We start from the raw sequence: 72,089 nt of genomic DNA on the forward strand, positions 1-72,089 counted from the left end.
CTTGGATTTGTTGTAGGTCTAGTCTCTTGGGTCTTCTTTGGGAACATTTGGGCATTTCATAATTTAAGGTACACAAAGTAATTATTATTTTTTTCTTTTTGGTTTCTCACGTGAGGAACCTAATGCTTTAGTTGAGGAATTGTTCTTGAGTCAAACTCTGCCTCTGTTGTTGGGCAAGCCCTTCTTTGTTGGGTTGTTGGGTTGTTTTGGGCAAGCCCTTCTGAGTTTGATGGCTATTAACATATCCTCCCTGTCTTCCAGAAATTGTCTTGGCTTTCCTCCTGCTCTAAGGTGCAAATTGCTTGGATTCTGGATAGGGATGGGACTGCCTGGGATCTTTCTTCAGCTGTGACCAAAGGTCCAGGACCATTCTGCCCTGAGATCTTGATGGGAGACTTTTTGCCATTTCAGAAGACTAAGTGCTGCACTCTCCTTGTACTGAGACTTGTTTATGTTTGGTCTCTCATCAGTTGGCCTTTCAGGCAACTTTTGATTGGATTTAGGAATCTACAGCTGGTTCTTTTGATTTAACCAAAAAATTGGTAGATTTTTAAACATGAACTCTTGTGTTTGGGAAGCATATGAATCCTCTATTACTCCAAATGTCATCATCTTTCTATACTACCATATTACCTCATTAAGATATAGTAACAGTATCTCAAGTCTTTGTAGAAGAGGTTATTAAAGTAAGTGTGATGCAATGTAGATAAAAATGAACTGAACTACAAGCTACCCCCAGCACTTGCAACTTTTTGGAAAGGAGGGCAATACAGACAAAGATGGAGAAACTCCCAGACAAGACTATAAAGGGAGACATCAAAACCATGTTCTCTGTGTTTTGTTTGTTCTGTCTAGTTAAAGACCCATGGTGTGCATTCATGTTTTGTTTCTTGATGTATAAATTTACCTGATTTTGCTGACAGAGACAGATTATACAGAATCTCAGAATTTCAGAGTTGAGGGGATCTCTTAAACTATCAACTCAACTCAACTCATGTCTTTGAAAGAATCATCAAGCATTTCTAAGGTCAGCAAATCCAAGTCAGGACCAATGAGATTTTCTTTGAAGAATACTAGTATCCCTACTCCCACCTCTACACTGTTGTAAGGAACCCTGCATTTTGCTCCTCTGTTGATGACTCCTTATTGCTGTTATTCGTTCCATAGACTATTTTGTGTGACATGGGAATGGGAGGTCCCTTTCTTGAATAATTCAATGCTTATCCAAGAAGAATCAGCATGGGCTGACTTAACATGGGCTAAGCCTCAGTCTGGAAGCCTTAGTTTGAAGTCTGGGTCCAGTGCTGATTAGTTGTCGGATCCTGGAGCATTCTCATCAGTTCTCCAAACCTCAGATCCTTTGTACAATCAAATTTAGAGAATCCACCCCAACCATGTTCATGCGGTCTATTTGTGATTGACCTGAGGTAGAGCCTTCTGAGCCTCTATTGGTCTGGTCAGCCACAGTCAGCCACACTATATCTTGTCTCTTAAATAGTGAAGCCATTTTGGTCCCATCGAAGGACAACAGTCAACCAACTAATTTCAACAGAGAACAACCCCTCCCTCCCACCATTTACCACCTTCTTGAGATTAGTGGGACAAAAGCAATTTTTGAGTCATATATTGGTAGGGAAATGTAAACTGTTAACAATTGGACTTCAATTAGTTTTGATTTGTCAAGAGGAATATTTTTTTTTCTTATTCAAGCTATAAGAGTGTATGTTAATCATGGCAGAGTGTATCTCCTCTTTTATAGAGGAGGGTTAACATACCAAGCAGCCAGCCTTTATTGAACATCCATGTTCCCCAATTCAATCCTCCCATTTAGGATCTGAACTGACACAAACACTGTGCAATATTTGTCATTTATCTGGGAAATCTCCAGTTCAGTATTTCATGAAAATAAGTGTATATGCATTAGCTCAAGAATGTATGGAGGTTAAGAGTTTGAGGGGTCCGAAACACTAATTTATTAATGGGCACTTAACTTGGTCTGTGACCTTGGTTTTAGTTTAAAAAGTTATTTTGATATTTTTATCTTCTTATAAGTGCTTTCCTTTTTAATCCTATTTATTTTAATGATAACATTTTAAAACATTCTCTGGGGCAGCTAGGTTCAGTACCTTGGAGTCAGGAGGACTTGGGTTCAAATTTGGCCTCAGATACTTACTAGCTGTGTGACCCTGGGCAAAACCCTTAAGCTCAACTGACTTCACTGAAAAGAAAAAACATCCTAAAAAAAGCTAATACCATTGTTTTATGAAGGAATCACTAGGCTTCATTTAGACTGCTGAAGATATTCATCACCTGGAAAACCTTAAAAGTCTCTTGGATAGTGTAGGCTCTGTTCCACTGATGAGGAAACTGAGGTCCGCGGAGGAAAGCAATAGAATGAATCTCAGAAGCTATGTAGGCCAAACCTGAAATTTTTTTTTAGGATATAGCATTCCTGGGAAGGAAACCTCTGTGACTCACAGTCTCAAAGTAGTGCACAGGGGTGACCTCACAGTAGTGACTGGTGATGTGGTCCAGGGTCACACAGCCAGCATGGCAGGTGTCAGGGAAGATAACTGAACTTGGATCCTTTTTCTTGAGAGTAGTTTTCTAATCACTAAGATACAGCATTCTCTTCTAAAAGGTCATTTTTCAGGTATGAAAAAGAGATCAAAGGTTATAGGACATTCTTCTCTCCACAGAGTTTCTATAAGATCCCTTCACAACCTTGTTCTGAAGACTGTGGATGAGAGGATAGGAGTCATGATATCATACAAGAGCGAGGCAGACTTGTCCACCTCCCCACTAGCCTTGTCCTGGGGGATCAGGTACACGCCAATGACTGTTCCCTAGAAGATGACAACCACAGTGGGGTGAGAGCTACAGGTGGTGAAAACCGTTTTTGTCCTCGGTTGAGCGAATGTTGAACACAGCCCCAAGGATACTGTCTTGGGGGGATAAGGATAATAGTAAAGGGTGCCAGGAGAGTCAAGCAGCTAGTGTCACCATCAATTTATTTAGCCACAGATTATTGCAGGCAGCCTTGATCATGGGGCAGACCTCACAAAGTGTTTGGTGATGTCGTGGCCACATAACTCCAGGGATAAGGTCATTGTTGGGACTAGGTTGAGCAGAAAGGATGAGACACAGGTACTCATTATCAGCAAAGCACAGAGCTGGAGACCCATCTTCCCTGAGTAGTGCAGTGGGTCACCAATGGCCTTTTACCAGTCATAGGCCATGATGACCAGCAGAAGGCATTGTACAACCCGCTAAGTAATATACATATGGTCCAGGCATTCACCCAGAGAGATAGTGGGGATTTTTGCTAAGCAGTTGATAATTTTCTGGGGAATACTTGGTGATATGTAGCAAATTTCAAAGAAGGATAGGTTACTGAGAAAGAAATAGATGGAAGTGTGGAGTCTGGAGTCATAGTGGATCAAGAAGGGAAAGCAACTGTTTCCAAATAATATGACAAGATAGGGTACGAGGACCAGAAAGAAGAGGTGATGTGAGTGCTTTGAGAACCCAACCAGAATGAAATAGGTCATGACTATGCTATTTCCTCCATCCCTCATCTTTCTTCACTTCCTTAATCTTCTAATGTGAAAAATGAATACACACACAGAGTCATAAAGTGTTGTTGTTGGCCTTTTACATTTTTTCTGTTAGGCAGATTTCCATGGGCTGCTTGAACCATCTAGGACTAAATCTTTATATCTCATCCTGGAAGATCCCTTCCTCTCTGCAGTCCTTTCCTTTGATTGGTCAGCTCCTCCCAGAACCTCCATTTTAAGAAATGACCCCAGCCAGCCACATCTACCCCTTTAATCCTTTATGAGTTTTACTTCTGAATTTTGGGATTTCTTTCTCCATCATGCACTTAATAAATGTTCATGCACTTGTTCTGGGACTCTGGCATCTTTAAATTATTTTTCATATTGTTGCAGTTTGTAAGTGTCTAGGTTACACAATGGAACACATGGACTCAGAGAGGCAGTTTCAAAACAAAACACAATCTAATATTAGAAGAAAAGCAGAAAGCTGGGAAATAATTTTTATAGCCAATGTTTCTTTTAAAGTCCTCATTTCTAAAATATATAGAGAACTGCAACAAATTTGTAAAAATACAAGTCATACCCCAATTGAAAAATGGCCCCAAAATATGAAAAGATAGTTTTCAGATGAAAATTATGAAAACATTAAAGCTATATATAATCATTTGAAAAAATATTCTAAATCTATTAGAACAACTCCAAGAAACTGCCCGATACCTCTCAGATTGCCTAATATGGCAGAAAAGGGAAAAGATCAATGTTGAAGCAAATAACAGAAAACTCAGAGCCTAATGCACAGTTGGTTGAGTTTTGAATGATCCAATTTACAATCTGCAGAGCAATTGGGAGCAATTCCCTAAGAACTATAAAACTGTGCATTTCCTTTGAAGCAGCAATACCACTACTAGGTCTATGTATCCCAATGAAATCCCCCCAAATGGGAAAAAGATCCACATGTATAAGCATATTCAGAGGAGTTCTTTTTGCAGTGTCAAAAATTGTAAGTTGAGGGAATACTCATCAATTGGGAAATGACTGAACAACTTATGACATATGAATGTAATTGAATATTATTGCTGTATAAGAAATGATGAGCCTATAAATTTTAGAAAAACCAGAAACGACTTTCATGGACTGATGTTGAGTGAAGTGAGTAGACCCAGGAGAACACTGTACACTTTAACAAAAACATTGCATGGTGATGAAAGGTAAGAGATAGTTCTCCACAGCAGTTCAATGATGAAGTACAATTCTAAAAGAGCCACAATGAAAATGCCATCCATATGCAGAGCAAAAAACCCATGGAATTTGAATGTGGATCAAAATATTCCATTTTCACCAAATTTGTTTTTTGTTTTTTTTCCTTCTCATGTTTTTCTTTTTTGTTTTGATTTTTCTTTCACACCATGACTAATATGGAAATATATGTAAAGCAATTGTCCATGTATAACCTATATCAGATTACTTGCTGTCTTAGGTTGGGGGAAGGAAGAGTGGAAGGGAGAAAACCTTGGAAAGAATGAATGTTAAAAATTATCTATACACATAATTATACAAGTAAATAATTTTAAAAAACCTGAAATAAAAAAAGAAAGTTTCAGTTTCCAATCCTGTTTGTTACTGGTTGTGTGATTCAGGGCAAATCCCATAGTCATCTAGAGCCTCTTCTGAAAATGTGCATGATTATATCAAAGGTCTCTTCCAGTTTTAAGTCAGACTCTATTTGTTCAGTCATTTCAGTTGTGTCTGACTTCTCCATTAGGAATTTTCTTGATAGAGCTACTGGAGTGGTTTGCCTTTTCCTTCACCAACTCATTTTGCAGATGAAAAATCTTCCTGATGACTGCTGGGCTTAGAATCAAGCATTTATTAATAGGGTTTATTGTCCTTTTTGGTTGTGTTCATCTCCTCAATAGTCAATGGAATTTCTTGGCATAGGTACTGGAGTGGTTGCCATTTCCTTCTCCAGTATGTTCCCATTTTACAGATGGGGAACTGAGGTAAAAAAGATTAAGTGATTTGTCCATGTTCACACAGCTACTAAGTATCTAAGCCCAGGTTTAGACCCTGATTTTCTTGACTTCAGGTTCTGTATACTATCCACTGACCCACACAGTTGCCTCTGAATGATAAAATATATATAATTCCATAATTCTGCATTAGATTTTATTTCTTCTTACTATAGGCTTGTCAGGTAGGTATTACAAATGTTATTGAGGGGTGGCTAGGTGGCACAGTGGATAGAGCACCAGCCCTGGAGTCAGGAAGACCTGAGTTCAAATCTGGCCTCAGACACTTAATAATTACTTAGCTGTGAGGCCTTGGGCAAATCACTCAACCCCATTTGCCTTTAAAAACCTAAAAAATGTTATTGAACCCCTTTTATTTTGCAGCTGGGAAAACTGAGGTTGACATCTTGCAAATGTGTTCAGATAAGCCAAATCAGAGGATCACTTTGTACTGAAAAACAAATCTTAATGTCTATATTCTTTATCAGACATCTCTCTTTAATCATTGTTCCATTTTTACCCTTTCCACTTAACTTATTCATTAGTTTGTTTATTTACTTTTGCAGGGTAATGGGGTTAAGTGACTTGCCCAAAGTCACCCAGCAAAGTAAGTATATAGTGTCTAAGGTCAAATTTGAACTCAGGTCCTTTTGACTCCAGGGCTGGTGCTCTATCCACTGTGCCACCTAGCTGCCCTCCACTGAACTCATATATCTTTAAGGTCAAGTCTTTCCTCCTCTTGAGACCCTTAAAATCTAAATAGGAAGAAACCAAAAATTCTCCTTGTGAGGTCTTTGCTCCAAGGTCAAGCTCATTTCTGGAGAAGTGGAAGAAAACTTTGGAAGAGGTAGAAAATGATTGAATGACCTTTAGTCTGAATATTCTGTGCCTCAGTTTCCTCATTTATATGAATTTTTTACACCTATCTCAATATGCTGTGGTGAAATATATTTTATCCTTAGTTTCACAATGGCTAGGAAAAGAAACTATAGTTTTTATCTGGTGCAGGTGAGTTATGACCTCTTCTCTCCCTAGTTTAGTGAGGTCGTTGGGAGGGAATGTCAGGGTAAACCTGCCCCCAGGATCTCTGAACCCTCTCTGATCCTTAAAAGGTGTTTCATCTGAGTGTACATATGCAGGCTTTGATAGATCTTATTTCTACCCAGGCTTGACCATTGAGATACACATCATGATCTCTGATTCCCAGTTTTCTCTGATTTCCTTCACTGCCCAACTCAAAGCCTTATTTTTCACTTCCCTTTAACTGGATTAGAATTCTATAAGTCATTTTAATATTAAATGCTAAAAATTTTTGAAGCAATTCAAGCCATACCAAAAACTGAATGATTATTTAAGTAGCTAAGACAAGTGTTATTCTCATTTTAGAAATGAGCAAAGTGAAGGTCAAGGAGGTCAGATGACACTGGTGTCATAATATAGTAAAGAAGAGGCAATGACTGGACTCTTTCATGTTCTTACCTTCATACATATATATATATATATATGTAATATATAATATATATGTGCTCCACTAGTCTATCAGGCAAAGGGACCAACATGAGCTGATGGAGACAAAGATGTGCAGGCTGTGTTGGAGAGACAGAGACATCCCATTGGTGTGAAATAAAGAAGGCATGATGGGGGATCAAAGAAGACATGATGGAAAAGAGAGGGATGGATCACCAAGTTTTAAAACATGAAGTCAGACACATCAGTTTGAATCCTCTCTGTGACACTAGCTATATGAATCTGGGAAAGTCACTTCACTTTTCTTAGTCTCAATTTCTTAATCTGTAAAATTGAAATAATATTAGTACCAACCAGTCTTATCTTAAGGATCAAATGAGATAAAATTGGTAAAGTGTTTGCAATTCTTAGAGTTCTCTATAGATATTAACAAATTTCAGAGGCCCTGAATGCTAGGTAAAAGATTGTAAACTTGCCTCTTTGGCCATTTCTTCCTACCAGATATGATGGATAGAAGTGAGATTAGATTGGAGGATCGTATAAGATGAATTGACCTGGGAGAGATTTGTGGCTGCATGACCAATATGGAAGTTACTAAACTGGAGAGTAGGATGGAAGTGGATTAAAGTGTTGGCAATGGAACCAGAAAGGAAAGAAATAATGGGAAAGATGTTCCAGGCATTTGGCCTAGATCCTATGATCTGGACTTGTTCTCTATCAACATGACAAGTAGATCATGTGCTAAATTCATCATTGTGAGTACGAGAAGTTTTAGAGAGAGGAAAAACTTTAGTCCAATAACTGAATTTTTGAAAGAATAATTGTTGTTTGATTTGGTTAATACCCAAATTTACTTGGTTGTTGATATGAATGTTCCCATATTGATTGAGTTTTTTTTCAATCAGCATCCAGATAGGATTGATTTTTCAGAAGGAAATGTCCTTGACTAGATTTGTAACTATAGGCTAAGATTCTTTTTTTTTTTTTTTTGATCTGTTTCCTCATTTGAGGGGAAAAATAAGGACCATGGACCAGGGTAAGACCCCTTCCATAGTTAACATTTTATGTTGCAAGATTCAATCCAAACACTAGCATTTAGTAATCTAAGGTCCCTCACATTCCTGACATTTTTTGTTCTAAGGTCCCTTCCACTTCTGGCATCTGATATTCTATAATTCAACTAATCATGCTTACAATTAAGTATTCTCCAAAGGTAAATCCTGTATCTATTTCTCTTCTAGCTCAGTTGCTATAGGGAATTTTTCCAGAATCTTAATTATTGGTTCTCTGCATGGATTCATGAAAATAGATCTTCCTAAAAGTCTGCATTAATGTATCTAAGTAAAGAAATAAGTTTATTTTCATTTCCCAAGACATTCTCAGAATTTTTGACTTTAATGAACAGTTGTTCCCTCAGAGGTCCCTCCTTCAACCCCTAGAGACAATGAGAAGGAGAGAGGAAGGACAATTTTAGCTCTTTCCCCAATTATTCTCTGCCTTTCACTTTGGCTCAGACCAGGCTCTATTACAAAGGATTTCCCATATGATTGTGTCAGGCAATGAAGCAAAGAACTTTGAGAGAAAAAGATCTTTCCATCCTTGGGAATTTGTCCAATTGTCCAACTTCTCAAGATTTATTTTTCCTTTGGTAGTTTGAATCCCATTGGTTTCTATAATCTTCCTGTAGTTATTTCTGATCTAACTGAGGGAACTGAGCTGGACATCCTCTGAGGAGGATGATTATTTATTTATCCTATTTAAGGTATGTGGTCAAATCATAATGTCTTGGGTAGGGACTGGAACTGTGAATAGGGTTTGGGGGGACATGGAAAAAGTGATAGCTTCTAGAATTGTTCCTCTCTCCTTCTAATTTTCCCCACAAAATAGGATATAACACATAGTAAGGAGTGAGAGATTTGGAAGAGGGAGCATGGAGAGCAGTGAATATAGATAAAGGTACAAATATATAGATACATAGATAGACAGATGATACAGTATTTTACAAACCAAAATGACAGCTAAGCATGTCTGTTCACAAAAGAATTAGATATTTAAGTAGGAAGGAACCTTGGGATAAGAAATATGAGAACCTAGACCTTGGAATAGCTAGGTTGTGAGTGATTTGAGAAAAGCAAAGGAAGAAAGGAAGTAAAGAAGAAAGAAAGAGGGAAAGAAAGATGGGAAGAAAGGAAGAAAGAATAGAAGAAAGCAAGGAAGGAAGGAAAGAAGAAACAAAGGAAAAAAGAGACAGAAACATCTGGAAAGTTGAAAGTAGTTGAAACATATAATTTCTCTAGTGCTTTCCAGTTTTGCATCACAAACTTTTCGATATTTTGAAAACAATGGTTCTGATTTTATGAGTTCATAATTAATAGGGAGGGCCCTGGATTTATAATCAGCAAACCTGAAATTGAAGCTCAGATCCCTCTTTTCTTTATGTGACTTTGGGAAAATCTCTTAACCTCATTTGGCCTCAGTTTTCTCATCTGTAATTGGAAAGAGATAGTTTATGATTTATAAGGTCCAATCCAACTCTCATTTTATGGTCCTACAATCTGTAAGATCCAGATCTTAGGAGAAAGACCAAGGCCATCAGCATGTATCCCAGACACAGGGGATAACTGTGGAAAAGGGAACAAAGCAGGAGCTGCAGGGTCCTATGTGAGGAATAGCAAGAAGACCCAGAGTAGTTGGATCATAGAGTGACTAAATAGGAAGTAACATGTAAAAATGATTAAAAAGATAGGAAAGAGCCAGGTAAAGAATGAACTTAAATGCCATACAGAATTTTCTTTGTGACTTCTGGAGATAATAGGCAGAGGTATGTCAAGAAGTGAGGAGGGTCTGCAAGGGGAATGGCTATAAGTGAACAGAGGGAGAATTCTTCTATGCAGGTTTTGAGGAAGGAAACAAAATTTGACTACAGAATAGATATGTGGGATAGGGTTTAATGGTTAGCTGAATGGGAGTCTGCCATTGAGAGCCTTGGTAACCTGGAAAATGGTGGTGCCCTCATTCATCCTGGAATCTTTCCCCTTCTGGGCAAATATGGCTTCTCCAAGTTTGTCATTCTTGAGGGACAATGGATCAGATTCATAAAACAAATTGTATGTGCTTCTCAGTATCCATTCTCCCTGACCATGCCTCTCCTATTTGCTGCTTGCTGAATCCGTCAAGTGAATGAATCATGAAGCTAGCACATGGAGGAAAAAAAAAACTTCTGGTGATCCTCATTTTTTTTAAATAAATCATTTCCTTTTCAGGGGTCTTATGGAAAAACCTCACCATCTCTAGCAGAGAGATCTTATTGAGTCTGTGCCCTTTCATCCTCATGAATAAAGATACATCCACCAGTCACCATCTACTGGTCAGTAAGTGACTAATTTCCATTCAATTACCTTTCATTGACTGTGCTTTTGGTCAAGTATCATGCAGTTAGAGATCCCAAGTCTGCCGTTTCCTGAACCGTAAGTGATGTCTTCACAGGATGTTGTTCTCTAAGATGGCACTATCTAGGTGATTCTGCCCAGTCTGGGGCAGAATGATCAAAAATTACAGTTCATATTTCTATATTTTAAGTGATACATATTTGAGCTGTCCTCACAATATACCTGTGGGGAAGAGTATATAAGTTTTACTGATCTCAAATGGCAGTTGAAGAGTCCACCATCACAAGAAATGTAAGCGTTGGTACCTGAACTCAGGTCTCCTGGCTCCAGATATAGCGGTCTTTCTATTTTTAGAGGGCTGCTCCTAGTTCAACCCTTTTCTTCACGGATGAGAAAATTGCTAGCCAGAGCATAAATAGCATAACCTGCTATTAGATAGCTTGTGAATAGTAATCTATAGGCTCAAACCAAAGTTTCCTGGTTGCAACTATACCATTGTCACCATGGTGTTGGAAATGAGAGGACATGACTTCTAGTATCACAGATTATAAAGTCTCTGAGGGGAGGGTGGGTGGAAGGGTCACAATGATCATTTAATCTAATCCCCTTATTCTAGAGAGGCGAAAACTAAAGCCCACAGAACAGAGTTAGAATTTTAATCTGATTCTCAGGGCATCTGCTTCAGGATTCTGTTCAATACTTCCTCACTGGAAAAGCCATCCTTTTTCCTGGAACTCCATGTTTTTCAGAACCAAACTGACTCTTAGTTAGTTTACCAGTCAAACATTTATTAAATGTCTGCTGTGTATTAGACATTGTGCTACATGATGGGGATACAAAGGAAGGTAAAGGACAGTTCCTCCTTTAAGAGCTCACATTTGGGGCCAGATAGGTGGTGCAGTGAATAGAGCATCGACCCTGGAGTAAGGAGTACCTGAGTTCAAATGTGACCTCAAACACTTAGTAATTGCCTAGCTGTGTGACCTTGGGCAAGTCACTTAACCTTGTTGCCTTAAATTAAAAAAAAAAGAGTTCACAGTTGAATGAAGAAGAGTTCAGCACTCTATACAAACAAGCTACACAATGGACAAAATGGAGGTAAGAAACAAAGGGAAGGCAGTAGACTTAAGGGGAATAGACAAAGTCTTCTTGTTGAAGGTATGATTTGAATTGGGCAGTGACAGAAGCCAGGGAAGTGGGAAGCAATGGTTGAACCTGTGTAGATATAAGATGTTTCAAAACTTGTAGATGGTTCACTCAGGTGAAACCCTTTGTGAGGACCAGAGAAGGTTCACAGTTACTGGGGGCAGGTTTACCCTGCCAATCCCTGAACTTCCCAATGATCTGCCCTGACTAGAATGGGAAGGGGCCATGAGCTCAACCACAACAGATAAAAATCATTGTTCCTATTTCCAGAACATGTGAGGCTAAGGATAAAATGTGTTTCCCTTATCTTTTTAAAAAAATATTTATTTAAGGCAATAAGGCAAAGTGACTTGCCCAAAGTCACACAGCTAGGCAATTATTAAATGTCTGAGGCCCTATTTGAACTCAGGTCCTCCTGACTCCACGGCCAGTGCTCTATCCACTTACTGTACCACCTAGCTGCCCTAAAATGTGTTTCATCACAGCATGTTGAGACAGGAATAGAAGGTTCTACTATTCTCATTTCCTCATAGAAATGAGGAAAGTGAGGCACAGAGTGATCAGTCTACATGACTGAAGGTCATTCAATCATTCTTCAACTCAGATCTTACAGCCTTAGGACCAGTGTTCTCTTCATTTCTCCAGAAGTGGGCTTGACCTTGGAGAAAAGACACTTCACAAAGGGAATTATTTAGTTTCCTCTATTTATATTTTAAGGGGTCTCAAGATTGAGAAATTATTTATTATTATTAACCTGCATATATGTTACTTAAATGGAAAGGGTAAAAAAGGAACAATGGCTAGAGAGAAAGGGGTCTGATAAGGAAGTTAAGCACTAAGATTTGTTTTCCAGTATGGGGTGACTCTCAAACTTAGTTCATATGAGAATATTTGTAAGATGTCAGCCTCAGTCTTCCCATCTGCTTAAAAGAGGTTCAATAACATTTACATTACCTGAGAAGGCTTTTTATAAGAATGAATAAAATCTTATGCAGAATTAAAGTATCATATATCCTATATGATCATTTAGGACAATGGAATAACTCAGAGGATAGAACAATGGGCCTGGAGTTAGGAAGATCAGAGTTCAAAACTGGACTTAGACATTTACTAGCTTTGTGATCATTGACAAGTCATTTAACCCCTATTTGTCTCAGTTCCCCAATTGTAAAGTGGGGACACCCTGGAGAAGGAAATGGTAAAACACAGTATCTTTGCACTGAAACCCAAGGGAACCTGAAAAGTTGGACATAACTGAACAACCGAACAACCACAGAAGACCAATAAACCATATATAATAATAAAGTTGCATATGGATGATGCAAAGGGTAGAACACCAAGTTTGGAGTCAAGTTACTAGTCTTATGACCCTGGACAAATCACTTAACTCTTTGCCTCTGTTTCCTCATCTGGAAAATTGAGTTGGAGAAGGAAATGACAAACCAGTCCATTATCTCTGCCAAGAAAACCCATTATGGAATCACAGAGTCAGATATGATCGAAAGGACTTGGAAGGGACCTTAGAAACAATTATAGATGTTTTACAGATATTGTGAACCAAGGAGGCTAAGGGTCCTGCCCAGCATCACATAACCATGTACAAATAGGACTGGAAACTGGATCTTTCTGATTCCACATTGAATGTCCTATCCACTGTGTAACCATGTTGCCTTCAAACTGTGCCAATATGAAAAAAAAATAAATAATTTGTAAAATGTCATAGAGTCCCAAAGTGAGCCCATGGACATTTATTAAGGGAAAATGAAGTCCCAAGAATCAAAAACAAAGTTCATAAGGGAATAAAGGACTGAAGAAGTAGAAATTACCTAAAATGGAGGCTGTAGGAGGAACTAAGCAAAGGAAAGGGCTGCAGAGAGGGAGGGATTTTCCGAGATGAGATGCGGAGATTTAGCATTAGATGGTTCAAACATGTAATCTTGCCTATAAGAAGAAATGTAAAAACCCGCCAAATCCACCTGAATACTCTATATGTATTCATTTGTGTCCTTAGGAGATGAAGATAGAGAAGGAAGACTATGGATGGAAGAAATAGCACAGCTGTGACCTATTTCATTCTGGTTGGACTCTCAGAGCACCCAAGGGCTCAGATCATTTTCTTCTGCATGATCCTGGTTTCCTATCTTGTCATATTACTTGGAAACAGCCTCATTCTCTTTTTGATCCACTATGATTCCAGACTCCACACCCCCATGTACTTCTTTCTCAGTAACCTATCCTTCCTGGATATCTGCTACACTTCATCAATAGCACCCCAGATGATCATCAACTGCTTAGCAAGAATCCCCACCATTTCCCTGGGGGAATGCCTGGCCCAGATGTGCATTAGCCTTTATTTGGGAGTTGTGGAATGTCTCCTGCTGGCCGTCATGGCCTATGACAGGTGTGTGGCCATTGGTGACCCACTGCGTTACTCAGTGAGGATGAGTTGCCAGCTCTGTACTTTGCTGGCAGTGTGTACCTGGGTCTCAGCCTTTCTGGTCACGGTGGTCCCAACTTTGGCCATACCTCTAGAATTCTGTGGCTACCATATCATCAACCACTTCTTCTGTGAGATTCTTGCTATGAACAAGATTGCCTGCAATGACCTGTGGTTAATGAAATTGTTGATGGTGGTCACCAGCTCCTTGACTCTGTTGGTACCTTTTGCCTTCATCCTTGTCTCCTATGGCCGCATTCTTGGGGCTGTGTTGAAGATTCATTCAGCTGAGGGCAGAAAGAAGGCCTTCTCTACCTGTAGTTCCCATCTCACTGTGGTCGTCGTCTTCTATGGAACAGCCATTGCCATGTACCTGATCCCCCAGGACAAGACTAGTGGGGAGGTGGACAAGTTTGCCTCCCTCTTATATGGCATCATGGCTCCCATGCTCAATCCTCTCATCTACAGTCTTCGGAACAAGGATGTGAAGGGGGCCTTACAGAAACTCTGGGGGGAGAAGAATGTCCCCTAGGAAGATAACCTTTGCTATCTTTTCTCCTGTCTGAGGCAATGTAGCTAGCTATTGATCAGACAGGACCTTTTAAAATAGAATGCTTATTTTAGTGGATCAAGGATTGTCCTAAAGTCAGAAGGACCCAAGTTAGGTTAATCTCTCTGATACCTGCTATGGTGACTGTGTGACCCTGGACAAGTCACTTAACCCCTGTGTATTCTAGGTGTTACTCTGAGACTTGAGTCACAGAGAAGGTACATGTCTGTAGCAGGTTTCCTCCCTGGGAATTTCAGTATTGGTTTACATTTTCTTTTAAATCCATTCTTACTCTATAATTCTATTTTTCTTTGTTGTAAATATCTCCCCAAACCTCTGTTTCATCATCAGTGAGACAGAGATTCTGAAAACACAGAGATTTATAAGGTTTTTCCCTGTGATGAATCCCTTCAGCAATCTAAGTGATACCTGGTTCCTTCAGAAAATAATGGTCTTTGGATGTTTTTGAGGTTTTTTTTTTATTTTCTTTCTTTTTTTTTTTGGTGGAGGCAATTAAGGTTATGACTTGCCCAATCTCACAGTGTAAGTGTCTGAAGCTAGTTTTGAACTCAAGTTTTCCTGACTTCAAGGTTGGTTCTCTATCCACTGTAGGACCTAACTGTCCCAGGGAATCATGTTTTAAAATGCATGGCATTAAAATAAATAGGATTAAAAAGAAAAGCACTTAAGAAAAACATTATCAAAATAATTTCTAAATAAAACTATGCTCACAGACTGCAGGTGAAGCATTCAGGAACTAATTGAGCTTTCAGGCCCCTCAAACCCTTAACCTCTACCCATACTTGAACTGTTACTATATCTGCTCTTCCTCTCATGATATACCGGCCTGAAGATTTCCCAGATCAATGATGAATTTTACACATGTGATCACCAGTGGAGATCCTAACAAGGAGGGCGAGAATTTAAGGGGGGAACATGGATGCTCAATAAACACTTTCTGCTTGGTATGTTGAACCTCCTCCATGTGAGGGGGAGGAAACCTTTTCATGATTAAGACCCAATCTTATGACATGAATAAGAAAAAGAAACTTAGTTTTTGTGGTAAATCAAAATTAATTGAAGTCTAATTGATTAGTTTTCATTTCCCCTTCCAATTTATGGCTCAAAAATTGCCTTTGTCCCACCAATCCCTAGAGAGTGGTGAATGGGGGTGGGGGGAGATGTTCTCATTTGATATTGATTGTTTGGTTGTTGTCCTTCAATCCTGAAGAGGACCAAAATGGCTTCACTATGTTAGAGACAAGTTTCAATGTGTCTGACTGTGTTTGACCAGACCAATATGGGCTCATAAGGCTCCACCACAGATCAGCCACAAATAAGCTATGTGAACATTTGGGGTGGATTCTCTAAATCTGACTGTACAAAGGAATCAAGATTTGGAGAGCTGATGAGAGTTCTCCAGGATCCAACAGCTAGTCAGCCTTGGAACCGGCAGCCAGACCAAGTTTCCAGACTGAGGCTTAGCCACTTTAGGCACGCTGTCTCTTCTTAGATAAGCATTGGATTATTTAGGAGAGATCTCCCATTCTCAGGCCACACAAAACAACCTGTGGAATAAACAAGACAATAAGAAGACATCCATCAAGGAGCAAAATTCAAAGTCCTTCACCAGAGTGTGGGAGTGGAGGTAGAGATGTCATTATTCTGCAAAGAAAAGCTAGTTCATCCTGACTTGATCTTAGAAGTAGTGATTCTTTCAAAGACATGGGTTGAACTGATAGTTTAAGAGGTTCCCCTCAACTCTGAAGTTCTGTGATTCTCTATGATCTCTCAGCAAAAACAATTAGTTAAATTTGTATTTCAAAAAATAAAATATGAAGGCACATTTTTTAACAAACCACAACCGAATTAAATAAAACACAAATAAAATGTTTTTGATGTCTCCCTTTATATTCTTGCCTCAAAATTTCTCCATCTTTGTCTCCATTTTCCTTCTTTTCATATAGTTGCATGCTGTGGATACTTTGTAGTTCAATTTATTTTGATTTATATTACATCACATATGCTTCCATAGGCTCTCCCACAAAGACTTGAGATACAATTACTATATCTTAAAGGGTAATATGGGATTATAGGAAGATGGTGGCAATTGTAGGACATAGAACATCCCAAATCACCCCTAAACACTAGAGTTCAGGGTTAAAAATGTACCACTTTTTAAATTAAAAGAACCTGCTGTAAATTCCTTTATTAAATAGAAATCTGAACAAAATAACAGCTGCTGAGAACCTGAAAATAACCAAGTCTCAGTTCAAGGAAGGGGCAGCCCCAAGAAGACTTCTACAATGGGGAAAAAGTTCCTCATCAAAACCTCAGGGCAGAGTGCTCCTAGAGGTTTTGTCACAGCTGAAACAAGACCTTTAGTAGAACCCAGAGAGCCCCATTCCTATCCAGGATCCATAGAGTATGAGCCTGAGTCAGGACTGGAGCAAAAATAGACAGTTTTGGGGGGGACAGGGAGGGTGTAGTATTAGCCCTCAAACCCAGGACTTGGAAGATCCTGCCCAAAACAACCAGCAAGAGAGTCATGGAGTTTGACTCAAAAAAATTCCCCAATGAAGAGATGAGGTTCCTCATGGAGAAAACCAAAGAAAGTACTAAATACTATGGTTCTCAAAGAAGACCCAAGAGAATAGCCCTGCAATAAATCCAAGTAAATTACAAAAGAAAAAAAAATGTCCTGGCCATGAGGATTACTAAAGTAACCAGAAGAAATGAAATATGAAATACAAACTGGAATAATTCAGGGGGAAAGGTTAGAAAGGAGGAATGATACCTTAGAATGGATGATAGAAAAACTTATGCAAGAACTAATTATCTTTAAAATTGGGAATTTTCCAAAGAGGGGAAAAATTAATTTTGATAACTAGAAATATTAAAACTATGAAGGTAACATTGATACATCTATTGAATTTAATAAACATTTCCTCAGATCTTTGTGACTTAATGGGTGTCTGTGATCGTATTAGTTAAGTGAAGGAAAATAGAATTGTTGTTGGCTATGTTGGTTAATTCTGTAAAGATGAGAGTTATGATTAATTAACCCATCATGTATTAATGATTCTATTACTTGTGACATTCATAAGAGATATTTATACTGCATCACTTAGGTCTCTTAGAAGGTAGGAGATTAGCATATTTAGAGATCAGTATATTTAGTTAAGCAAATAATCCAGAGAAATTGAGGAACTTATTCAGATGAGATAATAGAATATTTGAGAATAAATGGTCTCTCTAACTTGGGAGCAAGATAGACTCTGTTTGCCCAAGGAGAGATCTCTGAGAATGTCTACAGTTTTTTGGAGTGCAGGCTCTGGAATCCAAATAACGTCGAGGGGAAGCTTCTCTCATGTGTTTGGCTTTGGGGGGGTGTTCTGATTTTATTCATAGAAGTTCTTGTATTTCTTCATATTTGCCTCTCTCTAACCCTTCTTTTTCTCAAGTTTTCTTCCTCAGTCTCCTGAGCATCTCAGGATCAGGGATCTGTCAGCCAATCCAGAGTTGTATTTCTATCTGCCTATGCAGTGCTTAATGTTACTGTGAGGTCTTTCAGGGATAGGGATAGGATTCACAGATCACAGAAGTTCCAAGTTGAACAACATATGAGATATCATCCAGTTTATACACCACTTTAAAAATGAAAAAAACTGACATGTGAAATGAGTTGCTTATGTTCATGTGGACAATCCTGAGATTAAAGTCCCCTTCTCTAGTTCTCATGTCCCACACACTTTCCAGGATAGTTTCCTGAAAAGTTTCCATATACTTCTTCACTTCCTCCCATGCTTACATTCCTTCTTCATATTCCTACCACTAGTTATAGGACAAGGCAGTAGATATGATTCCTTTTATCTCTTTCCGCAATTAGAAGAGGTTAATTAGCAATCTGCCGGGGAAAAAAATATCCCAAGGAGGATCCTGAAGGTTTTCTGGAAGTAGAGGCCACATCAATGGAACTAAGCATTGGTGTAATAGCTGTTCTTTCCTCAGGACTTCACTATTTGATGTTAGCGAGGTAAGAGGAGAAGACATAGTCCTCACTTTCCCGGTAGAGATAGCAGTACATGAACAACTTTATCTGTTGAACAGAGGAAGAGATTGTTTTAGACTGAAATGGTTGAAGTTGGCTTCATGAACTAAATGAGATTTAAGCTTGACCTTGAAGAAAGGGTAGGATAAAATCTGGCCTCAGACACTTAATAATGACCTAGCTGTGTGGCCTTGGGCAAGCCACTTAACCCTATATAGCCTTACAAAAACCTAAAATAAAAAGAATGGCTAGGATAGCCCCACTGCCCATTTCTCCTTGACAAGGTCTGAGAGCAAGTACAACAACCAGATTTCAAGTCTGGAATTGAAAATTATCTAGGGAACTCTATATGAGTCTCACTTTGAGGTCAGGGCTTTTTGAAGGGAATATTGCCCACCAAAACAGGTGTATGACTTAATGGCTACTGAGTTTGAATCAGTTAACTCAATTGAGTTTGAATCCTGTTGTTACCAATTATTTAAGAAGACCTGAATTTGAATCTTGTATCACTTACCAGTTGTTTAAGAAGAACTGAGTTTGAACCCTGTGTTAGGCACTTCCCTGAGTAAGTTACTTAAGCATCACCTTCCTCTTACCCTGCCCTGTCCTAGTGTAGGTTCCTCTTTCCCTCCCATCTCAACCACTGAAATAGCCTACAGGTGGTTTTCCCTATCATCTACGAACCACTCCAGTCCATCCTCCACTCAGTTGCTAATATGGCCTTTCTAAAGTATAGGTCTAAACCTTTCACTCTTCCCTACTCAATGATCTCCAGTGGCCCCCTATCACCTTTGGGTCAGATATAAAATTATCTTGCATTTGAAGCCCTTCACAACTTGCTCTCCTGGCTAAGCCTTTTTTCTCCTTTACCCTCCCTTCTGCTCTAAGCACATCCTGGATTCAACCAAACTGGTTTCCCTTCCTGTTCTTAGAACAAGAAGCTCCAACTTGTGACTCTGAATGTTTTTTTTAACTATCCCTCATTCCTGGAATATTCTCCTTCTCTACCCTCTGGATTTGAATTCCAGTTAAAAGCTCATCTTCTGCAAGAAGAATTTCCTGCTGAGTCTTAATTTGATGCTTTGCCTTTATTATTTTCTCTAATTTATTCTATATCTAGTTTGTACAGAATTGTATGTTTTCTCCCCATTGGGCTGTTAGCTCCTTGAGGGCAAGAATGATCTGCCTTTTTTTTAAAACCTCAGTGCTAAGCACAGTATCAGACATATCCTGAGGTTCTTAATGTTTCGGAACCTTTCTTAGCCTCAGTTTCTTCACCTGTAAAATGGTCTTGATAATGTCATGTACCTTACCAGGTTGTTTTGAGGAGCAAATGAGCTGACATCTGTAAAATAATTCACAAATTTTAGAGCACAATAACATGTAAACTATTAAATAGTAGCAGAGAGTACCTGCTTCTATTATCTTTTACTTGTGCTTCAAAATGGACCCGGGAGGTACAGATATCTCTGGAAGCTTCAGACAAGGTCCTGCTGTCCTCATCACTGTTCAGACGACACTTGGAATATTGCGCTTGGTTCCTAATGCCACACTCTTGGGAGCATAAAGACAGATTATTTACACAAAGGAGGGCTGCCAAAAATGGCATCACTGCAGGATCCTGCATCATAGACATACTTTTGTGTGTCTCTTCTGGTATCCTGATTCAAGACAAGGAGGCCCCAAAAGATGCATTTCACGTCTGGATCTTGAACCCTCTGGAATAGTCTGGGGTTAAGCTTTCAAGTCCATGAGACAGACATCTAGTAGGGCATCTATGAGACTGTGGATCTCTAAGACTGACCCACTTTGTCACCTATTTGAGAGTTCCAAAGACCAATCTCGATAGCCCTAGTCATCTATGAAAAGCAGTATTTATCTTAAGGTTTAATAATGCTTTCTGTTTCACCAATTAGAATATAAATAAGGGACTAGACTTTTGGTTGTAATGTAATGTTTTGTTCTGTTTTCAAAGAAGACCATGACATCAGGGAGGTGATGCCATAACAAGCATGTGAATTGGATTTGAGTGAAGGGGAGTTGTGCTAAGTCATCAGTCTCACTTTCTCCTCCAGAGCCATCTGGGTCTGATGACCAGGTATGAGTCAGAATGACTGGAGATAGCCCTGGATGTGAAGCAGTCAGGGTTAAGTGACTTATCCAAGGTCACACAACTAATATCTGATGCTGAATTTGAACTCAGGGCCTTCTGACTTCAGAGCCAATGCCCTATCCACTGCCATTTTAGCTGCCTTTTGACAACTTTTGATTGTATTAGTATGGTGAACCTCTAAGTGAAACCTCTCCTTTTATCAATGCCTTTTGGTACCTTCTCTGCAATTTATCATCTTAAAGACTATTCTGGAAGAATGGACAGATAAATGATTTACCAGGAAGAAGTCAGTACACATAATAGAGGCTATTTGAACCCAGGTCTTGGTAGTTTCAAGGACAGACTTCTATCCCCTAAGACAGGGGTAGGATACCTTTTGTCTATCAAGGGCCTTTTGGATAATTATACTATCTTCTGAGTCTATATTAATTCACCTCTAAAAAGCTCCTAGATTTATTGAATTTTGAGTTCAACCTGCACTTGCCATGGCAATGCCAGACCAATAAGATCTGTTGGCCTAAGGTTCCTAACTCTAAAGATAAAGTTCCTTTTCTTTTAAAGGGTTGTGTTTATTTGTTTTTTTTTAATTTAAGGCAATGGGATTAAGTGACTTGCCCAAGGCCACACAGCTAGGCAATTATTAAGTGTCTGAGGTGGGAGTGGAACCTGAGTCCTCCTGACTCCAGGGCCAGTACTCTATCTACTATGCCATCTAACTGTCCCTGTTTATTTGTTTTTGTCTTAGCCAGCCTCTGTCCTTCAAGCTCCATAAAACAGAAGTAACAATTTCTTCTTAGGGGATTTTCTTCTCTCCAAATAGTTTTTTCAAGGCTTCCTTCACATCTTTGTTCCGAAGACTATAGATGAGGGGATTGAGCATAGGTGTCACAACACCATATAAGAGAGAGGCAATCTTATCCTGCTCTTTGCTAGTCTTGTCCTGGGGCATCATGTACATGGCAATGGCTGTTCCATAGAATATGATGACCACAGTGAGGTGGGAACTACAAGTGGAGAAGGCCTTCTTTCTACCTTCAGTTGAACGAATCTTCAACACAGCCCCAAGGATGCGCCCATAGGAGGCAAGGATGAAGGCAAAGGGTGCCAGCAGAGTCAGGCTACTGGTGGCCATCATTAGCAATTCACTCAACTGTATATCACTGCAAGCAAGCTTAATGAGAGCTAAGACCTCACAGAAGAAGTGGTTGATGATGTTACTACATATTTCCAGTGGTGTGAGCAGGGTTGGGATGACTGAGAGGAGAAAGGCTAAGACCCAGGATACTCCTGCCAGCTGGATACAGAACTGGTTGTTCATCCTTACTGTATAGCGCAAAGGGTCACTAATTGCTATGCAACGGTCATAGGCCATGACAGCCAACAAGAGGCATTCTACAACACCCAAGTAGAGAAGGATACACATCTGGGCCATGCACTGGCCAACTGAGATGGCAGGCATTCTGACTAGACAATTGATGATCATCTGAGGGATGCTAGATGAGGTGAAACAGATATCTAGAAATGATAGGTTGCTTAGGAAGAAATACATGGGAGTGTGGAGTCTGGAATCATACTGGACCAAGAAGAGAATGAGGCTGTTTCCAAGCAAAATGATAAGATAGGACACCAGGAGCAGACAGAAGAAGATGACTTGGGCTCTGGGATGCTCTGAAAGCCCAACCAAAATGAAATAGGTCACATCTGTGTTATTTCTTTCACCCATCTCCTTCCTTTACTATCTTTATTACCTAAATAGCAGTAGGAAGAAAACATATTAGATCACAAAAATGGACTTTATAAACATTTTGTATTTTCTTATGTCTAAGTTTGCATGGGGTATCAGATCTATTTAGTATAAAATTTCTGATTTTATGAGATCTTTCACACCTTTGGGAAGCAATGTCCTAAAGTTTCTCTGACCAGAATATATCATCTCCTTTTGACCCACTTCTCAGGATTTAATCAAGTATTCTTCAACTCCATTAGGAGAAACTTTGTATTGTGAAGATAGAATGGCCAAGTATTCATAGTTACTTCTATACTTGATGAGTTCTTTATGTAAAAATAAGGGAGGCAACATTTTGTAGCAAAGAGGTCATCAGTTATGGTGTAAGATTGTTCAATTTCAAATCCTACCTCTGATGCTTCAATAAATTAATCCATCAGCATTTATTAAGTAATAACTGAATGCAATGAATTCTAGGTGCTGGAGATTAAAGATAAAAAATGATATAATGCCCAGCACCAAAAGTCTTCAATTCTCTTAGGAGAGACAAAAAGGAAATCTAACTGTTTGTTCTTGGGCTATCAATTGACCAAAATAGGTCTCAGTTTCCTTATGTGGAAAATGAGGGGGTTGTACTAGATGGCCCCAGAAGTTCCTTTGGATTCTAAATCAATGATTCTATATTATGGTGGGGACAAGAAATGATAACAACTGGAAGAAGAGTCACACCTTTCTACATGTCTCTTTACAATGGCAATGGCTATAGTGATATCTTGGAATCAGGGCATGAAGTCAGGCCAGGAAGTCAGGAGCCCTTGGATTGTTCCAGTTCCAGTTCTTTTAGTAAATTATGGTGTGGTCTCATGCAAAGTCCCTCATATTTCTGAATTCAGATTGGACTAGATGACACTTTTTGGCTCTGTTACCCTCTGTTATAGAATCATAAAGAACTGGACATAATTGAAATAATTGAACACCCCCACCTTCTGATATATATGATCATCAGGTCCTGTTGTTTCCATCTTCATAACCTCTTTCCTGTATTCCCCTTTTTCTCCTCTAACAAGTCCCACACCCCCACCCCAGACCCTCAATATCTCACACTAGACTTGCAATATGCCTTTGTTTGGTACGCTTTGCCTTCAGGCTCTATTCATTCTAGTCCATTTTTCACTTAGCTACCATTTTGATATTCCTAGAAGTTATGTCTGACTATATCCCCACCCTATATAATAAACTGCAGAGGCTTCCTAGTACTCTTAGGTTTCTATACAAAATCCTCTATTTGGCTTTCAGAGCCCTTTATAATGCAAAATCATCCCTCATTTCTAGTCTTATGCTGAAATTCCTTCCACATACTTTGCAGTCCTTTGACTTTGTCCACTTTGCTGTTCTTTCCATATGATTCTCCATCTTCCTATCCTGCCTTTTTATTGGCCATACCTCATTTCTGGAATGCTCTCCTTCCTCACCCCCATTTTCTGGGTTCTGTGACTTCCTTCATATCTCAACTACCATCTCAATTTCTGCAACAAATTTGCTGGTGCTCCTTAATCTCGGTCTAACCTTATTTTATCCTGGCTTTGTTTTCAACACAATTTATTTCCCTAGTCTATGAGTATGATGGGAGCAGAAATTATAGGTTTTTTCCCCTTTATTGACTTTCTTTTTTTCTCAAGAACTTAATATAGAGTCTAGCATTGAGAGAGGTGGTATTTAACTGACTGATTGGCATCTATAATCAATTTCATGTTTACCAAGTGACTATCAGGGAGACATTTCAAACATTATTATTCCCATTATGTAGATGATGAAACTGAGGTGGACATTCATATGAAACAAGGTAGTATTTGGAAACCATTCTTAAATGCACATTCATCTTATCATGGATCTACCTATAGCATGGTGCGTTTAGTTATTTTATATGCTCTGGATCCCTTTGTCAGTCTGACACCAATGGGCTGCTAATGCCTTTCCTCAGTTAATTATTTTCTATTTATCCTACATGGAGCTCATTTTAAAATATTTGTTTCTATGTTGTCTTCTCTAATAGACTGCAAACTCTGCCTCTTTTTATATCTCTAGTGCTTAGCATATAGTAGATGATTTATAAATATTTATTGATTGGTTGGCAGTGCAATAAATAGAGCTGTCGCCATGGGGTCAGGAAGACTTGTTCAAACACAGACCAGAAGAATTGCTTAAATTTTTTTTTAACTAAACGTTTTTTCACCTCAGGTTCCTCAACTATGGAACAAGGATCATATTAGCACTTACTTCTCAGGATTTTTGCAATGAAAAAATAAGATAATGTTTCCTGGTACTCAGTAGGCACTACATAGACATTTGTTTCCTTCCCCTTGCCTTCTCAGAGTGTTAAGATTAAAGAAGAAATCCATTAAATTTAAATATCCCGAGTATAATTTAAAAGAAGTTTGCAGACTCCAGCTGAAGAGTGGTTGATGTAGCCATTATCCCAGTTTCACATTTTCTGACCCTTAGGTTCCTCTGTGAAATGATGAGAATAATACCTTCATTGCTATTGTCACATAGATATGTGGTGAAACTCAAATAAGACCCAGAGCATGAAACACTATAGAAATGTGAACATTAATTTGAGGACAGAGGACAGAGTTGATCAAGGCCCTTCAGACTCAAAGTTTAGGGGAAGGTTCTTAGCAAGGAAATTGTTCAAAAGGAACTCTAAATTCCACCTCTGTTTCCCATGATATTTTTTTTCTTTTTTTTTAATTTTAGTTTTTTAGGTTTTTGCAAGGTAAATGGGGTTAAGTGGCTTGCCCAAGGCCACACAGCTAGGTAATTATTAAGTGTCTGAGACTGGATTTGAACCCAGGTACTCCTGACTCCAAGTCCAGTGCTTTATCCACTATGCCACCTAGCTGCCCCTCCCCATGATATTTTCTATGGATTGCATGGTATTAATCCTTTCTAGCTCTGTGTGCCTTCTGTATGGTTTGAAATATCTTGATGACATATGGGCAGTGCCATTGAGATGATATTGCTCAAGGGAAGGGTAGTTGTTAGAGGTATATGAAATTCAGAACATTCACTCATGTTTTCAGTGAGGAAGAGGGAACATTTATGGTCTATAAGACATGATAATTGGGTTCTACTCTCAGATCTCTGTAAACTCATTCTATAATGTCAGCTAAATAACTGTCATCCTGGACCTTGACTTCCTTAAGTGAAATATGAGCAGGTTGGATTAGATGCCCAATGACTTCTCTCTATCAGGGTCAGGGGGGGTCTTATAATCTGAAATCCCGTGACATCAAACTAGACTAGAACCTAGGTTCTCTAATTTCAAAGCCGGGGGCTTGAAAGCTGTGTTGTGAAAAGAAGCTTTTGGCAGCAGTGGAGTCTGATCTACATTTAATCTCAATGGCATCAATCTGGTATCTCTTAGACAACTTGAAATATAAAGAGTCTTCCATGGTCAACCTCTAAGATCTTATCCAAATCTAGCTCTCTATGAAGTAGAAAGAGCACTGTATTTAGGGACTAAAAGATCTCCTCTTCTCATGGATGCTTCAGGGAAGTGAAGGCTTCGGAGTCTAGCAGAATGCTTGCCTAAAGGTACAGGCATGGAAAAGAAATGGAATTGAAATTGTCACTTACTGGGTCGCAGATTGGACCTTGGTGGATGGATCTTCATCCATGAGGACGAAAAAGCATCATCTCGATTGAATTTCCCTGTCTAGAAGCCATCACTCAGACCACGGAGCCTTTTTAGATAGATGAGTACGTGATAGATTGATATTAGATGATAAATAGATCAATGGCTATTAGGATTGTTTACTGAGTTCTCAGCAGCTGCCAGACATTGCACCAAGTACTGGACTACAAATACAAACCAAATTAAAAAACTCCTCAGCAATCTTTCATGTTAAAGGATGACAAAAAGGAGCTGAAAATTGAAAGAGGGAAGGAAAATTGTTCCCATAAAGACAAAGTAGAAAAGTAGATCAGTGAATCAATAGACTAGATTAGAAGTGAGGGATAGAAGTGAGCGTAGTTGGTGTGAGCATCTCCTTAAGGGAAGGGTTGAAGCTGGACCTTGCCATCCTGAGGAACAAGTTTTCAGAATGCCAGCAAAAGAAAGCCACTGTGGCAGAGGTAGAGAAGCAGTCTGGGGAGACCCCTGAAAGCTAATCAATTAAATTGAAAAGATGAAGAAACTTTGATTTTTTAAATCTTAATCTAATCTAATAAAATCTAATTGTAAAAGATCAGAAACTTTGGCCTGAATGGACCCCATGTTTTCAGATGTATTTCCAAGTATAAGGAAAGGGATGACCAAGCAGCTTGAGCCCTAATTAGTCTAGACAATGGTTTTTTAATCTAATTCATTGTATACTGAATCTCTTCTCCCTCATCTCTCTTGTTGGGAAGTATTTGCAGAAAAATGTAGTTTATCTAAGAGAGGAAGGATATTAGGTTGGATGGGAATTTCATAGATGAAGAAGGGGAGGGATGATATGCTAGGCAGATCACTGGTATAGACTCTTGGACTCTTTCCCAACAGATGATATCACCTGATCACATATTAAAGGGAGATAGGGCTAGGTCTTGGAAAAAAAAAACCCTTTTAAAAATCATCTTGTTCATCATTTTAAAGAGAGGAAACAGATCCAAATAGGTTAATTAACTTCCTCAAGGCCACATTGGTAAATGAAATATATGGACTTCAAATCCACACCCACTGATTATGAACTGAAGCCATTGTCCAGAATTCAATAGCCCCCCCATAATTTATAGAATAATAAGATTAAAATGCAAAAGATTTTCAAAAGGCAAGACTTATTTCATTTTGCCATTCTATGGAATGTACAACCTAGTTTCCTTTATTTAACAGTTTTATTGAACACAATTGGAAGGAGTCAAATTTAAGGAGTCAAATTGCAAACTCCCATTGGCTCCAGGATGGGTCTTTCTTACAACACTTTGGATATTTTTTCCAACCAGCATCTTTTCAAAAATCTTTGATGCTGTTGAGCTCATTCCCTTATGAGGGAGTGCTCTGCAACTTTGAGAAACCAACTTTAAAAGTTTGTTTTTATATTGAACCAATGATTGCTTTTTTTCTAACTTAGAGAGTCAAATGATCAGCCTAAGAAAATGAGAAGGGAGTTTTCCATACTATAACTTGCTCATTTTACAAATTAAGAAGTCAAGGAAGAGATACCAGGTGACTTACCCCAAATCATTTAACTAGTTGCTTTAGCAAAGACTCAGGTCTTTTGACTCCAAGCACATTTTTTCTACCATTATAATAGCTTCTCACTTTCCCGTTTGTAGAAACCCAGAACACACCTCATTCTTCTTCTGTTTAATAGCCCTTCGGGTATTTGAAGACTGGGATCACATTTCCCTCAGTCTTCTCTTCTCCACCTTCATAATCTCCAAATCTTTTGACCAATCTAAATGATCCCTGGTTGAAGGTTCCTTCATGTTTGCTATACTCCTTTGGGTAGGCTATAGCTTTTCCATTTCCCTCTTATCATTGTGATAATTATATATTCCAAAGATTTATCTAATGGGTTAACTATGAAGTTGCTTATTTGAATCAACTGGGCAATTAATTTCTTAGGACAAAAGAACACATTCAAATTAATTTGGACTAAGCTTTCCAATCAGTTCATTCAATACAGTCTTTTCATCAAATCTCGATTTCATTGATATCACCTCCTCAGACAGTTAAGATAGATCTGGCAATTGTAGATCCCTGCAGAAAAAGACAACAAAAGGAGACCCTTTTGGCCATAGACTGATCATTAACTCTTTGACAGTGTTATTTGGTTTCTTGAGTGCTGGACTCAGTCAGTAAAATGTATTCTGATCTTGCTTCTGATTCATACTAGTCATGTTCCTAGGAAAATCATTAGCTTCTGGGAAGCTGTTTTCTCTTTGCTAAAGTAGTGACAATACTATCTCTAATACCTGCCTCATAGGGTTGTTGTAGGAAAAATCAATGAAATCATTCATATGGCCAGAGTATAGTTTCCAATTGACCACTGTCTTGCTTCTTGGCCACACTCTTGGCCTCTTATTCTCTTTATTAGGAGAGGTTAGAAGAAAATATTCTATGAAATCCATACTAGAAGTAAATTAATTCATAAAATACAGCATTTATTTTCTAGCTACTTTGATTTTCTGATCTTCTCAGTTTTAAAAAGCCTCTTAGCTGGAATATACTTTCTCACCTCTATTTCTGTCTGCCCCTGTGATCCTGGGTATGTCATTTGGCTTAACTTGTACTGTTTCCTCATGTGGAAAGTGAGAGTTTGCCTCAATAGTCTCTGAAGTCTTTCTAAATTTCTCTGTTCTCAGCACCCTCCTCTTTTCCCACCTTGGTTCAAACCTATTTTCTCCATCACTTGAAACTCTAGTGTTCTAGAATCTGCATTATAATAGTTTATGTTTTAAAGTCCCTTCTACTTTGGTGATTTATTCTTTTATAGGGGAGACTGTCTTCAGGAATGTCTGGTTCACAGCCTATTTCATAACTTCCTCTCATATATATGAAATATATACATGTATATGAAATATATACATATATATGAAATATATACATATATATGTATATATATGATACTGCACCCCCACCTCATTCTCCCTTCAGGATTCTCTCTTCTACTCTTTCTGAGGTGTACTCCACTGCACCCTTGAAAATCGAAGGAAAGAAGAGGGATACTGGAAGCTGGTCTTGCTTTCTTGTCTTTTTCCTCCCTTCCAGGTGTGTAGCTCCAGTCCTGTCCAGGCCCCATGACCACACATACTTAGGAAAGGAAGTCTTCTCCAAGGATGTCCAACTCATCTCTCAGTTTCCTTATTAGAGATTCAGGATCATTTTAAGAATCACTGGGACCATCTGTGGAATCAAGGAAGTTTCTCAAGTTCTACCTCTAGACACATTTCCAAGGCCAGACATCTCCTTTTCTCTTTCCTTTTCTCTTCTCTCTGCTGCCTACAAAAACACAGGATTATCTTTGTCATGAAGTACAGGTTTTGGGACAAAGTGACAAAGTTAGAGAATAATCAGGGAAGGAGATAAAATTGGCTTCTCGTCTCTTCCTCATTGCCTCTGAGGGCTGAAGGAGGGACCTCAGAGGGACTAAATGCTCATTAAAACTAAAATTCTGAGAGTGCCTTGGGAATCAGGAATAAACTTTCTGACTCATTTAGATTCTTGAGTAAAAAAAATAGTGAAGATGTAATAGTTGGATTAACTCAGAAAACATGTGATTAAGATGCCAGGACGACTTGGAAGAAAGACCACATTAAGTAAGAACATGGCAGTCAATCAATAAATCATGAAATATTTAGCACACTCTTACTCTGTTCTGTGTTGCACAGCTATACTGTGCTGCATTGGGGTTGCAAATGAAGGGAAAAGAAAATCCCTGCTCTCAAGAAGCTTATGGTCTAATGGGAAAGACAGCAAGCACCAACTGGGTATGTATGACTCCCCTTCTTAAGAATATTGGGGAAGACCTTCTTGATGGAAGGCAGTCAAATGGTACAATGCTTAGGGTGCTAGGTCTGAAGTCAGAAAGACCTAAGTTCAAATCCGTTGTATTTGCACACCTTAAAATGCTACGTAAATGCTAGATATTATGTTGTTGCTGATCTTATCATACTAGGAAATAAGAATTATTTGCTACAGAAGTTTCAGAACTACCTGCTTTGCAAAATGATCCCTGATGATCCTTTGTTTTTCCTTGTCCCTGGACACAGATTTGCATCTTATTTGCATTTTAATGTATCATACATAATATGCATAAGTATTTTATACATCTAAATCTATAGATATTGGAGCAGCTAGTTAGGTGGCACAGTGGATAGAGCACCGGCCCTGGAATCAGGAGGACCTGCCTCAGACACTTAATCATTACCTAGCTGTGTGGCCTTGGGCAAGCCACTTTACCCCATTTGCCTTGAAAAAAACCTAAAAATCTCTCTCTCTCTCTCTCTCTCTCTCTCTCTCTCTATTCTATCATCTCTATATCATCATCTCTATCTCTATCATCTCTATCTCTATCTCTATCTCTATCTCTATCTCTATCTCTATCTCTATCTCTATCTCTATCTCTATCTCTATCTCTATCATCTATCTCTATCTCTCTGTATCTCTATCTCTGTTTCATCTCTGTCTCAATCTATCATCTCTCTCTCTCTATATATATAGATATTTATAAATACACAAACATATAAACATATATACAAATATAAACAAATAAATGCACAAACATATAAACACATATATGTATTTGTTCTAGAAAAGAAGAACATCTGGGAAGCATCAGTAGTCATGATGTTATAATGTCTATCATTGAGATGAACCCCCAAATCCTCTGAACTCATTCAAAACAAGGGATCCAGGGACTGGGTGGGAAAGAAACCAGATGAGGGGAAGGGGCAGACAGGGAGGATAGGAAGAAAGAGGAGACAAGAAAATAGAAAGGAAGAATAAATAGGTAAGTGGTGGAAAAAATTAGAAAGTAAGAGTTTGAGAAAGATTGGGGAAGAAAACAGAAATTTGGCAAGATATGACAATGTATCTATTAAAGGCAGATAATTAATAGGACTCAGCAACTCAGCTTCCCTTTCTTGCCTCAGGTAGAGGAAGAGAAGTGAACTGATAGAGAAAGAAAGTGAGGAAGAAGCTGAATAAATTGACAAGGCTTTGTGGCAATGATGACTTGTGATCCTGTTTCTCTTTGGCTAAGATGGTTATAGAATTGTAAACTTGAAATTTCCTTTTCCTCCCCTTCAAAGATGCATTGGGAAGATTTGACTATGAGAGGAGAAGACAGGGAGTAGCCAGAGGAAGACAAAATAGCATCAGCTAAGACTGTAAGCAAGTTATGAAGAACTGGGAATGGACAGTGCAGAGCAATTTATGCTCATGTACCTGACCAGGTAAGTCAGAAAGTGAGTAAATGAGCATATCAGAAGAGGGGAAATGAAATGATGAGAGAGAGTTAGAGTTCAAACTTGTCCCTGGAGGAGAGAGTGAATTTGAATCCTTACTTTCCTTGGTTAAATGAAAATGTATGCCTGGATATTTCAAGTCTCTCCTTTTTCCCTTCTTATATTTCTACTTCACTTAACCTGGGAAATGAAAAATTTCTATTTTTTGCAACACTTCTTGACTTTGAGTGAAACCATTAAAAGACAAGTCTGGAAATCTCAAGGGACTCCTCTAAATACACGTGATAATCTTCCCTACATTTTTCTGGGAAAGTATATGGTGACAGAAATACAGAGCAGAATTTGTAGCTGGCTCAAACTCTATGAACTGGAAGGGGAAAGCCTTTTCATTGTCTAAGAAGTATCATTTGTCCACATGCAGGACCTGTCCATACATATATTTGTTCATTTGTCTGAAAGATTCTTTCCTTCTCTAAGAATCTGAACACAAGTCCAGATTTTATTTTGAATAATGGGTTTGTGAGTTTGCTTTGTGACCTCATAGAGCATCTTGGTTACTAGAAAGTTCACATCTTTAATTCATTTGGAAAGGGTAATTGAGAATTCCAATTTTTCAGACATTGTGTTGGATAGAATATTTATCAATCTCTTATTTCTGTGTTTCACAGCTATACTGTGCTGCATTGGGGTTGCAAATGAAGGGAAAAGAAAATCCCTGCTCTCAGGAAGCTTATAGTCCAATGGGAAAGACAACAAGCAACAGCTGTGTATATATGACTGTCCCCTTCTTAGGAATATTGGGGAAGACTTTGTTGACAGAAGGCCATCAAATAATACAATGCTGGGAAGCAGTTGTTAATGGCTAAGGAAAGATAATAGGCTTGTTGAATGGCACAATCAAGACCCCAAATACTGACAGCTGTTTCAAATAAAATTAAATGGAATATAATAATATAAAGGTGAAGGCTTACACTTGGACTGTAAAATTCACTTCATAAGAAAAGAGACATAAAGAGTCCTGTAGTTAGTATTCTTAGACAACAGTTAATATGAAGAAAATAGTGTGTTTGTGGAGAGCTTCAAATAACCTCGTATAAGTGAGGTGGTGGTGTACCCAAGAGATGGCCAAAAGAAGGTGAGAGTACTGATGAGTTTGTCATATGAATATCAATGAGAGTGACTGGAGATGGGTATCCTGTGGAAGGAAAGACTGGGAGGGAATTTGTTAACCATCTTCATCTACATGATAGACTCTTAAGTGGCTGAATACTTACACTTGGCCTGCTTGGTCAAAGAAAAGGAACTAGGAACATTAAAAGGAAATTTCGGAATTTAGGTTTAATGCATTTTAAAAAGCACCCTAATTTGTGTTAAGTAAGAGTGGAATGGACTACTTCCATATACTTGGCATTCTAGGTTTCTTTTTTATATTTTGTTATATTATATTTTATAAATTTTATTTTTAATTTATTTCTATTCCATTAATTTATATTTAATTTATTTTCATTTAATTTATTTCCATCACATAGTATGATAAAAAAGATGGATAATCTCTTATTGGAGATTTTATCTTTAAAATTGTGCTTTATTGATTCATTTATAATTCATGGATGTGTTAGGGAACCTCTTTTTCCAGATGAGCACATGTGAACAGGTCTTTTCCAGTGGACATTTCAACTCAAAGCTATCTGATTCCTGTATCTTACAATTTGTCATTCTCTTTACCAACACAAGCAGAAACTCTCAAGTCCTACATGCTAAAGTGGAGAAAAACCTTAGAAACAGCTTACTCAATCCCTCCCATTTTGTCAGTGAGAAAACAGAAATTTATAGACAAGAAAGGATTTGCTTGGGACCACCCAACTAATTGGAGGCTGGGAAACCCCAAATCTGTACTCATAGAGCTAATTTTTCCAGAGCTGGAACCTAAACCTATTCTTCCAACCCAAGTCCAGTGGTCTTTCTACTGTCACAGAGTTGTTTCTGAGTTCTTTTCTACCCCTCTCTTACTCTGGTTCTCTCTTATTATTTTGGTTTGCAATTCATGATTGAGGTGATACATAGAGTTTTATACTAAAAGAGATTAAAAATGAAGCTGCAAACAAGAAGTGTGCATCAAACAGGGGCGGATAATCAAGGGTTTTTGGAAGGAGTAGTTGTATCTAGTTTTTATTTCTTTTTTTTTGTAATAAAGGAAAATCTTATTATATGACATATCTTGGCCTATTCCCCCCCTCTCCTTTTTCTTTCTCCCATTACATTTCCCTTTTTTCTATTGACTCCATTTTTAGACCATATTTTATCTTTGAATTCCACTTTCTCCTGTGCTTCAAACTATAAAAGCTCCTTCTACCTGCTCTATGAACTGAGAAGGTATTATCAGTGTCATTTTTCTATGCAGGAATACATGCAGTAAATCCTCATTAAGTCCCTCCTATTTCCCCCCTCTCCTCCAATCTCCATGCTTCACCTGAGTCCTGTATCTGAAGATCAAACCTTCTGTTCAGCTCTGGCTATTTCAAAAGGAACATTTGAAATTCCCCTGGTTCATTGAAAGTCCATCTTTTTCCCTGGAAGAGGACATTCAGCCTTGCTGGGTAGTTCATTCTTGGCTGCATTCTAAGCTCTTTTGCCTTCGGGTATATTGTATTCCAAGCCCTATGAGCTTCCAATGTAGCTGCTGCTAAGTCCTGTGTGATCCTGACTTCAGCTCCATGATATTTGAACTATGTCCTTCTGGCTACTTGTAATATTTTCTCTTTTACTTGGGAGTTCTGGAACTTGGCTATAATATTCCTGGGGGTTGGTTTTTTGGGATCTCTTTCTCAGGGGGATCGGTGGATTCTCTCCATTTCCATTTTGCCCTCTGCTTCTAGAATATCAGGGCAATTTTCCTGTAGTAATTCTTTGAAAATGATGTCAAGGCTCTTTTCCTGATCATGACTTTCAGGTATTCCAATAATTTTTAAATTATCTTTCCTAAGTCTATTTTCCATATTAGTTGTTTTTTCAATGAGATATTTCACATTTTCTTCTAATTTTTCATTTTTTTTGGTTTTGAATTATTGATTCCTGATTTCTGGTAAATTCATCAATCTCCCTGAATTTTATTCTTTGTCTGAAGGATTTGTACTCCTCAGAGAGTTTTCTTATCTCTTTTTCCATCTGGCCAATTTTGCTTTTTAAAGCATTCTTCTCCTCAATAACTTTTTGAACTGTTTTATCCATTTGGCCTAAGCTGTTTTTTAGCATGCTATTTTCTTCAGCATTTTTTTTTTGGATTTCCTTGACTAAGCTGCTGACTTCATTTTCATGTTTTTCCTGCATCTCTCTCCTTTCTCTTCTCAGTTTTTCTTCCAACTCCCTCATTTGATTTTCAAAGTCTTTTTTGAGCTCTGTCATAGCCTGAGCCCAATTTCTGTTTTTCTTGGAGTCTTTAGATGCAGGAGCTTGTGCTTCCTCATCCTCAGACTGAGTATTTTGATCCTTCTTGGGCTCATTTGCAAAATATTTCTCAATGGTCTTCCTCTTGTTTCTTTGCTTGCTCATTTTCCCAGCCTAAGCCTGTTTTTTTTTGGGTGCTTCCTGAGCTTTTGGGACACTCCCACAAGGGTCTCAGTGTGTGAGGCTCTGTCTTCCCTCCTGGTCTGTGAATGACCATAAGCACCCCGCTCTGCCATGGGGCCAAGGTGGGGGGGCCTGTTGTTCTATGGGGAGGCCTAGACTGCCATCAGGATCTGAATGCCGTCAGAGCCCCAGAGTCATGTTCCAGGGGCAGAGGACAGAGCTCAGCAATCTCTCTCTCTTCACTCCCCTCCCTCAGCTCAATGGGCTCATGCCCTGGGGGCTCCTGCTTACCAGCTCAGCCTGCTTCTGTTTTCAGATCTGGGCTGGGGAAAGACCAAGCTGCTTGCTGTGTGCCCTGAGGGCTGGGCTCCACGTGCTTGCTCTGGCAGAGGTCCTCTGTTGTTCCCCCACTTTGTGCCTGGTGCTCCTCGGGGTGCAGCTCAGGAGACTCCCCCGCTGCTGTGAGCCCTGGCTCCCAGTACTCTGGGGTTGCCTCCGGGAGGCTGAAGTTCTTTGGCTCTGGTGGGCCACCCCTCTGGCAGGCAGAGCCTTTCTTCTCTTTTCCAGGTTACCTTGAGTAGGAGAACTGCCTCACTGGGTCTCTTTGTGGGTTCTGTCTCTCGAAAGTTTAGTTAGAGTCCTTAGCTTATGAGTTTTATCAGAGAGCTCCTAAGACTGGATCCCTTCTTGTCACCATCTTGGTTCCACCCCCTATCTAGTTTTTATTTCAATTATATATCAAATTACTCAGAACTTTGCTGGGGGGGGAAGAGTAGAATGGGATGGAAGAAGAGAAAACAATCCCTACTCTTTAGGAGCTTTCAGCTTTATTAGTCATACGACTCACACATATAAAAAGAGATAGCAGCATATGGATAATTTTATTTACATGTTGAGAGAAGGGAGAGATTAGATATGTTGGAGTGGCTGGAGAAATGCCTTCATGGGTCATGGGAGAATTGAGTTGAATCTTGAAAGATGAACTGGAGACTGGCAATTCCAATTTTTTAATGACTCTCTTTAGTGCATCTACAGTGATACTGTGTTTGCCCTTGAAAATTCTAGTCAATTCCTTGGGTATCTCCATATTCCCCTTCCTTTACAGGAGATCTTTATTGAATTGGATCACATTCACCAAATCATCAGAAAATGCCTCATCAATATTAGCCTTTAAGTTCAAAATGGACCCAGAATGGAAGGATATTGTCTAAAGTAGGTAGAGTCTTTCTGTCTTCTGTAGTTTTTCAGACAATATATCCTAAGTATGGTATTCAGTTCTAGTCCCCATTTTTAGGAGACAAATTGATAAATAGAATGGTGAAGGGATTAGATATTATGTCATCTGTGTGCCTCTTTTGATTTGCTAAGGCAAACAAGGGTACTTGAGAAGACAAATTTCATGTCTGAATTTTTCTCCCTTCTAGGATCCTGGGTGCTATGATGGTTTTTGGAATCTCAAGGTAATGGTTTGGGAGTTAGTACATGTGAAGACAAGTCCTTTCTTAGATTGCTAAAACTATATCTCTTATATTGCAGCTGTAAGTGACTTTACCTCCTTTACATTGCAGTGTTTTTGGAAATCCCAGAGGACAACACTGAAGCCTGGAGGCATTTGTGTAAAAATAAAGGCTGCTAAGAAACAACCCTCTCTCTTTTTCAACATTTTATCATATTAGATTTTATCAGTTGTATTTAATCAATAATCAGACCTCACCTTTGGGCTACAGGAAAAAAACAACTCTTTTCTTAGGTGGCATTCTTCTGGCCACATAATTTCTGTAAGGCCCCTTTCACATCTTTGTTCCGGAGACTATAGATAAGGGGGTTGAGCATGGGTGTCACAACACCATAGAGCATAGAGATGATTTTGTCCCTATCTCTGCTGGCCTTGTCTTGTGGCATCATATACATGGAAATCGCTGTGCCATAGAAGATAATTACCACAGTGAGGTGGGAACTACAGGTGGAGAAAGCCTTCTTTCGACCCTTAGTTGAGTTCATCTTCAGCACAGTCCGGAGGATGCGCCCATAGGAGACAAGGATGAAGGCAAAGGGTACTAGGAGAGTAAGGAAACTAGAGGCCATCATAAAATATTCATTGTATCTCAGATCATTGCAAGCAATTTTGATGACAGCCAAAAGCTCACAGGAGAAGTGGTTGATGATGTGCTGGCCACAGAACTCTAGTGGTGTGGTCATGGTTGGGATTACAGTGAGGAGAAAGGCTGAGACCCAGGACCCTACTGAAAGCTGAATACAGAGCTGAGGATGCATCCTCACTGAGTAACGTAAAGGGTCACCAATGGCTATACAACGGTCATATGCCATGACAGCCAATAGGAGACATTCCACAACCCCCAAGTAGAGACCAGCACACATCTGTGCCAAACACTGGCCTAGGGAGATGATGGGAATTCTGACCAAACAGTTAATGATCATCTGAGGGATGCTAGCTGATGTGTAACAGATGTCTAGAAAGGATAGGTTGCTGAGGAAGAAATACATGGGTGTGTGGAGACGTGAATCATAGTGGATCAATAAGAGAATGAGGACATTCCCCAATAAAGTTATAAGATAGGATATCAGGAGCAGGCAGAAGAAGATGACCTGAGCCTTGGGGTATTCTGACAACCCAATCAGAATGAAATAGGTTACAGCTGTGTTATTTCTTCTATCCATAGCCTTCCTTCCCTATCTGCATCACCAAAGCAGGGGAAACACATTAGGTAACAACATGATAATGACCTCCATTTTATATTTTTCATGATAGACTTATTTGTATAGGTCTTTCATTCTAATCCTTTGGTACCAAATGTCCATGGTTTTTTGGAGTCTTCCATACCTTAATTCCTCACTAGTTGTGATTAGCAAATCAGTAATCCTTTTCTGGTAAGGATCCTCTCTGCACTTCACAAAGTTCATTTTGAGATAGCAGATCTTCTACTCCATTGTTGGGCCTCTACTTGGAAAGTTCTTATAATGGTAGACCCTGTCAGACTGTGTATGGCAAGTGCAACATGGTCAATGGTAATTCCTCTGAAATGATGAAGTCTTCATGTATGATTAAGAGAGGCCTCATGACATAGAAATAGCCCACTAGTAGGATGTCTGTTTGAAAATTGGTCCTTTGGAAATCAAACATATCAGTGATATCAGTGATCATTTGTTAAGTGCCTGCTATGTACCAGTTTTTCTAGGGCTAAAGCACAAAAACAACAATGAAATAACTTCCTTATTATTCTATCCAGGGGAGACAAATATTGACTGGTTGTGTGACCTTGGACAAGTGACTTAATCATCTCACCTCCACTAGTAGCCTCAATATTTTACCTACAAAATAAAGAGGTTGGATTACCTGCTCTATGATGTCTCCATCAGTTCTCCATTTATGGTTTTCTGGATTTAGTGAAGACAATAAGTTATAAGAATGAAAGAAATGCATTTTAAAAGATATATTTACAAAGGCAATGAACTAAGAGACATTGAGTCACCGTGAGAAGGGCACTGGCCTAGAAGTCAATAGGCTCAGATTCTAATCTCTAACTGTCATTGACTTGTAGTAAAGGCATGGCTAAAACACTTTCCCTCTCTTGGTTGGGTTTTTAATCAATTATTCCTTTGTTCTGATACTCTGTTACTTAAATAATCTTATTTGAATCTTACCGAGATAGATGGTGGCTCAGTAGATAGAGCACTGGACCTTGAGTTACTCATCTTCCTGGTTTCAAATCCAGTCTCAGACACTTCCTAGTTGTGTGACCTTGGAAAAGTCATTTAACTTTTGTTTTCCTGTCAAAAGAGAATTCACAAAAGGCAATTCACAGGGCAAGAAAATGGCAAATCATTCCAGTATCTTCACCAAGAAAGCCCATGAACTTGCCCATGGGGTTACAAAAGTTAGGCATGACTGAACATCAACAAAAAATGTGACTCAAAGTCTCCTTGTTCCAATGAGGAATCTAAGTGTTGAAATCTAGCTTCTTTAAGTATGATTTATCTCTAGTAACTGCCTGCATGGTTTTAAAGATCTTATTGCTATAAAGATATTGCACTGCTTTGGTTTGACTCAGAGTGAATGTAGTTCTGGAAGGAACTAAGGAACAGGTTGCCTTGAGAAACACATGGGTTTCAGATAATTCAATGGGCTAGAAGTCATTTGAAGTGGGTTCTAGCCTGAATTCTGTGAGATTTTAGAGAAATAATATTTCCAGGATTTAGTTCTTCATCTATCACTGATCAAGGTCCTTCCACTTTTGTTTATGACCTTGTAGTCTCCAGTCTTATGAAGTCAAATGAGATAAAAACACAGACACTTACCCCAAATCATATCCTAAAGCAGTGTAGGTATAGTGGAATGGACAATAGATTTGACTTTGAAAGATATTAGCTTCTTTTTTTGGCCCTACCATTTATTGGCTGGGTGATGTCAGTCCAATTACTTCATATCTCTGCCCCTTTCTGAGCTTTATGACTAATTATTTGACATAAAATATCTAAGATTTCCTCCACAATCAGAATTCTATGAAATAGAAAGGGCAATGAAATTCTCCCTTTCAATAATTGTGACCTGAGCAAATCAAATACATATATACATATGTGTATATATATATATATATATATATATATATATATATATATATATATATATATATATATATATACCTCTCTCATGATCTCCTCATCTGTGAAATAGGGATAATTGCATTATACTCATTAAACATAGGTTGTGAGCAAAACTAGTTTTAGTCTTTAAACTATACAGAAACGCAAGCTGCCCCCAGATTAGAAGCTAGAACAATACTTCTCAGCCTGTGGCCCAACCTCAGAAAGCCAGTGGTTGTCCTTACTCAACATCTTATGAAGTCATCATAATTCCTTCAGCCAACTGAAGACTTTGGGGTTGGCAGTGATTGGTGCTTGTCCAAAAGCACTGTTATAGGAAATAAATGCAAAGGAAGTGGGCCACTTACTGGTCAGAAGATAGTGCCTGATATTTATGTTTTCATTTATGGAACCAAAAGCCCTTGTTTAGATTTTATCTCTTTGTTTAGTAATTAGAAAACTCATCATTTGGAATATGTATATTACTGAATAGAGAAGCTATTCTAATAGACCATTGAAAAGCAGAGGAGAAATCATTTCAAAAGAAGAAATGCAGAAACTTTGTCCTGGGTAATCCCTATGATCTCTACACCTGAATTCTTTTCTACATTTACCCTTATGCTATCAGGAATTTGGAGAAGGTATGGTAATCCATTGGAGAGATTTTAGGACGGTTGGGAGTTTTGTCAATGAAGAAAGGTATGGCAGATGTTTCAGGCAGATCAAGGAGTGAGGGCTATGGGTTTTGCTCTCTTTCCCAGGAAATGACCTCACAGCATCAAAGACTAGTACTATATTGGAACAGATTTTTTTTAGATTATCTAATCTATCTCCTTTATTGTACAGATTCAGATACTGAGGTCTGGGATTGTTGAATGACTTATCCAGGATCTTGTGGGTAAGTGGAAGATGAAGGGTCAAATCTAATTCTACCTTCTACAAAGCCAGAATCCTTTCCAGTATACTTTATCTTGTGATGGAAAATTAGAGAAACAAAAGTAGGATACTTTACCTTTAAAAAAAAATGGATTTAATTTATTTCATACATTTGGAAAGAACTTTGGAGGTCATAGATTCCAAATTTCCACCTATTGTGTATTGGTCTTACCTACATCATGTCTGGAACATACTCATTCAGCATCTTCTTTAAAAATTCTTATGTTGGAATTTTTGCTATTTTGTGAGGCAACCTGTTTCTTAGTTCAGATTATTTGAAAGTTCATATTTTGGGGCAGCTAGGTGGCACAGTGGATAGAGCACCGGCCCTGGAGTCAGGAGTCCCTGAGTTCAAATCCGGCCTCAGACACTTAATAATTACGTAGTTGGGCCTTGGGCAAGTCACTTAACCCCATTGCCTTGCAAAAACCAAACAAACAAAAAAAATATTTCTATTGAATCAATTTTGCCATAACTGATCTACTCCAATGTGTCCTGAAGATCTCAAAGGGAAGTGAGAAGAAACTGGAGGTAAAAAAGTGTGACTACTTACCCAGAGTCTCAGAGCTTAGAGATTACTTCCACTGCAGCTAGGCTCTGGTTCACAGTTCCTTCATCCTCTTTGTCACTTTCCCTTCAAAGCATCACTGCTTCTCTATGTCCACATGATATATAGAAAAAGGGATCATAGTCACCAAAAATTTTATGGATTTGTTATAAAGCTATTAGTTAGATTTAATCAGACAAATAATTTCATGGGGTAGAGGTGAGAGAACACTATAATATTCTTTAACTAAACTGCCCAGTCAGTTAAATAACTGTCCTTGTTCCACAACATTATGTTCCTCAGACCATCTGGTGTTGGGCCTGGAAATTTTAGGCTGATATCAAAAAGGAAAAACAGGTAGTTATAGTCCTGTAACCTCAATGAGACTTTTTCTGAAAGGCAGGATAGTATAGAGTGCTAGAATATTAAATTTATTGTTAGAAAAAAGTGCCTTCTAATCTTGCTTCTGAACTCTGAGTATACACATGATCCAAAGCATTTACTTAGGATTCTTGACCTCAGTTTCTTCCTTTGCAAAACTGAATAATGATAATACCTGTAGCACCTATCTCATAGTGTTATTGTGAGGATCTTATGAAACAATGTTTATGGTCAGATTGTGATTTCCAGTTTGATCACATTCTGGCAATGGGGTCAGTCCATCGGTTCTATCTTGCTGGGTTCAGAATCTCATTTCTTTGAGAGGAGGGTGTTGGACTAATCATTCTCTGAGTTCCTTCTCAGTAGTGACCTATATCTGCAATTTTCAGGTCCATTCTAATTCTGGCACCTCTGCCATACCATCTCATCTATGAGAAATTCTTCCTATTTTTTTCTTGAGAAGCAACTTAATCTCTCTGGGATTAAGTTTTTATTTCTATAAAAATGATGGGATTATAGATTTATGTTTCTCCAGTTTAGCGTTCTAACAGTTCTCCAAGCTCTGCCATTCTATATTCAAAAATTATTTGACCCTGCCTTTCTGGACTCTATCCTTTGATATTCCTAAACCCACTTGACCTTTATATTTGATACTTTTATGAAAAAAGCCCCCTCTCTCCTCACCCATATTCAGAAATTATAACTCTCAGGTTGGTTCACATATACACTTTCTCAAATTTGTATATGTATTAATGCTCCCCTTCCTTATGAGTTCCCTCATTATTCTGTCTGTGACATACCCAATTGTCCAGGGAAGGAGACAAGAGGAAAGAGAAGAAAGACTTGAAACTGTCCCTATTTCCATATCCTTTTGCCTTCCACAGCATCGGCCTCTGTGAAGATATACTTAACATATTCTTTGAGTATGTATAGCTAGCTCATCCTCCCCCAAGTACAAGAAGGGTGGTTTGAGGAAGAGTTCCAGAATCGGTAGGTCCGGTCTTCCAAAGGTAAAGAAGTTTGTAAAGATGGGTCTCTAGACCTATTGCCCAAGTCTTTAAAGTTCTGTCTTTTTTTGTTTCTAGACTCTATAATTTCTGGCACCACCATACCACTCGTAAAGGATGGCTGGTATTTGGATTGAACCAAAGTAAAAAACAAATATAACTAAGGAAGCAGATAAAACATGCCTTCTTCTCTCCTCCTCGCTGCCTCCATGGGGGCTTAGCAAGGGACCCCTAAGGGATGGAGGGCTCATTAAATTACAAAGTGCTGAGAGTGACTTGGGAATCAGGAGTTAACTTTTGGACTCACTTGTAGTCATTAGAGAAGTTTGTGAAGATGTCTTTTTTGAACCCACTTAGAGAACAAATAATTCAGCTGCTTGGAAAATGTCTGAGGTGAAAGAGATAAAGGGAACATTCCACAAGACTATTTACATTTTTAGTCTAATCATTTAATCATAAATTCTGAATGCCAGATTTGGGAAAACCCTGAGATCATAGAATGTTGGAGATGAGAGGACCCTTTGAACAGGGAATATCATACCTGGGAGTAACCTTTAGGACTGAGAATGTTAGAACTGTAGAGGTACCTTAGAACAGGGGATGTCAAGACTGTTGAGGGTTTTTAGAATTGAAAATATTATGGTTGGGAAATCTTAATAATTCTCTAGTCCGGACCTCTCATTCTCTAGATGTGAAAAACAGATCTATAGAGGAAGAATCTGACCCCAGATACAAATAACAGGAATATATAGTACCAGAGCCCTAGTTTCTTGTTACTCCTTTCTATGCTCTTTTCTCTATGCTACATTCACTTTTTCTTAGGGCCCTTTGCTTTTTTTATATTTCATATAAAAATTGGGTTCCCAAAAAAAGCTTTTATTCTTGGTTTGGTTCTGTACTATAGACTTCAGAGAGATCCAGAGAGAGCAGATCCTAAAATTCCTCCTAAGAGTGGAGAATTATTGAGAGCTGACTTTCAGGGACACAGGATTTCTTCAGAGAAATGAGTCCCTCCAGGGATCCTTATCCTGATTCAATATCAAAATATTGAATATGGGAGGGTTCTATATCACTGATTCAGGGGGTCCTGAAAACAAGGTAATCTTAAACAATGGAAGCTATTATGTGGAAGGTCAATGGTGCAAAGACTGGAATAACTTTGACTTTTATTCTGTATCATAGTAAGAATAAATATATAGTAAATGGCAGTTTATTATTTTCTTTTTGGGAAGGCAATGGGGCTAGTGACTTGCCCAAGGCCACACAGCTGGGTAATAAGTGTCTGAGGTTGGATTTGAACTCAGGTACTCCTGACTCCAGGGCCAGTGCTCTATCTACTGTCCACTGTACCACCTAGCTGCTCAGCAGTTTATTATTTTAAAACTATGACTAAAGAAATCAATTAACTTGATGAGTTTCCCTAGAAAGCGAAGGTATTTTATATATCAGGAAAATCTGAGGAAGATTGATGACTGACAAGTACCTAAGAGAATGCCCACATTGTGATAATATTTGGAAGATCCAATGGTTATTTGTTTGTTGTTTATTTTTTCCTAGAAAATAATTCTAGTCATAGAGTTAGGGTCTGAGAGATGGGAGGATCTTTAAAATGGAAGTTATCCATCTGGATACACACACACACACAAACATATATATATATATATATATATATGTATGTATGTATGTATACTGGATATACTGGACTTGAAGTTCAGAATGCCTCAGGTTCAAATACTATCTCTGATTATACAGTTTTATTACCTTGTCCTAGTCATTTAAATAGGTTTCAGCTTTTTTTATCTGGGGGAAAGTCAAAATAGCTATTGAATGTATCTCACAGCACTGTTGTGAGGAACAAAATAAGAAAGCATTGTAAGTATTATCATATAGACCATGATTTAGAGATTGAGAAACTAAAACCTAGAAAGTTTCCATGATTAACCCAATACCCACATACACTTAGTGATAGAAGCAGGATTCAGTCCTGAATCCTCTGATTCCAAATCTAGTTTTATTGTCATTCCCCAACAAGAACTATCTCCTCCTTTATCCCTGTCTCACATGAAGAGGTAGCTTTTATTCTCATCATAGTTGATCCCTTTATATTCATAAGGAATCCTACTTCATACTGTCTTCCGCAACATATTGCCATCTAGATCATCCCCATTCTCTTTCTCATCTTCAGTCTTTCCTTGTCTGTTGGGCTACAAATGAGCTCATGTCTCTGTCTTCTTTGAAACATTTTCACTTCATCTATCCATCCTTGCTAATATGTCTCCTACCTTTCATGGAAAAACTACGTGAGAAGGCCAATAGATATAACTACTTCTTTTCCTCAATCTTTTCTGAATTTTCTACATTCTAGCTTTTGAATTTATAATCTGACCAGAATGACTCTTTCCAAAGTTAATAATAATCTCTCAAATGCCCAATCTAATAGCCTTTTCTCAATCCTCACCATTCTAGACCTGGCTACAGTGTTTAACATTGTCAACCATCTCTTCTCCTTGACACGCTCTCCTCTCTATGGTTTCATGATAATATTTCCTGGTTTTCCTTTTATAAGACTGTTCCCCCCCCCCCCAGTCTCTTTTGCTGGATCTTTATCCATAGGACACCCACTAACTGGATGTCCTACATGATTCTGCCTTGGACCCTTTCCCTTTCCACCTCTGTACTATTTCATTTGGTGATCTGATCAGCTACCAGGCATTCAGTTATCATCTTTTTGTCGATGATTTGATTCTCAAATCAATATATTCAGTCTTAACCTCTGTACTGACCTCCCATCTTTCACATTGAACTGCTTACTAGAAACATTGAACAGGATGTTATGTAGACATCCTAAACTCAACCTATCCAAAGCACTGTCTTCTACCTTTCCTAACGTCCCTATTACTGTCAAATCAGGCAACTAGATGGCACGGGGGTAGAGTACCAGTCCTGAAGTTAGGCAGATCCTGAGTTCAAATTTGAGTGTTGGAGTTGACACTTTCAAATCTCAGACACTTGTCAGCTATGCAAACTTGGGCAAATCACTTAACCCTGTTTGCCTTACATCCAGGCTATCCCCATTGTCCAGATTCATATCTGACCACTGGACCCAGATACTCTGGGGGGAGAAAGTGAGGCAAAGTAACACTCAAATCCAGTAATTTACTTGCATGTTGCAGCATCACATACCTGATGTCATGGTCTTCTTTGAGAATGAAGAACAAATATTATTACTGCCAAAGTCACTGAAGTCACCTTTGACTCCTCACTTTCTCTGACTCTCCCTTTTTCCAATCTGTTGTAAGATCTGATAATTTTACATTCATCACATTTTTTTAATATATTCCCAACTGTCCTCTGACACTATCACCACCATAGTGCATGGTCCTCATCACCCCACATTTTGTCTCCCTGATTAAAATGTGGTTTCAATGAAAGCAGGGGTTGCTTTTCACCTTCTCCTTCCTTCCTTCCTTCCTTCCTTCCTTCCTTCCTTCCTTCCTTCCTTCCTTCCTTCCTCCTTCCTTCCTTCCTTCCTTCCTTCCTTCCTTCCTTCCTTCCTTCCTTCCTTCCTTTCTTTCTTTCTTTCTTTCTTTCTTTCTTTCTTTCCTTTCTTTCTTTCTTTCTTTCTTTTCCTTTCTTTCTTTCTTCCTCCCCTCCCTCCCCTCCCCTCCCCTTCCCTCCCCTCCCCTCCCCCTTCCCCTCCCTCCCCTCCCCCTCCCCTCCCCCTCCCCTTCCCTTCCCTTCCCTTCCCTTCCCTCCCCTTCCCTTCCCTCCCCTTCCCTTCCCTTCCCTTCCCTTCCCTTCCCTTCCCCTTCCCCTCCCCTTCCCTTCCCTTCCCTTCCCTTCCCTTCCCTTCCCTTCCCTTCCCTTCCCTTCCCTTCCCTTCCCTTCCCTTCCCTTCCCTTCCCTTCCCTTCCCTCTCCTTTTCCCCCCTCTCCTTTTTCCTCTCCCTTTTCCTCTCCCTTTTCCTCTCCTTTTTTCTCTCCTTTTTCCTCTCCTTTTTCCTTTTCTTTTTTGGGGGGATATTTCTAATTTCCAGAACAGTATCAGACATACAGGCAAATATTAGGCACTTACTGAGTAATATTGACTGCATGTATCTCCTGTTATATTGACCCTTTGAAAAGAGGCCAGGGCAGGTGAGTGTTGTGTTTGTGTTTTTTATTCATCCTTGGCACCTGTCTGTTCTGTTGTTTGGCACAACCATGGTGACTGAAGTGTCAGTCTGCTGGTTGAGGAGAAAATACAAACAGGCTAATCTACTGCTCTGAAATAGCAACTCTTTGCAACTCTATCTGATATTGTACAATTGCAGTTATTGGAGAGATTTGTAAAAAAGTGGCACCCATGGTGTTTTTTGTTAAATTTTGAGAATCATCCCTTCTTTTATTTCTCCCTGTTCTGTCAAAATGTAACCAACATCCCTTCTTAAGAGTCATTTTTCTCCCCCATTAGTTTCCTAAAGGCGCCTTTGACATCCTTGTTCCTGAGACTGTAGATGACGGGGTTGAGCATGGGTGGAAGGACACCATACAATATAGAAATTATCTTATCCCTATCCCTGCTGGTCTTGTCCTGTGGCATCATGTACATGGAGATGGCAGTGCCATAGAAGACAATCACCACAGTGAGATGGGAGCTGCAGGTGGAAAAAGCCTTTTTTCGACCATCAGCTGAGCGCATCTTTAGCACAGCTCTCAGAATACGGCCATAAGAGGCAAGGATGAAGGCAAAAGGTGCTAGGAGAGTCAGGGAACTGCTGGCCACCATAAACAGTTCATTCAAATGCAGATCATTGCAAGCTAGCTTGATAACTGCCAGAAGCTCACAAGAAAAGTGATTGATGAGGTTGTGGCCACAGAATTCCAATGGGGTAGTCAGTGTAGGGATCACGGTGAGCAGAAAGGATGATACCCAGGAAACAATGGCAAGTTGTAGACAGAGCTGGGGATTCATTCTCACTGGGTAGCGCAGTGGGTCACCAATGGCAATGCAACGGTCATAGGCCATGACTGCTAGAAGAAGGCATTCCACAACCCCCAAGTAGAGACCAGCACACATCTGTGCCAGACACTGGCCCAGGGAGATGGCAGGGATACTCACTAAGCAATTTATTAGTACTTGGGGGAGACTGGATGAAGTATAACAGATGTCCAGGAAGGATAGGTTGCTGATGAAGAAATACATTGGTGTGTGAAGGTGGGGGTCATAATAAATCAAGAAGAGAATGAGGCTATTCCCCAGCAAAGTGATAACATAGGACACCAGCAGCAGGCAGAAGAAAATGACTTGGGCTCTGGGATACTCTGAGAGTCCAATTAGGATGAAATAAGTCACAGATGTGTCATTTTTTCCATCCATAGTCTTCCTTCACTATCTACACCACCAAAGAGAGGGAAAAACATCAAATCACGAAATTGTCCTGACAGATATTTTGAATTTTAAATGACAGATCAGTTTTCATTGTCTCTTTCAACCATCCAATGATAAATCTCCATCATCACTATCATCACAAAAGCTAGTATTTAAATAGTGCTTTCAAGTTTGAAAAATGTTTCACATATCTCATTTCTTCCCTCAAAATAGTGTAGTAAGCATTAGTTATGTCCCCTAATTTTAGCTGAGGAAAATAAGGTTAAAACAGGTTTTTTTTTTTTACCTTGACCAGGGTCACCCTGCAACTGACCAGTAAAGTTCTTTAACTTAAATTTTCCTGACTTCTTCTGGTATTCTATGCTTTATGTCTCTATGATAATATTTGTGAGTGGTGGCCAGTGTCCTGGGGATCATCTTCCTTGAACTTACCTAAGTAGGCTTAGCAATGTAGCCTTAGTGCTTATTTCACTGCAATATTATATCTTGGGATCTACCAGACTTCTCATTGCAAATATACATTGGTGAAGAGATCATGGAGACCTCTCTGCTACAATTAAGTATTCCCTTATGAGTATGGGAAGCAGAATGGTATCATATAAAGAATACTAGCTATGATGTCAGATAACCAATTTCTAAATCTTGCATCTGTGATTTAATCAATTAATCAATCAATCCAATAAATATTTCTTTCATATTTCCTGTTTGCCAGGCACTATACTGTATGAAGAAATATTAAAAACAGCAAATGAAACAGTTCCTGTCTTCAGGGAACTTATATTTTATGTGGGGAAAACAAATATTTAATGTTAATTTAACTTGGGCAAGTTTCCTTATCATTCTGGGTCTCAGTCTGCTCATCTGCAAAATGCAAAGATTAGACTAGATGCTCTCTTCAAATCTTTCTAGCTCTAAGCTTTGGTCTGATAAAATTTGGTGGGGGTAAAACAAAAAAAAATGGTGATTCCCATTCACTCAGTCTTTTACACACTCAATGCATTGTATAAACATCAAAGAGTTAAAAGAGAATCACTGGTGTGAAAATTACCAGTACTCCTAGACCTGTCACTAATTTACTCTGTGACCTTGGGCAAGGGCAGTTTCTTTCTCTAGCTAAGGTTGGACCAGAATAGCCCATTTTAAATCTGATATTCTATGATATAGATGATCTTTTTGAAACTTTGGAACTAAATTTTATTTAAGATAAGTATTATTTAAGATAAGTATTATTATCCTTGTCATGCACCTGAGGAGTCTGAAGTAGACCCCTTGTAAATATTCTTATGTGGACCAAGCTAGAGTGAAGCTTATTTCTGGGAATGCTATCTTTCTCCACAGAGTTCAACCTTTGGCGATTGCCACCATTCAGTCTTTCCACGTCCTTCACAAACATGCAGGGTAATACCTTCTTCCACCAAGAGATAATTTAAATCATAGATGGAAAAGAAAAACCCCAAATTCCCCTTAGCTAGGACCTTCAAGGCTACATTAAGTGAAGTGGAAATAGGATTAGAAGTAAAGCTAGAGTTTGTTGTAGACTCAGACCCATTGTTCATTAGCTCTGTAATTTTGAGTCGATTAAATTATCCTCTCTGAGTCCGTTTCCTTATGTTTAGAATAGGAATCACAATGTCGCTCCTGCTATGTTATTTAAAAACTCAAGATACTGGAAATCAAAATCTATAGAAATATCTATTATATACACATAGACATATGTATTTGTATATATATTATATTATATATTATATGTATGTATACATGTATATATATATGTATATATAAAATATTTCTGGGTCATTGAGTCGCTGGACCACTAACATTCAAAATAGGAATCATCGAGAGGGTCAAGAAAATGTCAAGTCTAACTTATCTTAAGAATTGAATTCTAATCTCTTTTTATAACTCCAACACTAAATCCAGTTGACTGACTAGCGCCATTTGCCTGTGTCTAGAATTGTTCCTCCATATGAAGGATTTTAGTCTTGTAGGTAATTCAAGACATAGCCACTGAGAATCATGTTGCTGAGACTGAATTTGTTTATGAAAGAAATAAGAAATTCAAGAGAGAAGCAGGAATTTTAACGTTAGTAAACCAAGACCTGTATTAGAAGTCAAGAGAGTTGGATTTTAGCTCCAACTGTAATAAACTCAGTGTAACCTGGGTTAACTCATTTAAAATTATTGGAGTCTTATTTCCTTCTTTGTAGAATGAGTGTGTTGGATGAAGTGACTGCTGAGTCAATGGGAGCATTGGTGAATGATTCTGTAGTAGGTGATACTGGGAACTTGGATCTTCACTCCCACACCATGATGAGGACAAGTAGTGTGAGAGATGTGGTGTTGCAAAGCCATCACTGTATCTGATTTCGAGCATTTGAGTCCAGGTCTTCCTGTTTCTTAGCTATATGATGTCAACCTAATCATACAGACTTTCTTGCCTATGTGTTTCTTACCTGTAAAGGAGTTATATTAGTTGGTCTTAAGGTCCCATTTAAATTGAGAATTCTATGAAGTAGAGAGAATATTGGACCTAGAACCAGGAGACCTGAGTTCAAGTCTTAACTTTGCTACTTAGGAGCTTTGTGACCTTGGGAGAGTCACTGCATTTTCTTCAGGATCATTTGCCTCATCTGAAAAATAGAAACAATCATAATTTAATACTTTCTTCATTGCTTTGTTGTGAAGGAAAAACATTTATACATTCTGTCCCTAAGGAAATCTAAGAGTAGTAGGCCTCATCCTATTGGGGGGGGGGGGGACAAATCCTATCCATATCATGGGAATCCTCTAAAGCATTGATGATCCAGATACTTTAGGGTTGGAGGGCTACAATTCCTTAGCCATGCTAAGTGGCACAGTGGATAGAGCACTGACCCTGGAACCAGGGGGACCTGAATTCAAATTCAGCCTCAGATACTTGACAGTTATTAGCTGTGTGACCTTGGACAAGTCACGTAATCCTGATTTCCACTTCCAGGCATACTGGTTCATGTCTGGTCACTGAATCCAGATGACTCTAGAGGAGAAAGTGAAGATGGTGACTTAGTACAGTGCCCTCTTAGTCAAATCCACTTCACGTAGATGATCAGCTATAATGGATGCAGCTGCTCTCAGCAGTCAAGGACAACCCTGAGAGACCTGCTGTGAACAACGCCATCCAAATCCAGCTGGAAAGTAACACAGAATCTGAATGTATGCTATGTTCACTTTTTAAAAATTTCTTTTATATTTTTCCTTCCTTTCTTCTTTTGTTTTTTTCTTTTTCCTTTAGTTCTAAATCCTCTTTGAATACATGATTAATATGTAAATATGTTAAACACAAATGTGCTTGTACAACTTTTACCAGACTGTTCCCCTCTATGGGGGGGGGGCATGAAGGTAAGGGAGGGTGGTAGAGGATTGTGGAACTCATAAATTTACAAATGGATGAATGTTGAAAAATTGCTATTACATGTAATTGGAAAAGTAAAAGAAATGATAAATAAAATAAAATAAATTTGATTCACATGCATGTCATGGCATCACCTTCCTGATGTCCAGGTCCTCTTCAAGAATGAAGGACAAACAGCAACATGAATAGCCAAAAGCAGAGGAGGGACAAAACAATGCAAAGGAAATCAGTCACATGCTGGCCAGCCAACTGAGCCTGGCAAATGCTTCTTCTTTTGTAAGGAGCAAAGGGCTGGTTCTGGTTTGTATTTCTCTGTCTAGAAATCTTTGAATTTCGATACTATCAGTCAGAAAACAGATAATTTTTGAAGAGCAAGGATGCTGTATGAGACACACTGAAAGGCAAACAAACCTTTTTTTGTTTTTTGCTTTTGGCAAGGTAATGGGGTTAAGTGACTTGCCCAAGGTCACACAGCTAGGTAATTATTAAGTGTCTGAGGCCAGATTTGAACTCAAGTCCTTCTGACCCTAGGGACAGTGCTCTATCCACTGAGCCACCTAGCTGCCCCCCCCCCCAAGCAAACCTTTTTGAAAGAATACAAATAAAAAAAGTTCACCCATGACTATGTCCCATGATTCAATTATCTTCAGATAGCACTACAAGGAATAGAGAAAGGAGACATGTATCCCAGCAGCCTGCTTATGACTTGGCCATGCCATTTGGTTTCTGATTCCAATTGTTCAAAGGGATTTGGAGTAGAGATTTCAGAGCAGGAGTCATTTCTGGATGCAGAGGAATTTCATAAATGAAGCAGGAGAGGAAGGTTATTCTGTGCAGGCAAGGAGATATATGCTATTGACGTTGGTCTTCTCAGGAAATGATGTCTCTAGAAGCCATATGATTGGACTTTTGGAAGAATGTAGAGCTGAAAGGGACACCAGGGTTCATGAACCTATCTTTTTTCTTTTACAGATTTGGAAATCACAGCTCAGAGATGTTAGTGACTTTATCCAAAGTCACAAAAGAAAATAGCAGATATGGATTTCAAATCCTGGTTCTTTGACTTTTGACAAAAATCCAGGGGCAATTCCAATGCACCTTATTTTCTTCATAAATTTATTGGATCAAAAACTTTTACCTTTAAAAGTTTGAACCAGTTATTTTCTCTCACATAATTGGAAATCACTACAGCGCAATCTAGTACAAATTTCCACTCATGGTAGGATGAGCATACTAAAACATTCTTGTCACATCATTAATTAGCATCTTCTTGAAGCCTCTAAGAAAACTCACCACATTGTGAGGAATCCCGTTGCACATCTATTTAAGTTTTTTTTTTTTTTAAATCAGCCAATGTCTTTTTTTCCTCTAACATAGAATCAAAGGATTGTAACTTTAGAGAGCTGAAAGGGAGCGTAGAGGTCCTATTTTGCAGCCTCCTAATTTCACTGTTGAGGAAATGAAGGGTGCTTAGTAGCTCAAAGTGATGGAAGAGTTAGGTGTCAGAGTCAAGCATGAGTCCAGGTCTTACATCTCTATGTCCAGTGGTCCTCTTGCTTCACCAGTTCCTTATTCTCTCCTTAGGGGTCACATAGAACAAATCTAAATGATCTTCCATATGACCGTCCTTTAGATATTGGAAGACTGTGAATATTTTTCCAAACTTCTCTTCTCTAAACTCAACATTTTCAAGTCTTTTAACCAATTCAGAAGTATCTTGGTTTAGAATTTTTCTCATTTTGCAGACATCCCCCCCCACTTAAAGTTCCTTTTTTTTGCATTTATCTTCCTCCTTTCCCCTTAGAATGTGAGGTCTTTAAAGTAGGGACAACTCATCTTTTTGAAATGTATTCCCAGTGCTTTGCACATAATCGTTTAATAAAGAATCATTGGCCCAACCCTCTTATGAATGTGCTGCATCTTCTACATTCCTCTCTATGTAGGTCAATGAATAATTGTCAAAAAAAAGTATTATATGGGCTTGTCTTGAATCAATTAATTGCATTTGATCAGGTAACTAATTCTGTTTGGAGAAAGAAGGCATTTGAAGTGGATTGGGTCAAACTAATGGTTCAATCAATCCACTAAGGTTTTCATCACCTCTCTAGACTGGTTGACAGATAAGTCAATTATATAGGGCTTACCAAAAAGTGGGAAGAAGTGGGCATAGACCTGTATCCCTAGAATGACTATTTTTGAAACACAGTGCAACTCTGTTCCTAGAATTTTGGACTTGGAGTCAGGATGATATGGATTCTGATCTTACCTTGTACTCTATTAGTTGTGTGCCTATAGAGAAATCAGCTGATTTCTTTGATGCTCAATGTCCTCATCTGTAAAATGAAATAGCAACAACTCTTATCCCATGGAGTTGTAGGAAGTAAGCCTCGAGTGAAATAATTTTAGTGACCAGAGCATGAGCCCCAACTTGGCCACTGCCTTGTTATGTGACAGTATTTAATGTAGTTTACCTGCTATTCCCATTTTCCTTGAAAGTAGGATGTGAAACTCAACATTTTCTAAGATCCATCTGAACTCTGAGTTTTTAGGTCATAAGGTCATTTCTGCTTCTGGTTTTCTTTCTTTGAAGGTTCCACAGAATTCTGACTTCATATTTCACCTCTGATGCTTACTGCCTAAGTGATCTTTCACAGAAAATAAAAACTGCCTGAGCTTTTGTTTTCTCCTTGTGTTTTCTCCTAGGGTTTGGCCTTTAATTATTTCCCAGTTCTAGATCCAGACTGATTCACTAACCTCTGAGGTCCATTACAATTCTGGATATTCAGTTCCACAGTTCTGTTTTAGGAATACTCCCAGTTTCTTCCATTCTCTGTTATAAATCACGCTAAACATCAATATCATTTTCTAATAATTAATATTCTAAAGTCCCTTCCACTTGATACTTTATTCTTTTATGAATATGAAACCCTCTGAGAAGGGATTACTTTCATTCTGAAGGGCAGTTTTCTCTTATTTATGTGCTCAATATCCTCCAGGCATCTCTCCCAAGATTCTGTCTCCTTACTCTTTCTGTGATAGACCTAATGTCACATGCCAAAAAAGACATTGGGGAGAGGCAAAAAGAAGCACGGAATCAGCCTACATTTAGCATTTTCCACATTTCCACAGTTCCATCCCTTGTCAGAGCTCTCATGACCACTAACCTCCAACAGAAATCTCCTTCAAACAAGTCTAGCCCATGTCCCTCGGTGCAGAGTCTGCTGCAGGGAAGGACGTTGAGGAAGGTAGACCTTGAACTCTAGATGGATGCCCAAAGTCAGGTTCTTGTCCCCTCTTTTCCTCTAGTTTCCCTTCCTGTAACATTTGTAAAGGAATCCCTCTGTTAAGAGGGACTAATCCTCCAATTTAGCAAGAGGAAAAAGAGGAAAATAATTGGGGGAAGAAATCAAAGTTGGCCTTCATCCTTACTTCCTCTAGGGATTATAGGAGGGACCTCTGAGGGACTGAGGTCTCATTAAAATCAAAAGTCTTTACAAATAGCTTGGGAATGAGAAGTAAACTTTTCACTCAGGGTCATTAGTGGAGAAGTTTTGGAAGATGAAGGGATCAGATCAACTCATGTTCTGAGGTCACATCCAGTTCTGACATTGTATGGTCAAAGATGTCTCCCAGCTAATACTAACCTTGAATTAGGGTTCATTCCAAATCTTACATTCTATTAGTTATGAGCCTTTGGAATTCTAATAGCTTATATATCAAGGACCCTTTCAATCTCTGCCAATTAATATTATCTGTATTATTTGATTCAGTATTTTTATTGTTTTCTTGTGACATGGCTCTCTCTCTCTCTCTCTCTCTCTCTCTCTCTCTCTCTCTCTCTCTCTCTCTCTCTCTCTCTCTCCCTCCCTCCCTACCTTAGCTGGCATAGGGTGTTCTTGGGCAAGTTACTTCATCCTGTTTCCTCATCTATAAAATAAGCTAGAGAAAGAAATGCCAAACCACTCCAGTATGTTTGCCAAGGAAACTTCAAATGGGAGAACAAGAATCAGACATGACTGGAGTGACTGAACAAGTACAAAAAGTTCTAAGATCTAAGGCCCCTTTATTTCCACTTTTTTTCATTATTTGAATTGAGTCCCTTGGTCCTTTGTTTTTCCAGCTGAATTTTATTATTATTTCTTCCTATCTTTAAAAAAATAATCCTTTGGTAACCTGATCTGCCATAGTGAATCAATTTAGCTAATTCATGATTTTTAATATGTTAGATTTGCATGGTCATGAAAGAGTATTATTTCTCAAATTATTCAGTTGTCTTTATTTTTACAAATAAATTTTTTCTAGTTGCATTTCATATCGTTTTTCTTTGTCTTAATCCATAGACCTACATGTAGTTATTATAAATGTAAATTCTCTTTCTCATCCTCCTGGGTTTTGTTAGTAATGTATAAAAATAGTAATAATTTTTAAATTTATTTTATATGTTGCATCTTTTTTTTGAACTACTGTTTTAATTAGTATTTTTAATCTTAAGATATAAAATCACCTAGAAAAGTGATAATTTTGTTTCTGTTTTACTTATGCTTGTCTCCTGATTTTTTTCCCCTATATAGTTAGCATTTTGAAGCACCTTATCAAATAATCATGGTGACAATGGACATCTTTTCTTAACTCCTCGTCTTATTGGTGAGTTTTCTAATATATATCCACTGCAAATAATGTCTCTTGGTTTTAGAAAGCTACTTACTTTGCCATTAAAAGATTCTTTTTTTTTTGTTTATAGGTTTTCTAATTTTCTCTAACATAAATGGTTATGATATTTTGTCAAACATTTTGTAATAGAATCATTTGTTGTTTTTTTATTTATATATAATTATGTTCATAATTTTCTTATCATTGGACCAGCTCATCATTGTTGGTATTAATCCCAAATGATAATTGTATATATCATCTTTGTAATATGATTCTGTAATCTCTTTGCTAATAATTGATTAAAATTATTATGTGAATATTCATTAGAAATATTAATCTATGATTTTCTTTCTCTGCTTTAACTCTCCCTGGGTTAGGATCAGGATCATGATTTCAACAAAGAAAGAATTTCATAGAATCCTGTATTTTCCTATTTGTTCAAGTAATTTGTGTAATATTGGAATTAATGTTATTGAGAATTTATAGAATTTATATAATACTTTAAAATATGCAAAGTGCTTTGTGTGTATCCTTTAATCTTCCCAACAATTCTAGAATGTAGTTGCTATTCTTTTCTCCATTTTAAAGATGAAGAAATTGAGTCAGTTAAAGTCAGAAGATTTTCCCAGCGTCACACAGCTTTGATCCACCAGTTGGTAACTTTTGTTTTTATCTTGCTTCTTGGTTAGTTTAACCCAATGAAAGGTAACAGAAATGGGAATTTGCCAAAGACAAATCATCCAGAGGTTGAGTTTCTGAAACTCTACTGCGGATTCACTAATTGCTGTGATTTCTGTGGGGCACAAGAAAGTTAAGTCTTGGAGGATAAATCACAGAAGGTATTCCCATCTGTAGTGAGGCTGGCTGATCATCCTCAACTTTGTCACATGGCATACTACTATAGACTTGAAGTCAGCTACTTCAGGATTGTGTTCCAATCCTTTCCTTTCTTGCCAATTGTTCTGACATTGATTGGTCCTGATTTTTGTCACTGCAGAGTTTTAGTAGGGGAGTGATGATTATTTTTCCTGAATTATATCTGAATGTGTGAACACCTGAACCTTAGAACACCTGACACTTTTATCCTCCACTTTCTTTTTCTTTTTTTTTTTAGGTTTTTTTTTTTGCAAGGCAATGGGGTTATGTGGCTTGCCCAAGGCCACACAGCTAGTTAATTATTAAGTGTCTGAGGTTGAATTTGAACTCAGGTTCTCCTGACTCCAGGGCTGGTGCTCTATCCATTGCGCCACCTAGCTGCCCTTATCCTCCACTTTCTCTTGATGTTTGTGCATGTTCACGCTCATTGCTTTCAGGACACTCTCTACCCATATCAGCTTTTACCATCCCCCCTTCCTCAGTTTGTCCCAACAGCAGGGTCTTTTTTTTAAATTGATTCCTATCTTATTACTATGTCACCAAAGTATTTAAGCCTCATCATCACCACTGAGTTCCCTGAATAAACTTCTTTAAGTACTGATTGATTTACTTTCTAAGGGAGACAGAGAGAAGAGGAGAAGATGGAGAGGAGAGAGGGATGGAGGGAGAGGAGGAGTAGGGAAGGGAGAAGAAAAAGAGAGAGGGAAGGGAATAGATAGAGAATGGAAAATGGGAGGGAATAGAAAGAGGGAAGCAGATGGAGCCCGAGAGACAGACTTAGAGCCTCCTAGGCAGAGATAAAAGTTACTTTTTCTAGGTAAAAAAGAGAAAAAAGTTTGATTTAGAATGTATGGGGGCTATCAGTGATAACTTAACCCTTTGGGATAAATGGGAGAGTGTATCCAATAGGTTTAGCAATTCATCTGGATTCCAAATTCCCTTGAAAAATAAACGTACAAGCTTGTTAGGGCAGCCATCCATCACAGGAACAAACCAAACATGGCCATTTTCACTGTTGAGGCCCATCTGGTATTTGGGGCTTTGAAAACAGAGCCACATCCTAGGAAGAAAAGTGGGGTGAGTCCCTTGAAAGGGGGCAGCTGCACCCTGAAGGGGGTGAGTTATTTGGTAAGCTCCATAATCATGAAGAGAGATGGAGCAGGTATTCTGATTCTGCTCACAGGTTTCCAAGCCCGGATCACTTGACTCATCAGCTCCCTACTGCCGCCTGCTGTTTACATCCACTCGACTCATTTTAAACCCCATCCATCACTTAGGGAAATGTTTATTTTCTCTGATGTCTAGGTAAGATCTAAGATCTAATGGATAGTCGTTCCAAGTGGATGGGAGGGAGGGAAGGAGCAGGTTGGAAGGCAACATTCTGGGTCTAGTCTGGTTTTCTTATGATAGATATCTCTCCTATTTATTTCTAAGATGCTAGATGAGTTTGAAGGTCTCTTCGGAGCTGAGTGGCAGCTCTGTAGGAATTCTGTCCTCGGCCAATTGAGTCCCGTGTCCTCTCAGTTTCCATGAGTCCCCATCATAACTTCTCTCCTTCCTCCTCTCCTCCTTTCCTTCCTTTCTCTACCTTCCCTCTCTCTCTCCTACAGTATTATAACTGTAATCTTTAAATAATTCATACATACATACATACATACATGCACACATACATAGCTCTGCTTATATTCCCACCTTCATTATAACCACTTGATGTCCTGAATCCTCTTAAATTCTTGTTCTAGATCTTTCTGGGCTTCACTTATGCTTCCCTTATTCTCCTGAGGGAAGGAGAGAAGAAGAATGGCTCATGAGGAAATATTTTTTCAATGCTTTTAAAGGTGCAATGAGGCACCCCCTATCCCAATGATTCTGAGTTTTGTACATGATCTGTCCCAAAATACGAACTGGCAAATCAACAGCCATTTTTTAATGACATTATATGTCTGACTATCCTATACACTGTCCTAAATATTTAGGGGCAAAGAAAGAGTGGAAACTTTCCCTTCCTTTAATGATTTCCGATTCTAATGGGAGAAATAACTTGTAAATAAGTAAGTATATATAATTTTTTTTTAGGTTTTTGCAAGACAATGGGGTTAAGTGGCTTGCCCAAGGCCACAGAGGTATAATTATTTACGTGTTCGAGGCTGAATTTGAACTCAGGTCCTCCTGAGTCCAGGGCTGGTGCTCTATCCAGTGCGCCACCTAGCCACCCTGGTACATATAAATATAACACCCCCTATGCCAAGAAAAATATGATACAATTTATTTTCATACACAGGAAGAGAAGAATTATGACTGACTGGAGGTGGGAATACTGATTGTAAACTTGTTCTAAATGGTCTAATTCTGTTGGTTGTAGATAAACTCTGAGAGCTTCCCATTAGGGAAGCATTTTTTTTAAGGTTTTTGCAAGGCAAATGAGGTTAAATGGCCTGCCCAAGGAAATGTCTGAGGTCGAATTTGAACTCAAGTACTCCTATCTACAGGGTTGGTGCTCTATCCACTGCCGCCACCTTAGGGAAGCACTTAGAAAAGATTTTAAAAAATATCGCAACCTTTTCAATAGTGAATTGTAGACCTTAGAGGTACAGACTCAACTGGGAGCCAGGCTCCATCATATTCTTTTTTGAAGGGACTGTAGCTATAGAGACTACTGAGAATGAGTTGCTTCATTGGTGGAGTAATTCATTCATTTCTGACTTTTAGTGTCCCCTTTTTGAGGTTTTCTTGTCAAAGGCAATGGTGTGGTATGCTGTTTTCTTCTCCAGTCATTTTGCAGATGAGGAAACTGAGGCAAACAAAGTAAAGCAACTTGCCCAGGGTCACACAGCTAGTAAGTGCCTGAGGCCAGATAAAGTGCTCTGTCATCTGTTTCATCTAACTATCCACAAGAAAACCATATGACAAGTTAAATCTACAAAATGTTAGAGACAAGACATTTTCTGGAATCTTGTGATTAATGTCCTAACTTTGTTAATTACTTTCAATCTTGTCTTAAATACTCTAAAGTCTGTTGGAGGGATAAGAGCAGCTGCTCAATATCCACAACAATGAATGTTTACTGAGTAAGAACTATTCCAAGTCCTGAGAATGTACAGTCCTTTTCTTCAAGGACCTTCCATTTTACTGTGCAAAAGCTGGTTCTCCCTAGGAAGATGAGAAGGGGGTAGGGAGAAGATACCTCCTTGGGGGAATGGAGGAGAAAGAAAACTCCAGTCAGGAGTAAAGTCTTGGAAGACATGAACAGAGGACAGGAGAATATTTCCAAGAATAAGACACGTCAAAAGATAAGATACCCCAAAATCTAATGAAGCAGCAAGCTGATCAATTATTGAGAAGTTGATTTTAGAAGGAGTCTCTTCCTACTTAATTAAAACATAAATTAGACCTCAGAACATGGACCCATACCATTCAAGATTTGGGTTCATATGTTTCGACATACACCATACACATTTTCTACACATACTATATACAAAATTCTCAGAGGGTGATTCGCGTTACACTTCCCAGATATTCTCTTCCATTATTCTCTACTCATAGTGAGACCCTGAACAGTCACTGACTACCAAAAAGGAAACTAAATCTCCCTATCACCATTTGTTGCACTGACAATCTCCTGGGATTTGATAATGGGCCTCATAGCTCTTTTAGGGGCTAACTCAGGTTGTGCAGGAAGGGCATCCATGCCCCTGACCTTTAAAGATATAGAAAGATCCCTTCTCCTAGGATCATAATATGGCTACCTTATGCCCAAACAGAGTTCCCTCTGTTAACTGAACTAGGAAAGCCCCACATCCCCACTGTGACCTCCTCCCATAAAGGTGAGGAGACCCTAGAAGGGTACTTGCACCCAGGGAAGAAGCCTTTCCATGGGGTAACCTAAAGTCACAGCCTTTCTTCTTTATTGCCTGGGACTGAAAGCCTATATCAAACCCAGGTAATGAGATAGTACTGGGATTGAGTCTGAATGCTTACTTACTTGCCCACCTGATCTTCAGTAGCTCATATAACCTCCCCTGGGTATAGGAGGCGCAAGAGAACAGCAGACGTAGGTGTGGACATAGACAGAGTGATCCATATTGCTCTTCTCAATTTGAGGTTCTTGGCACTCCCCAGTGCATCCTCCGATGTACTCTTTGGGTGTGAACATGCAATTCTCAATCTGGGCAATTCTGCCTACCCGATCGTTTGTCAAATTTCCATTCTTCATGCTTTTGCCTCTATTGTTCCTTAGGAATTTCTATGATCATGAACCCACTAAGTTTCAAACCTGCCCATTCCATCTGGGGAGAGCTCTGTAAGAAATTTCTTAGATCAAGTCAGAATCTAGTAGAATCTTTGGCAGCATCTATCTGTTGCTTCTAGTTTTTCTGCTTGGGCAAAGTAAAAGAAACTTACTCCTCTCCTACCCATTCGTCTTCATGTATTTGGAGGCAACTCATATTTACCTAATAGCTGTTCTTCAATTGGTTGGCTATCACTGGTTCCCTTATACAATTCTCATCCGACAGGAACTAGAAAAGCTACATACTAGTGGCTGGTGACCTTGGAACATTTGTGGATCACTTTACTCTGTTCAATGCAAATATTTATTAAGCACATTTTAGATATACCAGGATAACACAAGATAATGGAGATATACATTAAATACAGTCTCTGACATCAAGGAGCTTACATTTTATTCTAAGATGCAACATTCATGCTGTTATATAAATACAAGTAGGCATAGATTATTGTTGAGATGGACAGATTATGAATTACTTGAGAGCATCAGAAATCTAAACTTCATGTGGAAGTTAAAAGCAGAGTGTGCTCTGAAGTGAGCTTAGAATTATAAGAATTAGGAAGAGGTAGGATTGGGTTTCAGACATGGGCTAATGCCATGTCAGTTCATGAAAGGAAGAGATGAAACCATTGTGAAGTGAATTTCTATGACTTGTGAAGTTCATGGAGGAGATGAATATGAAATAATACTGAAAATGTAAGTGGGATCCAGATTGTTGATGTCACTGAGAATTTTTACCAATGGAATTTCATTTTTAGTGGGTCACTGTCGTGGTCAGATCTGTGATTTGGGAATATCAGCTCAGTGTTATCTTCTATATGAACATGGTCTCAATAATAACTAAGAAATTGAAATGTAGGAGATAGCTAGGAGGCTTTTGCACTAGTCTAAGGGCGAGGTAGGAAGGATCAACCATAGGAGAAGCTGTGTAAATAGATGAAAGATGTTCTGAAAGTTGAATTGACAAGACTTGACAGCTGATAGGAAAGGAACCTGATGGAGATGGAAGATCCAAGGACTCTAAGTGGTGAATATAGGTGACTGGAATGATAATGATACCATCAGTAGGAAAAAAAGAGAAGTTTGGATTAGCTTTGTGTGTGTGTATGTGTGTGTGTGTGTGTGTGTGTGTGTGTGTGTGTGTGTGTGTGTGTGTATGCCTTTTGAGAACTAAATTTAGTTCACTTTTGAAAATGTTTAGTTAAGATATGCATCCACTTGGAACAGAACCTTCCAAATCTTTTCTTACCATCTCCCTGCTGACAGAGGAAATCTTGTAAAGGTGATGATACAGCTACTTTTCCTTGTTTCCTCAATTGTATTTGTTTTTAAACTCAACACAATAAAAAAAAAACAATAGGAAACAAAAGCAACAACCATTTACAACATTAGAAACAATGATAACATTGCCATTATTCTCTCTACATCCCCTTCACTTTCTGTGTACATTTCCCTTCAGACACCAGAAACACACATACACATATTTATGACATATAGATATGAATATTTATCGAAGTCCATTTTTTGCTTTATTAAATTTGTCATTTCACATATCTTTAGGAACCCTTTTTGTGTATTACTAAATATCTTTTCAAAAGTTTGAATGAAGTAGCAGTGCCACCAGCACCGCATAACAGTAGCTGTTTGATTATTGCTCTATCACTATGTTTCTGTCCCTTTTATTTGCACATTTATTGTATTCAATGTCCTTCATTCCCACCACTTGACACTGGACAATACAAAATTAAACCTAGGAAGCTAATATCAGACATTCAGACTTTCCTTGCCTATATCTCTGAAATTGTGACTGGCTAAAACTGTCCCTATGAGGGGGAAACACAGCACAAATCATCATGGTGGGTGAACAGATTTCTGAAAAACAAAAGATACATTGAGAATCTTCTCTGCCTTTCATTTTTAATAATTTGAACTAATGGCCACTCCTCTTCTGGATATTCTAAGTCTTTCTATCTAAAGTTCTGTCTTTTAAGAGTCATTCTTTCTCCCCCTTAGCTTCCTCAAAGCCCCCTTCACATCCTTGTTTCGAAGACTGTAGATGATAGGATTGAGCATGGGTGTCACAATGCAATAAAAGAGGAAGAAGATCTTGTCATCATCTCGGTTGACTTTGTCCTTGGGCATCATGTATGTGGAGATGGCGGTGCCATAGAAGACAACTACCACAGTGAGGTGGGAGCTGCAGGTAGAGAAGGCTTTCTTTCGTCCATCCGCTGAGTGCATCTTCAGTACAGCCCCCAAAATGCGAGCATAGGAGGCTAGGATAAATGTAAATGGTACTAGGAGAGTTAGGGAACAGACGGCCATAATTAGTATTTCAAAGAACTTCAAATCATTGCATGCAACCTTGAGGATAGCCAAGAGTTCACAGGAGAAGTGGTTGATAATGTAGTGGCCACAGAAATCTAGTGGCATGGTCACAATTGGGACCACAGAAAGAAAAAAGCCTAGGACCCATGGTATTGCTGCCAGTTGGACACAAAGCTGAGGCCCCATTTTCACTGCATAGTGCAGGGGGTCACTGATAGCTACAACACGATCATAGGCCATGATGGCTAGAAGAAGGCATTCTACCACACCCAAATAGAGAAGGATGCACATCTGGACTAGGCATTCACCCAGGGAGATGGTGGGAATCTTGACTAAGCAGTTGATGAGCATCTGAGGCACAATAGTTGATGTGAAACAGATGTCTAGAAAGGATAGATTGCCGAGGAAGAAATACATGGGGGTGTGAAGCTGGGAATCATGATAGATCAGAAGAAGAATGAGACTATTCCCCAGCAGGGTGATAAGATAGGACAATAGGAGCACACAGAAAAAGATGACTTGGACTCTGGGATAATGTGAGAGCCCAACCAGAATAAAATAGGTCGCATCTGTGCCATTTCTTCTCTCCATATCCTTTCTTTTCCTCTGTCTGAAGTAACAAAGAGAACAAAACAACAAATCAAGTTGCAAAGTGGAGTTTTTTCTTCATATGTGACTGATTTTCTTGTGATCTTACCTTCTAGTTCCATCTTTTTTATTGTATATACCCCTCAGTGCCTATATGGAGGATCTACATGCATGGCTATAGCCCAAAATTTTATGGCCTGGTATCCATCTTTCTTGGTAGACATTTTTCTATATTTAACTGAGTTGGTTCATAGATGTTATCTAATCTATTCCTGGACATATACACATGTACAACCCCCCCCCACATTTTACATATATACATAGATATGTGTAATATATGTATCCTTATACTTTCCATCATATTTGGCATTATCAAATATTATATTCAAAGGTTCAGAGTTACCTTCATTTCATAGTGACACATGAGGCAAAGGACTGAAGTTGGGACACGCTATTATAATCATCAGATGAATAACAACTCAGAGGCATGTAGTACTGTATCCTGTTAGGGAACTTAGAGATAACCAAGAATGGGGGTGGGGGTGGAGGGTGGGAAGAGTGGGGACACTGGACTAGAAACCCAGAGGTTCTCCATCTAACTCCAGTTATCTCAGCAATTTTGTTTGGCCATGTACAAGTCAGTTCCCTCTTCGGTGTAGGACGTACTTTCTGATGGATAGTCTTGCATAAACATTCTCATTTTTATCTCTCTAACATTTCAGATACCTTATGTATGTATTTTGCTACTCACTTGAAGATGCAGGAACTGAGGTCGGTATCCTGAAGCCCAATGTGAAATGTCCATGTGGTTCACAGGACTCTGCCTATTGACATTTCATTTAAAATTCAAAAAGAGTATGTGTAGCTTACATTTATGCCATCTTTATATTCCAATAGATCCACATATATCTTCCTACTTCCTCTGTGTATCCACGTTTCTGACCCAATGAACAAATCCTTGCAAGAAAAAAGCAACAAAGAACAAGGGGGAAAAACAACTCACAAAATGGAACTGGCACTTCAAGTGAGCCTGGCAGCACACATCATCATCACTCTTTGGACTCCTTCCCTTGGCTTTCATTCACACCTCCCATTTATCTATTGACTTTCTCAATAAGATTAAACCCAGTTCCCCTAACTATAAAAGTCAGGTCCATTCTTGGTCCAGGGAAAATTTTACTGGGCTTATTGCAAACAGATCTGACTTGGAGTCCTGACATGAGAGCTTACTTCCTATATAAACTTGAGTCCAGGCCTTGTTTTCTACTCAGTTTTCTAATGTGTAAAATGGGGATAGAGCTACAATCTTCCTCATAGAGATGTTACAAAGCTCACAAAACATGATAGAAATAAAGAATTAATTAAATCTGAATCATTATTCTCAGATATATTATTATTATTATTACTATTATTATTATTATTATGCTGTGTTTAAATGACCTCTTACTCTTAGTGAAAAGATTCAGAGGATGGCCAGGCAAACCCAGTATAAGGACCTCCACAAATCTATTTGGATTTTATTTGCTCTTATTGGCACTTTTCTTTGGCATGACTCCATCTGAGTGAAATGGATAAATAGCTTTGAAGACCATTTTGATATCTTAGTATTGTCATTGAGATGGGTAATAACCAACCCCAATGAGATACTGGCCTTTACTATACTAAGAAGAGAACTGTGGCCTATTCTGAAAGAGATGGAAGCTGGGTTGTGGTTCCAGTTCTGCAAAATCCATTGTGCAACTAAAGACAAGGCAGACAGGTGGTGTAGGAATGATGAATGCTGAGTCTGGAATCAGGAAGACTCATCTTCCTGAGTTCAAATGTAACCTCACATACTTCTTCAAAGTGCGACTCTTGGTAAGTCACTTAATTCTGTTTGCCTCAATTTTCTCATCTGTAAAATGAGCTAGAGAAGGCAATGACAAAACACTTAACTCTGCCAAGAAAATTCCAAATGGGATCACAGAGAGTCGGACACAACTGAAATATCAGAATAAAAACTGTGGACGAGATATCTCTTTACCTGGATTTCATTTTCTTCATTTGAAAAAAGAGATGAGCTCTGACATCCCTTCTGGGTTCATCCATGACTCTGCATTTTATGAACCTATAAAATAGATTGAAACTGGAAGTCAAGTTCACATGCATCAAAGAAGGAGTGTGTGGTCAGAGGGATGAAATAGAGATGTCATTGGATGTGGTATTTGGGAACGTTGGTTTGAGTTCATTGTTGAAGTTTATCTGTCACATGGTATCAGCAAGTGATTTTCTCTCTATGACTGAAATCCAGTAGTCTATTCACTGTGCCATGTAGCTGCTCCCAAAAGCTTAGATAATCTATCATTTAACCTTCTTCTTATGTTGTCCAGTCCTCTTTTAGTCATGTTTGAATTTCTGTGACCCCATTTGAGGTTTTCTTGATAAAGATCTTGATGTGGTTTTGTTTCCTTTTCCAACTTTTTCTAAATGAAGAAATTGAGGCAAACAGGTTTCAAGTGACTTGCCCAGGTTCATATTGCTTGTAAGTGTCTGAGGCTGGATTTGAACTCAGGAAGTTGGGTCTTCCTGACTACAGGTCCTGCACGTTATGATTTCCCCATTATTACACAGCTACTAAGCATCAAAATTGGGACTTGCAGTAGGACTTTTAATTCCAAATCCAAGTCACTTTCCATGCTAACAGGTTGTTCATCTACTCCTTAGAGATACACATGGGGAAGATTAAAATAAATTGTCAAATAGTGATCATGTCTACTCTACCTGAGCTTCTTTTCATTTATATCAACTCCATTTCTTTCAACTAATCCAAATATGCTTTGTGTGTGTTTGTGTATATGTGTGTGTATGTGTGTCTGTGTGTGTTTGTACATGTGTTGGATCCTTTGCTAACCTGGTCACTCTGCTCTTTTATAGGTTCCTTGCCCCTCTCACTGTGGCCTGCCATCTTTGCCTCTGACCTCACTAGCTGTGTGACTTATGGACAAATCCCCTAATCTGTTATAGTCTCAGTTCTCTCTTCTTCCAGTAACAACTTTAGTGGGAAGTTTTTTGATTGTAAAGAAATTACGCAGGATGGTGTCTGAGAAACTTGAGAGGACTAAATAAATGCCAGCGAATTCTCTTTCCTCATAGTTCCACTCATTGTGCAGCCTGGGTTCTAATTACCATCTGGACACTCTTCTACCGTGGGCTCTTAGGTATAGGACTTCTCAGTGCTAAGCCATCTTATATATAAAAAAGAAATGTTTCAGGCAGCTAAATGGTACAGTGGATAGAGCACAGGCCTTGGAGTAAGGAGGATCTGAGATCAAATCTGGCCTCAGACCCTTAATAACTGCCTAGCTCTGTGACCTTGGACAAGTCACTTAATCCCATTGCCTTAAATAAAGAAAATTGAAAAAAAAGCCCAAAACCCCGTAAAAGAAGTGCTCTAATTCTAAGTCCTTTCCAGTCTATTCCAGTTTTGACATTCTGTGTTCTAAGGCCAGTTCTCACTCTACATTTTATGTTCTTTCAGCTCACCCAGGGATAATATTTTATGTTCTAAGGTCATTACCAGGTCCCACGTTTTATGTTCCCTTTTCCAAAGACCCACCTAGATCTAACTTCTCATGTTCTCATATTTCTCTAAACTTTGATATTTCTTACGTACTCTTTTAGGAGTCTGTATTTGAAGGCACCTTCCATCATTGACTTTTTTTTTTTATTAAATGGGATCCTTCAAGGAATCCTAGCTCTGCCCAATGCTTTCAATGTCTTCCATACTACCTTCCCCCAAAGCTTCTTATTCTGTGATATTCTGGACAGAGCATGTGGAAGGGGAGAATAGAAAAGACATTTGAATCTGACTTTGGCTATGAAAAATATCCCTTCCCTTTTCCACGATTTCATGAATACACACCTAGGACAGAAAGTCTTCTCCAAAGATATCCAATCTATCTCTCCCAGGTGCATTCTGAGTGGCTTTAGGCTGATGCCAATAACCATCACCTTTTTCCAAAGATGGGTTCATCAAGCTGGGCCTCTACTGAGGCCACCATGACCAAGATTTCTCTTTTCTTTGAGCCTTCATTCTCCACATACTCACACAATCACAGGGAACAGCCCTTTGTGATACATGGCTGGTCTTTGGATTAAGCTGAAATAAAAGGAGTAATTGGAAAAGAAATAAAATTGCCCTTCTCTTCTTCTCATCACTGTCTCCAGGGTCTGCAGGAAGAGGTCTCTGTGGGCCCAAGTACTCATTAAAATGAGAAGTTGTGAGACTGGCTAGGGAATCAGGAGTAAACTTTCTGACTCATTTAGAACCAGAAAGTTTTTGAGGATATAGTTATTGGATCACATCAGAAAACCAGTGATTCAGGAACTGAGAAACCCCCATGTGGCAGCTGTGGCAGAAGACAGTGAGGTCACACTGCCACTACAATTAGTCTATTTACTGAATAACAAACTGACTCCACCGATAGCACAGGACATAGTCTGAAGTGTCTGAAGGTCAGGAGAGTAGGGGATAGACATCTTCACTCATGGTAAGATTATGCACATACAGAAACATACAAACATATATATATATATATTTCCATATCTATATTTCTATATTGATATACAGAAATGCATATAGTTTCATATGTATAATGAATTTAAATCATTGAGCCCCATATGAAGATGATTTGAAGGTGTACTAGTTTGCTTTTAGCGCATACACCCACAGAACTTCATAGTTAGTATTGAATTTAATCTACGCGAGGGCAGCTAAAATGACTCAGTGATTAGAGCACCAGGCCTTGAGTCAGAAAGACTTGTGTTCAGATCCATGAAAACTGCCTTTGCAGCCTAGTCAAGTCACTTAGCTTCTGTCTGCCTTGGTTTCTCCATCTTTAAAAATATTAGCCTTCACCTCTCAGGATTAAATGAGATAATATTTATCACAGAATCTAGCAAATAAGTAATATTACTGTTATCATCATCATCATCATCATCATCATCATCATCATCATTATTATAGGTTTTTTGTTGTTCTCCTTAATTATCAAAGAAGACAAAAGAATTCATCATCGTCATCATCTTCATCATTTTTATTATCATTCTTATCATTATTATTATTATCTAGCCTATCCCATCATTCTATAATTGAAGAAACAAACTCACAGATGGAAACAACTCCTTAGGGTCATAGTGACTAAAGGACAATTTTAGGGGGCACCTAGGTGGTGCAGTGGTTAGACCACTGCCCCTGGAGTCAAGAGGACAGAAGTTCAAATCCAGTCTCATACTTAGTATGTGCTAGCTATGTGACCCTGGGCAAGCCACTTAACCCCATTGTCCCTTCAAAACGAAACCAAACAAAAGGACAATTTAGTATTGTTCATAGGTTCTTTTGAATCCAATTTAGTCTTCCTTCATATATATATATATATATATATACATATTATATATATATGTATACACACACACATACACACACACACACACACACACACACACACACACACACACATATATATATATATATATATATATATATATATATATATATATATAAAATCATTATGATACATCCTGGCATGTCCCATGTTAAAGGCGAACTCATATAGCACAAATGCATGTTAATGGTTACTGAATTAATTGTAACATACCGTCAAATTCAAATTGTCTCCCCTAATCCTGATTACTTAGTTATTGGGTTAAATTTCACCATATGTGAAAATTACCCCTCAAAAACCCAAGTTAAATTGCAGTTGTAAATGAGAGTCCTAAAAGGATGAACCGACAATGTTATATTTTCAAACACCCATTCCCTGATCATGTACAATTATCTCTTACTGGCAAGGTCATTTGAGAATGGAACCAAGGAGAGGGATCTTAAATGTCTCATGCCCTTTCTCCTGTTTCTTTATAATTCTACCTCTCACAATATTCCTTTCTTGCCATCTATCTGTACTTTTTGAATCATCTTGCCACATCCAGGATCTCTATACTACAATCCATCCATGCTCCTCAAATAATCTTTCTTCTGTGTCCTACATTGTGTTAGAAAACCTTCAGAATTCTCCTAGAGTCTCCCATTCAAGAACTTCTCATTCATTCCATTCTTCTATGTGTACTGGGTGCCAGTGGTTTCCAATATTCTTTATGCCTACCTATATAAGTCATATAACTGGCCAGTCAATTGAGCCTGGCAATGTTTTTTTTTTTTTTTTCCTTCATCAGGAGCAATGGACTCAGTCTAGTTTCTATCTCTCTCTGTCTAAAAAATTTTGAAATTGGTCACTATCAGTCAGAAAACAGATAATTTTGAAGAGTAAGGATGTTGTATGAGACTCACTGAAAGTCAAACAATCTATTTTAAAAGAATATAAATAAAAAATTTGCCAATGGTTGTGTTCCATGATTTAATCATCTTCGGATAGCATTACAAAGCAAAGGAGAAAGGAGAAGTGTATCCCAGCAGCTTATTTTGACAAGGACATGCCATTTGGTTTCTAATTCCAATTGGTTCTGTGCCAAGTTCAGAGGGATTGGGAAAAGGGATTTTAGATTAGGAGTCTTTTCTGGGTGCATAGGAATTTCATATGTGAAGCAGGAGGGGAAGGGTGTTCGATGCAGGTAAGGGGATAATTGTTATCATTGACCTTGGTCTTTTCAAGAGTTGATGTCCCCAGAAGTCATATTACTGGACTTTTTGAAACAGTGTAGAGTTGGGAGGGACAACAGGGTTCATGAACCCATCTTTTCCCTTTTACAGATGAGGAAAGCATAGCTCAGGGTTATTAGTGATTTTATTCAAAGTCACATCAGCAGATATGGATTTCAAATCCATAATTAACAACTTGAAAACCTCTAAGAAAGCTCACCACATTGTGAAGAAGCCTGTTCCACATCTATTTAATTTTTTTTTTTAGTTTTTTACAAGGCAAACGGGGTTAAGTGGCTTGCCCAAGACCACATAGCTAGGTAATTATTAAGTATTTGAGACCAGATTTGAACCCAGGTACTCCTGACTCCAGGGCCAGTGCTTTATCCACTGTGCCACCTAGCCACCCCTCCATTTAATTTTTAAAAAATAACCAGCCAATCTCTTTTTTCCTATAATGTAGAATCCAAGGATTGTAACTTTAGAGAGATGAAAGGGAGCACAGAGGCCCTGCTATAGGCTCCTTATTTCACTGATGAGGAAATGGAGATGTTTAGTAGCCCAAAGTGACAGAAGAGTTAGGTGTCAGAGCAAAGCTTGGTCCAGGTCTGATGTGCCTCTGCCCAGTGATCTTTCTGCTTCACCAGTTCCTTATTCTTTCCACTGGAGTCACATAGAATAAATCTAATTGGTCTTACATGCGACAGCCCTTTAGCTATGGGAAGACTGTGAAATAATTGTAGTGACCAAAGCGTGAGTCCCAGCTTGGCCACTGCCTTACCATGTGACTGCATTTAATGCATTTTTCCTGTTACTCCCATTTTCCTTGACAGTAGGGTGTGGAACTCAACATCTTCTAAAATGCATCTGAACTCTGACTTTTTAGGTCATAAAGTCATTTCTATTTCTATTTTTCTTTCTTTGAAGGTCCCACTAATTTCCAACATCATATTTCCTTCTTGATGCTTACTAAGTGTTCTCTCACAGAAAACCAAAACTCCCTGAGTCTCTGTTTGCTCCTTGTAAAATTCTAGTATTTGTCCTGTAATGATTTTCCAGTTCTCAGTCGTAACCTTTGATGAATCAGCCTCTGCAGTCCATTACAATTCTTGACATTCAGCTCTGCAGTCCTATAGTTGAAGAACAATTCCTTCTCTTCCAGTCTCTGTTATAAAATCACACTAAGGGGCGGCTAGGTGGCACAGTGGATAAAGCACCGGCCTTGGAGTCAGGAGTACCTGGGTTCAAATCCGGTCTCAGACACTTAATAATTACCTAGCTGTATGGCCTTGGGCAAGCCACTTAACCCTATTTGCCTTGCAAAAAAAAAAAACCCCAAAAAATAAAATCACACTAAACACTAATATCTATTTTCTAGTAATTAATATTCTAAGGTCCCTTCCAATTGATATTTTATTCTTTTATGAATATGAACTCTCTAAGAAGGGCCTGCTTTCACTTTGATGAGCAATTTTTTTTATTTTTATGTATTAAGTAGCCCCCAGGCATTTCTCCCAAGGCTTT

The 72,089-nt window shown here is 38.7% G+C and overlaps 5 protein-coding genes and 1 pseudogene across 7 annotated transcripts; 1 reads left to right on the top strand and 5 right to left on the bottom strand.

Moving 5' to 3' along the window:
- Nucleotides 1-2,674: 2,674 nt before the first annotated feature.
- Nucleotides 2,675-3,551, bottom strand: LOC141508795 (olfactory receptor 13H1-like; annotated as a pseudogene).
- A 6,751-nt stretch (nt 3,552-10,302) lies between these two features.
- LOC141492295 (olfactory receptor 13H1-like) lies at nt 10,303-36,608 on the top strand. Of its 3 annotated transcripts, none has more exons than XR_012469854.1 (3): nt 10,303-10,400; nt 31,245-31,388; nt 36,536-36,608. XR_012469854.1 is itself a non-coding variant. In XM_074192778.1 (2 exons), exon 2 carries the CDS (start codon nt 13,605-13,607, stop codon nt 14,535-14,537), a length of 933 nt encoding a protein of 310 aa, XP_074048879.1. In that variant the 5' UTR covers nt 10,303-10,400; nt 13,580-13,604. The 3 variants fall into 3 exon arrangements, 1 of the variants encoding a protein (XP_074048879.1); XR_012469853.1 differs by lacking the exon at nt 36,536-36,608 and adding an exon at nt 32,069-32,449; XM_074192778.1 differs by lacking the exons at nt 31,245-31,388; nt 36,536-36,608 and adding an exon at nt 13,580-14,537.
- On the bottom strand, nt 21,513-22,442 carry LOC141492283 (olfactory receptor 13H1-like). The gene has a single exon (XM_074192776.1). The coding sequence runs from the start codon at nt 22,440-22,442 to the stop codon at nt 21,513-21,515; it is 930 nt and encodes a 309-aa protein (XP_074048877.1).
- A 105-nt stretch (nt 36,609-36,713) lies between the features above and the next one.
- LOC141492313 (olfactory receptor 13H1-like) lies at nt 36,714-37,690 on the bottom strand. Its single transcript, XM_074192784.1, is given in 2 exon segments — nt 36,714-37,648; nt 37,651-37,690. Coding segments are annotated over 2 exon segments (975 nt in total).
- Nucleotides 37,691-46,865: 9,175 nt separating this feature from the next.
- Nucleotides 46,866-47,801, bottom strand: LOC141492324 (olfactory receptor 13H1-like). Its single transcript, XM_074192785.1, has one exon. The coding sequence runs from the start codon at nt 47,796-47,798 to the stop codon at nt 46,866-46,868; it is 933 nt and encodes a 310-aa protein (XP_074048886.1). The 5' UTR covers nt 47,799-47,801.
- A 15,200-nt stretch (nt 47,802-63,001) lies between these two features.
- On the bottom strand, nt 63,002-63,955 carry LOC141492334 (olfactory receptor 13H1-like). Its single transcript, XM_074192786.1, has one exon. It carries the CDS (start codon nt 63,932-63,934, stop codon nt 63,002-63,004), a length of 933 nt encoding a protein of 310 aa, XP_074048887.1. The 5' UTR covers nt 63,935-63,955.
- Nucleotides 63,956-72,089: the final 8,134 nt, after the last annotated feature.

This window comes from Macrotis lagotis, chromosome 1 (genome assembly GCF_037893015.1).
Source record: "Macrotis lagotis isolate mMagLag1 chromosome 1, bilby.v1.9.chrom.fasta, whole genome shotgun sequence".
Classification (NCBI taxonomy): Eukaryota; Metazoa; Chordata; class Mammalia; order Peramelemorphia; family Peramelidae; genus Macrotis; species Macrotis lagotis.

Coding starts and splice junctions, on each gene's coding strand:
- LOC141492295 (XM_074192778.1), top strand. CDS start 13,605: ATGGATGGAAGAAATAGCACAGCTGTGACCTATTTCATTCTGGTTGGA.
- LOC141492324 (XM_074192785.1), bottom strand. CDS start 47,798: ATGGATGGAAAAAATGACACATCTGTGACTTATTTCATCCTAATTGGA.
- LOC141492334 (XM_074192786.1), bottom strand. CDS start 63,934: ATGGAGAGAAGAAATGGCACAGATGCGACCTATTTTATTCTGGTTGGG.
- LOC141492283 (XM_074192776.1), bottom strand. CDS start 22,442: ATGGGTGAAAGAAATAACACAGATGTGACCTATTTCATTTTGGTTGGG.